This window comes from Bos taurus, chromosome 2 (genome assembly GCF_002263795.3).
Source record: "Bos taurus isolate L1 Dominette 01449 registration number 42190680 breed Hereford chromosome 2, ARS-UCD2.0, whole genome shotgun sequence".
Lineage (NCBI taxonomy): Eukaryota > Metazoa > Chordata > Mammalia > Artiodactyla > Bovidae > Bos > Bos taurus.
Window position 1 is genome coordinate 1,302,690 of NC_037329.1, and position 70,477 is coordinate 1,373,166.

At 44.5% G+C, this 70,477-nt stretch overlaps 3 protein-coding genes, 2 long non-coding RNA genes and 1 other non-coding gene across 14 annotated transcripts; 2 read left to right on the forward strand and 4 right to left on the reverse strand.

Annotated features, from left to right (window-relative positions):
- Positions 1 to 10,680: 10,680 nt before the first annotated feature.
- TRNAE-UUC (transfer RNA glutamic acid (anticodon UUC)) lies at positions 10,681 to 10,752 on the reverse strand. Its single transcript has one exon. It is a non-coding gene; the product is annotated as a tRNA-Glu (tRNA).
- Positions 10,753 to 11,468: 716 nt separating this feature from the next.
- Positions 11,469 to 15,546, reverse strand: CCDC115 (coiled-coil domain containing 115). Its single transcript, NM_001034444.1, is given in 5 exon segments — positions 11,469 to 12,825; positions 14,334 to 14,465; positions 15,080 to 15,162; positions 15,251 to 15,354; positions 15,434 to 15,546. Coding segments are annotated over 5 exon segments (543 nt in total). The 5' UTR covers positions 15,545 to 15,546; the 3' UTR covers positions 11,469 to 12,712.
- Positions 15,547 to 15,730: 184 nt separating this feature from the next.
- Positions 15,731 to 20,707, forward strand: IMP4 (IMP U3 small nucleolar ribonucleoprotein 4). 2 transcript variants are annotated; one of them, NM_001075617.1, is given in 10 exon segments: positions 15,731 to 15,791; positions 16,232 to 16,323; positions 16,470 to 16,578; positions 18,385 to 18,468; positions 19,163 to 19,272; positions 19,348 to 19,480; positions 19,566 to 19,720; positions 19,811 to 19,905; positions 20,025 to 20,098; positions 20,180 to 20,705. In NM_001075617.1, coding segments are annotated over 9 exon segments (876 nt in total). In that variant the 5' UTR covers positions 15,731 to 15,791; positions 16,232 to 16,320; the 3' UTR covers positions 20,293 to 20,705.
- Positions 20,708 to 20,927: 220 nt separating this feature from the next.
- Positions 20,928 to 50,513, forward strand: PTPN18 (protein tyrosine phosphatase non-receptor type 18). 8 transcript variants are annotated; one of them, NM_001430711.1, is made up of 15 exons: positions 31,096 to 31,446; positions 33,901 to 34,009; positions 34,276 to 34,352; positions 34,432 to 34,527; positions 34,640 to 34,678; positions 45,832 to 45,900; positions 46,615 to 46,677; positions 46,894 to 47,036; positions 47,444 to 47,510; positions 47,589 to 47,666; positions 47,761 to 47,850; positions 48,104 to 48,192; positions 48,867 to 49,075; positions 49,494 to 49,568; positions 49,782 to 50,513. In NM_001430711.1, exons 1-15 carry the CDS (start codon positions 31,354 to 31,356, stop codon positions 49,847 to 49,849), a joined length of 1,365 nt encoding a protein of 454 aa, NP_001417640.1. In that variant the 5' UTR covers positions 31,096 to 31,353; the 3' UTR covers positions 49,850 to 50,513. The 8 variants fall into 8 exon arrangements, with proteins under 8 accessions (XP_059732858.1, XP_005202241.1, NP_001417640.1 ...); XM_059876875.1 differs by lacking the exon at positions 34,640 to 34,678 and having other exon boundaries at positions 20,928 to 31,446; XM_059876882.1 differs by lacking the exons at positions 31,096 to 31,446; positions 33,901 to 34,009 and adding an exon at positions 34,015 to 34,071.
- LOC132342889 (uncharacterized) lies at positions 30,888 to 33,866 on the reverse strand. Its single transcript, XR_009491476.1, has 2 exons — positions 33,783 to 33,866; positions 30,888 to 31,947 (listed from the first exon to the last, which is right to left on the reverse strand). It is a non-coding gene; the product is annotated as an uncharacterized lncRNA (long non-coding RNA).
- Positions 47,181 to 48,857, reverse strand: LOC112442537 (uncharacterized). Its single transcript, XR_003030574.2, has 2 exons — positions 48,262 to 48,857; positions 47,181 to 47,648 (listed from the first exon to the last, which is right to left on the reverse strand). It is a non-coding gene; the product is annotated as an uncharacterized lncRNA (long non-coding RNA).
- Positions 50,514 to 70,477: the final 19,964 nt, after the last annotated feature.

Below are 70,477 nucleotides of genomic sequence, written 5' to 3' on the forward strand. Positions count from 1 at the left end.
GAGGATTTTCCTGACCCAGGAATCAAACCGGGATCTCCTGCATTGCTGGCAGATTCTTTACCAGTTGAGCTATCAGGGAAGCCCTAGCCTACTGAATTCTCAGAAGCCTGGCTTTCCAAATAAAGTTACCATTCCTTGCCTCAGCACCTCATCTCCCAATTACTGGCCTGTTGTATGAGCAGACGGAGCCTGGATTCAGTACTACTAGCAATTTCTTTTATACTATCACTGGACAAAGAAACTGTAAGAAAAGAGTACTGACCAATATTCTTTATGACTATTGATGCAAAAACCCTCCACAAAATGTGTTGGAGGAATTCATTGAGACGATATCACTCACTGGTGGATGACTTATGAGCTAGACCTAGGTAGTGAGGCTTCTCACCCACTCCTATTCACTTACCTTCCCTATCCTACAAGCTGTCCCAAGGACACAAATTTCTAATAATACAGTGTTGTTGAGACCATCTGGATGGCATATGTCTGATGGAACTCAGTTAAGACTTCTATGTAAGTTTTTAAGATTCTGGTGGGTGAATATGGAGGTCTACCTGTGGCCATCCAAGACAAGATTTGTATGCAAGTTCCCTTGCTTATTAAACCTGCCACCTACCAATTTAGAGTGTCTGCTCTTTCTTTAGTCTTTCCCTAGCTTTTGTATATGGAGGCCCATTTTAGATTTTACCCAAGAAACTCCTGAGGGTGTGAACCAACTACTGGTGAGCCAGCCAGCTGATCGAAGACATGGGCTGTCATCTGAAAAATGCATGTGACTTCAAAGTTGAGATTTAGGGTTATTTGGTGGGAATCATGTGGACTTCAAGAGAGAACTGTTTCTGAGGAGGCGGGGAGATTGTAGTGTGGAAGTTTTCAGCAAGGGGCAGGTAATCTGAATTTTAAGAGATTACTGTTAATTAAGGAAAACCAGGTATCTCAAATTAAGGGATTTTGTGCTCTTCTATGTATGGGCAGGGCAGAAATAGATTTGCAGAGGTAGAGAACAAACGTGGACATGGCGGGAAGGGTGGGATGAATTGTAAGATGAGGTTCCTAGTGGGAACCTGTTGCATAGCACAGGGAGCTCAGTCTGGTAGTCTACAGTGACCTAGAGGGGTGGGAAGGGGATGGGGATGATGGGAGGGAGGACCAAGAGGGAGGGGATACACTGGTATGTATACATATAGTGATTCACTTTGTTGTACAGCAGAAACTAACACAACATTGTAAAGCAACTATACTATGCCTTCCCAAAAAGGTAAGTCCATTTTTATTTCCTCTCAAAAAAAAATTCTTTTTCTGTTTTTGGCCACATCACAGGGCATGAGGGGTGAACCCTTGCCCCCTGCAGTGGAAGGACTGAGTCTTAACCACTGGACTGCCAGGGAATCCCTAGACTCAGTCTTTTAATGAGCCTCTGCCCCTGGGCTATGACCCTCACAAGTGCTTCTGAGCTTTTATCCTCATTTCATGTGACACAGGATGGCTAGAGTGGCTGGAGTTGGTTATTTCCCTTCCTTCAGGTTGGCAGACTCTGGTAAAAGTTTTCCTGAGGACAGGATTTTGTTAAGGAGAACTGGGTGCTGTGGTACATTTCAAAGTAGTTCCTATCTTCCTCCCCTTGCCAGAAGCACCTGGAGATTTTTCTCCAGTCTTGACCCTGAGCAGCTGGTAGGGCTGCTGGAGGTGAAACCTACAAGAGGGTGAGGATGAACAAGATTTTAAGTTTTCCTACCAGTTGCTGACTGTAGCAGCAGCTTCTGGGCCTGGGTAGGTATGAGTCTGTATTCACTCTTCCCTACAGTTTTCAAGGCAGCAGTTTGCCCTGTGACCTCAATTTTCTCATGATCTGAGAAGAGCTGCTAAACCATAGTTTATTCAGCTTTTTCCTTATTGTGAGGTCAGAAATGACATCCAAGCTCTTTTCATGCCACATCAGAGACCACTGTATCCTATTTTAACTTCTACACTGAAAAAATTAATACGATTATAGATATAATTTCTCCCCGACCCACCCAAAAGTGTGACTGAATAAACAAGTGGGATAGTACACTCCTGTCTCAGGACCTCAGGCTGCACAAAGCTTTTCCAGATTAACTGATTGAATCAAAGTAAAGGGGTGGAATGAAGAAGGGACTTACTGACTTGTGTTTGTGGGTTTGACTCTCCTCTCGATGGAAAGTGTGCACAGGTTGGGGGTGGATAGTGGGGTGGTGGAGTGGGGGGGGGGGATTGGTTGACAAGCCTGGATTTCTCCCTTGGAAAACCAGTGAAAGGCTGTTGCTGAGCCATGAAAGACACAGAGATTCCTGCCTGCGAGGAGAGAAATTCAATCCAGGGCCAGAGATGAGGCTTGATTGCTCAGAGCTTTTGTGTAATAAAGTTTTATTAAAGTATAAAAGAGATAGGGAACGTTTCTGACATAGACATCAGAAGGAGGCAGAAAGAGTGCCCCCCTGCTAGTCTTTAGCCAGATGTTATATAGCTAACACTGCTAAGTCATTTCAGTTGTGTCTGACTCTGTGCGACCCCATAGACGGCAGTCCACCAGGCTCCCGCGTCCCTGGGATTCTCCAGGCAAGAACACTGGAGTGGGTTGCCATTTCCTTCTCCAATGCATGAAAGTGAAAAGTGAAAGTGAAGTTGTTCAGTCGTATCCGACTCCTAGCGACCCCATGGACTGCAGCCTGCCAGGCTCCTCCATCCATGGGATTTTCCAGGCAAGAGTACTGGAGTGGGTTAGCGAGCTGCTAATTAGAGAAAGGGAATGTCTCAAAAGCCAGAGAATGGCACCAGGCCCCTCACACACAACATGCATTCTGAGACAATAGTGGCAAAAGGTGAGTCATCCCGGGCCGTAAAACAATTGACATGAATCTTGAAGAAAGGCAGGTTTCCAAGTAAATATATAGTTTTATTAACATAGATTTAGTTCACTGATTCCTAAAATGTCGATGTTCACTCTTGCCATCTCACATTGCCAGTGGCAATTTGACCACTTCCAATTCATGGACCTAACATTCCAGGTCCCCTCGTCCAAGGTAAGGAGCAATGGCTGAGCTTTGCTGGAGCAGCCGTGAAGAGATACCCCACACTCAAGGTAAGAGAAACCCAAGTAAGATGGTAGGTGTTGCAAGAGGGCATCAGAGGGCAAACACACTGAAACCATACTCACAGAAAACTAGTCAATCTAATCACACTAGGACCACAGCCTTGTCTAACTCATTGAAAACTAAGTCATGCCCGTGGGGCAACCCAAGGTGGGCGGGTCATGGTGGAGAGATCTGACAAAATGTGGTCCACTGGAGCAGGGAATGGCAAACCACTTCAGAATTCTTGCCTTGAGAACCCCATGAACAGTATGAAAAGGCAAAATGATAGGATACTGAAAGAGAAACTCCCCAGGTCAGTAGGTGCCCAATATGCTACTGGAGATCAGTGGAGAAATAACTCCAGAAAGAATGAAGGGATGGAGCCAAAGCAAAAAGAATACCCAGCTGTGGATGTGACTGGTGATACAGGCAAGGTCCGATGCTGTAAAGAGCAATATTGCATAGGAAACTGGAATGTCAGGTCCACGAATCAGGGCAAATTGGAAGTGGTCAAACAAGAGATGGCAAGAGTGAACGTTGACATTCTAGGAATCAGCGAACTGAAATGGACTGGAATGGGTGAATTTAACTCAGATGACCATTATATCTACTACTGTGGGCAGTAATCCCTCAGAAGAAATGGAGTGGCCATCATGGTCAACAAAAGAGTCCAAAATGCAGTACTTGGATGCAATCCCAAAAATGACAGAATGATCTCTGTTCGTTTCCAAGGCAAACCATTCAATATCACAGTAATCCAAGTCTATCCCCCAACCAGTAACGCTGAAGAAGCGGAAGTTGAACAGTTCTATGAAGACCTATAAGACCTTTTAGAACTAACACCCCAAAAAGATGTCCTTTTCATTATAGGGGACTGGAATGCAAAAGTAGGAAGTAAAGAAACACCTGGAGTAACAGGCAAATTTGGCCTTGGAATACGGAATGAAGCAGGGCAAAGACTAATAGAGTTTGGCCAAGAAAATGCACTTGTCATAACAAACACCCTCTTCCAACAACACAAGAGAAGACTCTATACATGGACATCACCAGATGGTCAACACCGAAATCAGATTGATTATATTCTTTGCAGCCAAAGATGGAGAAGCTCTATGCAGTCAGCAAAAACAAGACCAGGAGCTGACTGTGGCTCAGACCATGAACTCCTTATTGCTAAATTCAGACTTAAATTGAAGAAAGTAGGGAAAACCACTAGACCATTCAGGTATGACCTAAATCAAATCCCTTATGATTATACAGTGGAAGTGAGAAATAGATTTAAGGGACTAGATCTGATAGATAGAATGCCTGATGAACCATGGAATGAGGTTCGTGACATTGTACAGGAGACAGGGATCAAGACCATCCCCATGGAAAAGAAATGCAAAAAAGCAAAATGGCTGTCTGGGGAGGCCTTACAAATAGCTGTGAAAAGAAGAGAAGCGAAAAGCAAATGTGAAAAGGAAAGATATAAACATCTGAATGCAGAGTTCCAAAGAATAGTAAGAAGAGATAAGAAAGCCTTTCTTCAGCCATCAATGCAAAGAAATAGAGGAAAACAACAGAATGGGAAAGACTAGGGATCTCTTCAAGAAAATCACAGATACCAAAGGAACATTTCATGCAAAGATGGGCTCGATAAAGGACAGAAATGGTATGGACCTAACACAAGCAGAAGATATTAAGAAGAGATAGCAAGAATACACAGAAGAACTGTACAAAAAAGATCTTCACGACCCAGATAATCACGATGATGTGATCACTGACCTAGAGCCAGACATCCTGGAATGTGAAGTCAAGTGGGCCTTAGAAAGCATCACTACGAACAAAGCTAGTGGAGGTGATGGAATTCCAGTTAAGCTATTCCAAATCCTGAAAGATGATGCTGTGAAAGTGCTGCACTCAATCTGCCAGCAAATTTGGAAAACTCAGCAGTGGCCACAGGACTGGAAAAGGGCAGTTTTCATTCCAATCCCAAAGAAAGGCAATGCCAAAGAATTCTCAAACTACCGCACAGTTGCACTCATCTCACATGCTAGTAAAGTAATGCTCAAAATTCTCCAAGCCAGGCTTCAGCAATATGTGAACTGTGAACTTCCTGATGTTCAAGCTGGTTTTAGAGGAACCAGAGATCAAATTGCTAACATCCGCTGGATCATGGAAAAAGCAAGAGAGTTCCAGAAAAGCATCTATTTCTGCTTTATTGACTATGCCAAAGCCTTTGACTGTGTGGATCACAATGAACTGTGGAAAATTTTGAAAGAGATGGGAATACCAGATCACCTGATCTGCCTCTTGAGAAATTTGTATGCAGGTCAGGAAGCAACAGTTAGAACTGGACATGGAACAACAGACTGGTTCTAAATAGGAAAAGGAGAACATCAAGGCTGTATATTGTCACCCTGTTTATTTAACTTATATGCAGAGTACATCATGAGAAACGCGGACTGGAAGAAACACAAGCTGGAATCAAGATTGCCGGGAGAAATATCAATAACCTCAGATATTCAGATGACACCACCCTTAAGGCAGAAAGTGAAGAGGAACTAAAAAGCCTCTTGATCAAAGTGAAAGTGGAGAGTGAAAAAGTTGGCTTAAAGCTCAACATTCAGAAAACTAAGATCATGGCATCTGGTCCCAATACTTCATGGGAAATAGATGGGGAAACAGTGGAAACAGTGTCAGACTTTATTTGTCTGGGCTCCAAAATCACTACAGATGGTGACTGCAGCCATGAAATGAAAAGACACTTACTCCTTGGAAGGAAAGTTATGACCAACCTAGATAGCATATTCAAAAGCAGAGACATTACTTTGTCAACAAAGGTCCGTCTAGTCAAGGCTATGGTTTTTCCTGTGGTCATGTATGGATGTGAGAGTTGGACTGTGAAGAAGGCTGAGCGCCGAAGAATTGGTGCTTTTGAACTGTGGTGTTGGAGAAGACTCTTGAGAGTCCCTTGGACTGCAAGGAGATCCAACCAGTCCATTCTGAAGGAGATTAGCCCTGGATGTTCTTTGGAAAGAATGATGTTAAAGCTGAAACTCCAGTACTTTGGCCACCTCATGTGAAGTGTTGACTCATTGGAAAAGACTCTGATGCTGGGAGGGATTGGGGGCAAGAGGAGAAGGGGACGACAGAGGATGAGATGGCTGGATGGCGTCACTGACTCGATGGACGTGAGTCTGAGTGAACTCCGGGAGTTGGTGATGGACAGGGAGGCCTGCCATGCTGCGATTCATGGGGTCGCAAAGAGTCGGACACGACTGAGCAACTGATCTGATCTGATCTGATGCAATATTGTTCTTTACAGCTTCGTACTTTACTTCTATCACCAGTCACATCCACAACTGGGTGTTGTTTTTGCTTTGGCTCCATCTCTCCATTTTTTCTGGAGTTATTTCTCCACTGATCTCCAGTAGCGTATTGGGCACCTACCGACCTGGGGAGTTCACCTTTCAGTGTCCTATCTTTTCACCTTTTCATACTGTTCATGGGGTTCTCAAGGCAAGAACACTAAAGTGGTTTGCCATTTCCTTCTCCAATGGACCACATTTTGTCAGAACTCTCCACCATGACCCGTCCGTCTTGGGTGGCCCTACAATGGCATGGCTCATAGTTTCATTGAATTAGACTTGACTGTGGTCCGTGTGATCAGTTTGATTAGTTTTCTGTGAGTGTGGTTTTCATTCTGTTGGCCCTCTGATGGATAAGAATCTTATGGAAGCTTTCTGATGAGAGAGACTGACTGAGGGGGAATCTGGGTCTTGTTTTGATGGGCAGGGCCATGCTCAGTAAATCCTTAATCCAATTTCTGTTCATGGGTGGGGCTGTGTTTCCTCTCTGTTGTTTGATCTGAGGCCGAACTATGGTGGAGGTAATGAATATAATGGCAACTTCCTTCAAAACATCCCATGCATACACTGCTGAAATGAGTGCCCCTGCCCCCATGGCAGGCCACTGCTGACCCAAACCTCCACAGGAGACGCTCAAGCACTGTTCTGGCTCAGTCTCTGTGAAGTCTCTGGGTCCTGGTGCACACAAGGTTTGTTTGGGCCCTCCGAGTGTCAAACAAACTAAAATGGACTGGAATGGGTGAATTTAACTCAGACGACTATTATACCTACTACTGTGGGCAAGAATCCCTTAGAAGAAATGGAATAGCCACCACAGTCAACAAAAGAGTCCGAAATGCAGTCCTTGGATGCAATCTTAAAAACCACAGAATGATCTCTGTTCATTTCCAAGGCAAACCATTAAATATCACGGTAATCCAAGTCTATGCCCCAACCAATAATGCTGAAGAAGCTGAAGTTGAACGGTTCTATGAAGACCTACAAGACCTTCTAGAACTAACACCCAAAAGAGATATCCTTTTCATTATAGGGGCTTGGAATGCAAAAGTAGGAAGTCAAGAAACACCTGTAGTAACAGGCAAATTTGGCCTTGGAGTACAAAATGAAGCAAGGCAAAGGCTAACAGAGTTTTTCCAAGTGAACACACTGGTCATAGCAAACACCCTCTTCCAATAACACAAGAGAAGACTCTACACATGGACATCACCAGATGGTCAATACTGAAATCAGATTGATTGTATTCTTTGCAGCCAAAGTTGGAGAAGCTCTATATACTCAGCAAAAACAAGACCAGGAGCTGACTGTGGCTCAGATCATGAACTCTTTATTGCCAAATTCAGACTCAAATTGAAGAAAGGAGGGAAAACCACTAGACCATTCAGGTATGACCTAAAGCAAATCCCTTATGATTATACAGTGAAAGTGAAGGCGCTCAGTCATGTCCGACTCTTTGCGACCCCATGGACTGTAGCCTACCAGGCTCCTCTGTCCATGGAATATTCCAGGCAAAAGTACTGGAGTGGGTTGCCATTTGCTTCTCCAGGGGATCTTCCTGACCCAGGGATTGAAACTGGGTCCCCCGCATTGCAGGCAGACGCTTCACCATCTGAGCCATCCATAACTAGGAGGATTATACAGTAGAAGTGACAAGTTCAAAGGATTAAATCTAATGAGTGCCTGAAGAACTATGGATGGAGGTTTGGGACAGTGTACAGGAGGCAGTGGTCGAGAACATCCTCAAGAAAAAGAAATGCAAAAAGCAAAATGGTTGTCTGAGGAGGCCTCACAAATAGCTGAGAAAAGAAGAGAAGCAAAAGGCAAAGGAGAAAAGGAAAGATATAAGCATCTGAATGCAGAGTTCCAAAGAATAGCAAGGAGAGATAAGAAAGCCTTCCTCAGTAATCAATGCAAACAAATAGAGGAAAACAATAGAATGGGAAAGACTAGAGATCACTTCAAGAAAATTAGAGATATATCAAGGGAACATTTCATGCAAAGACGAACACAATTAAGGACAGAAATGGTATGGACCTTACAGAAGCAGAAGATATTAAGAGCAGTTGGCAAGAATACACAGAAGAACTGTACAAAAAAGATCTTAATGACCCAGATAACCATGATGGTGTGATTACTCACCTATAGCCAGACATCCTGGATTGTGAAGTCAAGTGGGCCTTAGGAAGCATTACCTAACAAACCTAGTGGAGGTGACAGAATTCTAGCTGAGCTGTTTCAAATACTAAAGGATGATGCTGTGAAAGTGCTGCACTCAATATGCCAGCAAATTTGGAAAAACCAGCAGTGGCTACAGGACTGGAAAAGGGCAGTTTTCATTCCAATCGCAAAGAAAGGCAATGACAAAGAATGTGCAAACTACTACATAAGTGCACTCGTCTTACATGCTAGCAAAGTAATGCCGAAAATTCTCCAAGTGAGGCTTCAACCGTATATGAACTGAGAATTTCCAGATGTTCAAGCTGGATCTAGAAAAGGAAGAGGAACCAGAGATCATATTGCCAACATCCATCCACTGGATCATCGAAAAAGCATGAGAATTCCAGAAAAACATCTACTTCTGCTTTATTGATTACGCCAAAGCCTTTGACTGTGTGGATCACAACACACTATGGAAAATTCTTAAAGAGATGGGAATACCAGACCACCTGACCTGCCTCTTGAGAAACCTACATGCAGGTCAGGAAGCAACATTTAGAATGGACATGGAACAACAGACTGGTTCCAAATAGGAAAAGGATTATGTCAAGGCTGTATTTTGTCACCCTGCTTATTTAACTTATATGCAGACTACATCATGAGAAACGCTGGGCTGGAAGAAGCACAAGCTGGAATCAAGATTGCCGGGAGAAATATCAATAACCTCAGATATGCAGATGACACCATCCTTATGGCAGAAAGTGAAGAGGAACTAAAAAGCCTCTTGATGAAAGTGAAGGTGGAGAGTGAAAAAGTTGGCTTAAAGCTCAACATTCAGAAAACTAAGATCATGGCATCTGGTCCCATCACTTCATGGGAAATAGATGGGGAAACAGTGGAAACAGTGTCACACTTTATTTTTTGGGCTCCAAAATCACTACAGATGGTGACTGCAGCCATGGAATTAAAAGACGCTTACTCCTTGGAAGGAAAGTTATGACCAACCTAGATAGCATTTTGAAAAGCAGAGACATTACTTTGCCAACAAAGGTCTGTCTAGTCAAGGCTATGGTTTTTCCAGTGGTCATGTATGGATGTGAGAGTTGGACTGTGAAGAAAGCTGAGCGCCGAAGAATTGATGCTTTTGAACTGTGGTGTTGGAGAAGACTCTTGAGAGTCCCTTGGACTGCAAGGAGATCCAACCAGTCCATTCTAAAGGAGATCAGTCCTGGATGTTCTTTGGAAGGACTGATGCTAAAGCTGAAACTCCAGTACTTTGGCCACCTCATGCGAAGAGTTGACTCACTGGAAAAAGACTCTGATGCTGGGAGGGATTGGGGGCAGGAGGAGAAGGGGACGACAGAGGATGAGATGGCTGGATGGCATCACCGACTCGATGAACGTGAGTCTGAGTGAACTCTGGGAGTTGGTGATGGACAGGGAGGCCTGGCGTGCTGCAGTTCATGGGGTCGCAAAGAGTTAGACACGACTGAGCGCCTGAACTGAACTGCACTGAGCCTTCCTGCCTGTTACCCTCTCACCAGGAACCCCAGCCACTGGATCACAGGAGGAACACAGCAGCCACAGGACTAAGAAAGTTAAAATTTTCAGGAAACTCTCCAGTTCCTCCCCGCACCCAGCCCATCGCCCCTCCGCGGACTCAGGTCAGCAGCAGCTCACCCTTGGGCTTGCCGGCAGTCTCTTGGGCCAATCTGCAGCGGTGGGGCTCCACCTCTCCCTGCCGCACAGCCCTTCAGGGAGGAGCCGGAGAGCAGGGACGCTCTGCGCAGCGAAGGTTTAATATTTAAAAATTAAATATTTAATATGTAAACAATAATATTAATTCTGTAGTATTAAGGTACTGTATTATATAGCAGTATATAAGGTATCTTATGTAACTCAGTGTTAGAGAACAACTAGCTAATAATGTGATGAAAATTGACAATGATTAAAACATTTAAGAATGGGCCCCGGAGCTTCCTGGGCATCGATTTCGCTAGGATTAAATGGAAAGAAACAGTTAATTTGACTTGAGACGTACTAAAGGCAAAAAACTAAAACTTTGGCAAATAAAAGGATATTCTTAGTTCCCATACCGGGAGTCGAACCCGGGCCGCCTGGGTGAAAACCAGGAATCCTAACCGCTAGACCATATGGGAACCACTGAAAGTATTTCTCTCTTATTCATATATATATCCTCTGTGTCAGCCTGTCGTCAGCTCATCCACACGCCTGCGCACTTCAGGCTTTGCGTGCACTTGTAGCATTTCGGCCTGACTGCGGCTGCGCGAGCCCGGCTCCGCCTCCGCAGTGTTTGTCAGCACGTCCGGGCGTCTCTTGAAGGGAGGGATTCTTACTCCCGAAAGCGCCCTCTAGAACCCGAGCGAGGGTGGGTGACGAGGCGCTTGTAACCGCCTTGGACCTTGAGCGCCCTCGAAGCCTAGTTTCAAACAGTAAATGAAGGAGGGCTATTGCTTGACCTTCGTTGTCAACTGACGTCTAAAACAAAAGACTACTCTCCCCGTGGCCACTCCCCTCCCCGGGTGTTCACCTTCGCTCATTTTGGCTAGAGAATCTCTGAAATGCAACCTTTGTGTTGGGGGAGGGATGCCCTTTTCCCCTCCAGTCACACTGTTTCCATTTGAGTGCTTCAATTAAGCTTTTCACAAACAAAGGTAGGGTGCCCCCTCTCCAAATTTCCTCCAATCCAACCAGAAAATTTGCCCTACTGCGATTTCACTTTCATGCATTGGAGAAGGAAATGGCAAGCCACTCCAGTGTTCTTGCCTGGAGAATCCCAGGGATGGGGGAGCCTGGTGGGCTGCCCTCTCTGGGGTCGAACAGAGTCGGACACGACTGAAGCAACTTAGCAGCAGCGATTCAAGTATATTTTTATTAAAGTCTCAAGAATTAAAACACTGTGGTACCTGTGTCTTAACTTCCATTAAGATCAATGAAAAAAATGGAAATGCCAAAATATGGTAGGGGTATACAACACTGGGATTAATCGAAAGAAAAGGGTGGCATTTCAAATCAGCGCTAAGGATGGTCCACTGTATGAACTATGGTAGAAAAGAAGAAGTTGAGTGCAGGACTCACCCTATACTTCACTTGAATACAAAAGTTCTTGAGGAAAACCCTGGAGAATTCTATTATCCCATCAACTGCAATCCCAAAGCCAGAAATCATAAAATAGCTACCTGATAATTTCAACTGTTCTAAGAAACTTGATTTAAACACAAGAGCTGAGAGAGCTTTCACCTTACTCATTACACTATTCAACTGTTCTGTGCAGTTTAATGCAATGTGTTTTATAATAAAAAGTTAAAAAAAAAACAACCCACCATAAATGAAGTTAAAACACAAAAACTGGGAAAAAAGATACAGCTCATATTATAAACAAAAAACTAACATCCCCCATAAGCTCCTAGAAACTGCTAAAAATATCAACAAGCCCACAGAAAAATGAAGCCAGGACACAGAGTTTCTGGCCCCTCAACAAATTAAAAGACTCATTCTTGAAAGGCAGTCTTTTAAAAACCTGAATGGTCTTTTGAAAGAGTTCCCTTGAAAATTTAGGTCAGATCCTTTTTACTTTCTGGCTTAAAACCTACTAAGCATTTCCCATCTACTCAGATACATGTGTTTTTCTATCAATGCAGAATCATTCTGTCCTGATCTGTGTAGCTATGTATGTTTTTTGCCCCCCATCAAAGTCAGTTTTAAGGATCTGGAGAAACTGAAGCACCTACTTCTTGTCCTTCTCTGCCACTAGCTGTGTAGTATTTCATCCAGTAATGAAAAACCACAGCTAATTGATGCGTGAAGTTGTTATTGTTCAATAATATGAACTAACCTAACGGCTTTGTGACTGTTCCACATGGATGTGTCCTGGGACAATGTGAGTTTACAAGTGGTTTCACAGTAGTAACCTTGAACATTATGCAGTTTGCCTCTTCAGACTTTCCCACCTAACAAAGTTGGAAACATGCAGACCAGAGAAGTATTAAGGAGCAGGAGCTAGTTGGGGTGGCGGGCAATCTGTGAAGGAGGAAGGGCTGATAAGGGAGCCACATCGAAGAATAGCTGTTCCCACTGCCTTGCTTCTGTGGTGACAGGTCAGGGAGCCCTGGGTTCTAGCTGCTTGAGTTTCTCCTGGAGTTCCTGGAGCTGGCTTTGACCCCAGGTGATGCGGCTCTGAAGGCTGGCCATGTCCGCAGCCAGCTGCAGACCTAGAGGACGAGAAGAGATTGTCACTGTGGTATTTATGGTGCCACATGTCTCAAGGGGCTCTGGACACCCTCAGGCCACTCTGGCCTTCAAACTATTCCTAAAACATTCCAGGTACAGCTGGCATTGACTCCTTGAGAACCTCACTGGACTCATACTCTCAAGTTCTTCAGGTCATTGCTAAAATGTCACCTCCCCCTCAAATTTCCTTGACCCTCTTATAGCAACCACCACGAACTAAAAATTCACAGATTATAACATAGTCTCTGTCCTTATCATTCCTTCTTTTCTCCATTATCACAGGCCCTCACTACTCTTGCCCTCTCTCCTTCTACTTGTTTTCTCTGCCCCCAAGACTGGTCCACTTTCTGGATCCGCACCTATGTTGCTTCCACTTGATACCTCTCCAAGAATAGCTGCTGGGAAGTCCTCTGGGCCGTCCACACCACCCAGTCCACTGGCCAGTCCTGTCTTCTGCCATACTGTCTGGTCACACTGATCACTCCCTCCAGATAACACTTTACCCTCCTGATGTTGCTTCTGCCCCACTCCTTAGTCTTCTTGACAGGCCTCTTCCCTTCTTTTCCCCTTACTTCCTGTTCACATTCCTGGGACCTCTGCTGACCTCATCCCATTTCAACTTTAATGCTGTGGCTGTGTCAGCGAAACCAGTGTTATGCAGTGAGCTCTCAAATCTCTCTCTCCAGTCCAGGCCTCTTCCAAACTCCAGATACATGTACCCAACTATCCACTCAAAATCTCCACCATACCAGGAACATACCCCACATCACTCCTGACTCTACCTCAGCTGCTGCTCTGTGGCCCTCCCACCTCACCTTCTCAGGCATTCTGACTACAGACTGGGCGCATCCTTCACTGCTCTCCTTCCCTTACTCCTGAATTGATCTATCAGTAAATCCTGTGGTTTCCACTCAAAAAAACATGCAGTTCCACCCCCCCAACCCCCCCACTTATCCTGTCTTCCATTGTCCACACCACCTCCACTCTTGCCCACTGGCCTCCTCTCTGCCATATCAGATGTAGCATCACCTCAGAGATCTGCCCTGGATGGTCCCTGGCACCTAGAACACTGTTCCCCCAGATCACCAACAAAGGTCTTTCCTTCATCTCCTCAGAGGCCTTTCCAGGCTACCAAATACATAACAGCTCCCCTAGGCTATGCCATCCATTGCACTCTCTCTACCTTATTTTTTCGTAGCAACTTTCATTGCCTGGTATTTTATTTAGGGCCTACTTATTTGTTTTCATGCATGTTGTTTTTCTGCACTCAATAAAGATCCCATGAGGGTGTTATACCTTTTGTTTCCTGTTGTATCCCCAGCACCTCCTATGAACCTGAACTCTGCCAACAGCCAATAAATGTTTTTTTTAAAAAATAGTAGGTGTGCAACAAGTCTGAAATGGAGAAAACCTGCAAAGCCTTTTGCAGACTAATCCCAAGCCTGGCATTAGCACTCACGGTAGATAGGTCCCTTTCAGGGTCACTCACCCTCCCGGAAGCTGGCTTGAGCTTGTCGCAGACTGTGAGGAACCAGGATTCCAAACCATTTCAAAGGGTTCTGGGGAGCTGGGGAGGAGTCTGGCTCTGGGGTCCTTGGGAGACCCTTGCGCCTGCGCAGAGCTGAAGAAAGAAAGGCTAGGGGTCTTGTTATTAATACCTGGCCGTCTTCTTGGCGACAATGTTAAACTCGATCTAAGCTCAAGATCCCAGAAAATACCAACTGTTGCAAAATTCGTTTTATGTTTCGGAAAACACCTTATTACAAGGAACTACCCTTCCCCTTGTGTCTGTCCACTCTTTTTTACTGACTGTCATAAAACCAGCAAATGACCCCCCTTGTTTTCCTGTGAAAAAGGTACACAAACTTCTGCCATTTTGCCTGAATCTGCTGAAAAGTCAGACACACCCTTCAACTCCCCATTGTCTCATGAATGATTAACTGGGATTAGAAATTTGTCCCCCTTAAACTAGCTAGACACAGAAATAAACATCTTCTGTTCAGCTGAGACTTCCTCTGACTGCAAAACAATTCTAACGGTAAGGGACCTCGCCCATAACTTTCTATTCCCCCTATAAATCTAAGGCAAAAATACCTCTCTGCTGAGATATTCTGATCTTCAAAATTGGGGCGCGCTCTATCGCAACAGCCTAAATAAAATCATTTCCTCAGACGTCCCATGCATTTTGTCTTTTATATGGGAAGGGACCCTAGGGGAAGAAGAGGGGGAGCTCACCTGCCTCGCGGGATCCCACCTCCTCTGGAGTCTGGGTGCCCGCTCTCACCATCCAGAACTTCTGGAGTCCGTCCTGAGACTCGCTACAGAACGAGAAGGGAGATTGGACCTTTGGCGGCCCCGGCCCGGCCCTCTGCCCGCCCACCCGCTGCAGCATGCAAGGCTCCTCACCTGGTGCCGACGCGGACCTGGGGCTCCATGTGGGACGCATACTGCAGGGGCCCTACTGACTTGGCACCCATGGCATAGCGCGCTTTGGAGAGCGAGAGCCAGCCCTGGGAAGAGAGAAGAGAGAGGTGAAACAAAGTAACTTTCGTGCGCCGCCCAGCCCGCCCTCCCGCCCGAAGCTCCCACCTCCTCCACCCGGGCGTTTAGCGCCTGCCGCTTCGCCTCCAGTTGCTCCAGGTCTCCAAGGAGCTGCAGGAGAACAAAGTCCACCTCGGCCCGCAGATCCCGAGAAGCCATCTGCTTCGCAGAGTCGAGAGCCGGCTCCTGACAGGTCGCCCAATCAGTGTCCGCAGTCCTAGCAGGACAGCCAATAGGCGTGCGAGGCCCGCCCTCTCGGGGGCGTTCCCAGTCGTGGGTGGATTGTGGCTGGCTGCTTTGCGCTTTTCAGGATCAGCGTGGCCTCAGAGCTGCGACCCTGGAAGTGATAACCTTCGTCAGGCAAGCATCCGAAGGGCACCAGCCACCCGGACAGTCGGCAAGAGCTGTGGGTATCTCCGAATCACTTCTGGAAGCGGCCGCGATTTAAACATAGGGTTGTCGGGGTGGCGATGAAACGAGGCGTCCATTTTAGAGGGGCGGCTTTAATTTCAGAATGGGCGGGTAGGCGATCATCTGGTCAATCGCTGTACAGCTTTTACAGCTGCTGGAGCTACAGTTATGATTATTTTAGGGACTCCTCACCTTCAAACGAACATTAGCCTCCTCGCCGTAGGTAGTGAAGCCGGGCTGTCGCCTTTATTAACTGCCGGTCTAAGTCACGTGACAGCACCTTGCCTCCCTATCCTGCCTATTGGTTGCTTCAGTGAGCACGCGCTTCAGTCTGGCCAATCGCTTTGCTACTCCCACCTTCTGTTCGCCATTTTAACTTCGGGCATTGTAGGAATCAGCGGAATCTAGTGAGGTCTCTACCGACTTTTGGTTAAGGGCGGAAGCGAGGACCGCGGAGGCGAGGACTGCGTTGCGCAAGCGGTATCCAAAGATTCTCCTGGACCCACGTGGAAGTTGCCCTCAGGATGGTAAGGAGGGATGTTTTAAACTCCTGTTTTGGAGGTCGGGGGCTAGTGGAGGCTGGGGTTGTGGCCGGTGGGGTCGGGGCGTATGTTTCTGGAGCCTGCTTTGCTTGGAGAAAACGGGTCGTCTGAATGGGCCCGCTCTTCCCCAGCTGCGCCGCGAGGCCCGCCTTCGCCGCGAGTACCTGTACCGCAAGGCACGAGAGGAGGCTGAGCGAACGGCCCAGGAGAGGAAGGACAAGGTTCGGCGCGCGCTTGAGGGTACGTGTGTCCCCCGCTTTCCGATCTTTTCTAGAGACCTTAGTTTTAAAACCCAACGGGAAACAGGCCCCAAAGCTGTAAAAGGCGTTTAATTAGCATTTACTTGTGTTAGAGTGGTGAGTATTTTTTCACGTATTTACTGGTCATTTCCCTTAACTGTTCGATCTTCTTCATGGTTTGCAAATGTTCCTTTCAAGATCGTATGAATTACTTGTCATTTATGTTACAGTATCCAGATTTTACAGCTTGCTTATTAATTTTATTTACAGTGTCTTTGTTGTTTAGTCGCTAAGTTGCAGTGTCTAGGCCTTTCCAGATTTAAACATTTCACGTGGTCCTATACATATTTCCCCTGCATCGTTTCTGTTCTTGCTACTTGTTGTCACTACAAGGTAATATCTGATTGTCCTTTACTGTTGTTACAAGTCCCTTGTATTTGAAAACTGTTAATTCGTGTAGAACTTCGTTTTATTTGCGTTGTAAATTAGGAATTTAACTTTGCAATATTTTGCCCACTTTCCATTTGCACTGCTGTTAAAAGAGTCTGTCACACGTGCCTGATTGGAAATGCTTTATTTATATGTATCTTGTTGGTTCTTGTGTTGGTGGAGCTCTGTTTCCTGATAGTACATCAACTCAGTACCTCCGTTTTAAATTCACTTTGATGGGCTTAGGTTTTAGACATGTAAAGTATGTGTATGTATATTCATGTCAAGCATAATGTAATACAGAGCTTCTCAGCGCTAGTGGTAAAAGAATCTACCCTGCTGATGCAAGAGGTGTGGGTTCGAACCCGGAGGAGGAAATGGCAACCGACTCCAGTATCCTTGCCTGGAAAATTCCAGGGACAGAGGAACCTGGCGGACTGCTGCCCATGGATCCCGTAGAGAGTCTGTTGGGACTGAGCTCCTGATGTAATGACCTATCTGCTCACATTAAGAAATGAAAATGATAAATATATTGAAGTTTAGAAATATTTCCTCCGACCTAGAGAACCACAGTATTAAATATTGATTAAAAATAAGCCATTTCCTTCCTCTTCTTTTTTTCCTGTATCATGCTTGTTTGTAATATTAAATCATATTGGTTGATTTTAGGTAGTATTAGGTTTTGTGTATTCTTTTGCCACATTATGTTTTTGTTTGGCATCGTTACTAAGATCCATTGAGTGTAGGTGGGGCTCCTGCAGGTAAATATTCCACAGGGTCTTCATCCAATTCCCTGTGGGGGGTGGACAGCTTATTTTTAGTTTGCGTCAGCCCTGCTGCTGTGAACACTGTCTTCAGTATGCAAGAGTTTGTCCAGGGTATGTTAGAGAGAAGTGCGGGGTTCAAGGACGTGCTCCAAAGTGGGCACGGCCACACAGCCCAGCCCTTCTGCCAAATCTAGCTTTAGTTCACAGAGGGGACCTCTGACCCAGAGCACGATGAAGGATTTTAATGTCAGAGGGTTTGAGGGTTTCTGATCCACCTTCATATAGAATGAGTAGTTTCCATTTATTTTTTTAACATTGTTAATTTTTTTTCTGACTACAAAGGGAATGCATACTTGTGGTTAGATATTTTAGAAAACTCTCAAGTCTTGACACTCAGGACCCACAGTAAATGAAATCACCTATAAACACTCTTAACAAGGTGGCATATAGCCAAAAAATAATTGTTTCATTACCACATCCACCTCTAATTAAATATCAGCTCTCTGCTCAGAAAGGAGTAAAGGGGTGTTTTCCTATCAAGTTTGTACAGTGTTGTAAAAACTGAAGGTTCTATGCATGTCTCTCTCAACCTCTCTGTCTTCCCCCTGCAGAGAACCGCCTGATTCCCACCGAGTTACGCAGGGAAGCTCTGGCCTTACAGGGGTCCCTGGAGTTTGACGATGCCGGCGGTGAAGGTGACCTTCCCAGACTCTATGGGCCAGCTTCTCTTCCTGCACTTGAGCCCACTAAGTTCCGTGTCATTCCTGAGACACCTTGAAGAAAGGCTGTGAAGCTCCTGATCCTGAAATGGTCTTCCAGGCATCCTTGTGGCTGTGCACAGATGACACCTCAGGGGCCCTCTCACTGAGTGCTCCCAATTCTGTTTACATGGCACAGTATTACCCCACTTTGTACTTTGTTTTGTCTGTTAATTGGCCCTCTCACTAGGAATGTAGGTTCTGCTGGGACAGAACAGTGTCATTTTATTCGTGTTCTCAGCTACCAGGACTTCATTGGTATCCAGATGTTTGATTCATTCCGTTATTCAACAAATATGAAAGGAATCACAGCATAAATATTTGTTGTGAGGTAAAGGAGTCTGTTACTATGGGCCTTAATAGAATCTGGACTTGTGCTAACATGGCAGCTACTTGTTCCATGTGATTACCGGAGCTTAAATGAACTAAAATCAAATAGATTCAGTTCCTCAATCACACTTGTGCTTGTAGCCAGTTTGGCCAGGGGCCACCCTGTTGCCCAGAGCAGGTACAGAGCATTTCCATTCTTGAAGGTATTGTCAGACAGTGTTCTGGGTGGATTTGGCCACCGCACGTTAGCATTTCACTTCCCTCGGCAATATTGTGTTCTCGTGCCTCATGCTCCTAACAGGTGTGACCAACCACGTAGATGATGAGTATCGTTGGGCAGGGGTTGAGGATCCCAAGGTCATGATTACTACCTCCCGAGATCCCAGTTCCCGCCTTAAGATGTTTGCAAAGGTATGACGACAGGCGTGAGTGGGAGGTGTTCAGACACTCGGAGCCCCATCCTAACCAGAGGGAGTTCACATGCAGGAGCTGAAGTTGGTGTTCCCTGGTGCCCAGCGCATGAACCGTGGCCGGCATGAGGTAGGAGCTCTGGTGCGAGCCTGCAAAGCCAATGGGGTCACTGACCTGCTGGTTGTCCACGAGCATCGAGGCACACCCGGTAAGGCTGGTGGGAGGGAGCTCGGTGCTGCGAGGGTGGCTGGGTAGGAGCAGAGGGTCTCTAACGGCTTGTGTGGCCCTGCCAGTGGGGCTCATTGTCAGCCACCTGCCCTTTGGCCCAACTGCATACTTCACACTGTGCAACGTAGTCATGAGGCATGACATCCCTGACCTGGGCACTGCATCAGAGGCCAAACCTCACCTCATCATGCATGGTTTCTCCTCCCGCCTGGGTAAGCGGGTGAGTCTGTGGCCATGGGCTGGGGGCTGAGGGCTGAGGGCTGGGGGGTGCTAGGCCAGGCATTTTAGGCTTTTCTTCCTGCTGCCCTAGGTCTCTGACATACTCCGCTACCTGTTCCCTGTGCCCAAAGATGACAGCCGCCGGGTTATCACCTTCGCCAACCAGGACGACTACATCTCCTTCCGGTAGGTCTGTTGGCTGGGCTCAAGTGATGTCCCCACCTTTATGTCCCTGTACTGTTTGTTGTTTATCCTGCAGCTGCTCCCTGCCTCCGCTCAACCCTGCCCTGTCCCCTTTGCCCCAGGCACCATGTATACAAGAAGACCAACCACCGCAATGTGGAGCTGACCGAGGTTGGGCCGCGCTTTGAGCTGAAGTGTGAGTTTGGGGCTTTCTCCTACATCTGGTGGTGGGCAGTGCTGGATATGTAGGTGACTATATCGCATCCCCTTCCCCCAGTGTACATGATCCGCCTGGGCACGCTGGAACAGGAGGCCACTGCAGACGTAGAGTGGCGCTGGCACCCCTACACCAACACCGCACACAAGAGAGTCTTCCTGAGTGCTGAGTAGCCCACTCACTAATGAGGATGTGGACCTGGACCTGGGAGGTGGGGAGAGGTCAGATAAAATCTAGTTGCTGTAGCACCGTGTTTACCTCTTAAGTGGTCAGGGCAGGTCTGTCGGGTTGAGTGTGAAAGGTGTGGGGGTCTCCTCAGGTGCGGACCTGGCAGCTCTGGGACGTCCTCAGGCCCGGTAGTGACATTGTGTGTAGGACAAGGCAGACCTGATCCAGTGACTAGCTCCTGTGCTGTTGGGAGGGTTTGCTGCTACCCTGGGAGATCTGGTGCTGCTGTTAGTGGCCGTGTACATTCATCATCTGGGAATGGGAATAAAAGTGTGAGCACAGAAGTCTCACAGCAGAGGGTCGCCCTGGGGACCAGCTTTCAGCCAGGGCAGGCAGAAAATAAACAAGATGTAAACCATGTATTCATTTCATTGTGGTCGCCTTTGAGTGTAATTCAAGTTCTTCAGAGAACCCAGTGCACTTGGGTTCACAAGCAGGGGGAAGCTTTATGTGGCCATCTTTCCCTTTAAGGATCTCTTTAGAATCTCCCTAGATTACCGAGGATCTCTCTTAAGTTATCAAGGATGTCTGGTATGTGAATTCACCACTTTTTGCTGGGCACAGACTCAACTTGTTTCCTGTTTTAACAACCACAAACATTGCTTCAGGAACACTGAACATAATGTCTGTGCATATTTATGCAAGTACATCTGATGAGTAAACTGCTGCAAGTGGAACTTTGTCTTGAAAATGATTATAGATGCTGCTGAATTGTCCTCTAAAAGACTGTCTCTTCCAGCCACCGTCAGTAGATCTGAGTGTTTCCTGTGTCCTTGTCATAACTGGGGACTGTCAGACTTGGTCAAGCTCTAGGTGCAAAATTGTTCCTCAACTGAATGTATTTTTAAAATTATAACAGATGCTAGTGTTAGTTGCTCAGTCATGTCTGACTCTTTGCAACCCCATGGACCGTAGCCCACTTGGCTCCTCTGTCCATGGGATTCTCCAGGCAAGAATACTGGAGAGGATAGCCATGCCCTCCTCCAGGGGATATTCCTGAGCCAAGGAATTGAACCCGGGTGTGCTGCATTGCAGGCGGCTTCTTTACCATCTAATCCACTAGGGAAGCTCGTAATAGATGTCATAAATATTCAAATATTCATTGGCTATATGTGTGTTCTCTGAGATCCATTAGCTCTTTATAGAAAGTTGTTTACCTCTACGTTGATAGATTGTTTTAAGTCTTTTAATTGTGGAGAATTCCAAAATAAGAGCAGAGAGGACTGTACAGTGAGTCCATGAAGCCCATCTCATTGACCAGTATCCTGGTGGCTCAGAAGTAAAGAATCCGCCTGCCAATGCAGGACACAGGGGAGACGCAGGAGCCACAGGTTTGATCCCTGAGTCAGGAACATCCTCTACAGAAGAAAATGGCAACCCACTCTAATATTCTTGCCTGAGAAATGTCTTGGATCGAGGAGCCTGGCCAGCTACAGTCCATGGGGTCGCAAAGGATTTAGCAACTAAACAACAACCCACTTTGTAGCTGCACCCTCTCCCTATATCTACTCCACTTATTTTGAAGCAAATCCCAGATGCATATCATTTCATCCAAAAATATTTCCATATAGCTCTAAAAAATAAGACTCAACAAAAGTAATATAGCACTGTCACACTTAAAAAAATCAATAGTTATTCCAGATTCTACTCTACATATCCAGTTAATGTTCAGTTTTCCCTGATACGGTATGTTCATTTGAACCAGGATACAACTTAGGTGCATTTCATTGCAAATGGTTGACAATTCTCTTGTCCTTTTTAAAACAGCTTTATTGAGATATAATGCATGTCAGCACCATTCATCTGTTTAAAGTATACAGTTAAATATTTTTTAATTATATTCACAGGGTTGTACAGTCATCACCACAATCTAATTTTAGGCCATTTTTGTCCCTTCTAAAGAAACGCCGTGCTCTTTAGCTGTCACTTCCCATTCCTTTCCAATCTTCTCCCAACTCTCAGCACCTTGTAACCACTCATCTACTTTTGGTCTCTATAGACTTGCCTACTCTGGACATTCCATAGGAACTGTGATAGAGAAGAATCTTGTATTCCATTACAAGTTATTCACTAAAGGGATGTTGCCTCCACAAGCTTAAATTATACATAATGGCCCATCTCTGGGAACCTTGCTTCCAGGTAATGAGTGTTAGGCTGAAATACCTTTGTTTAGCTCCAGGAAACCTCCTGACCAGGCCCAGCTGTGAGTAACTGCAGGGAGGAAGAAATTAACCCATCCCCTCTGGAGGCGAATGGGAACCAGGAAGTGTTTGACTTTTCTCCCTCCCCTTTTGGTGTAAAGGAGCCTGAATTCAGACACAGGAAAGATGGTTCAAACCCATTATCTTCGTTTGCTGGCTTTCTGAATAAAGTGTATTCCTTGTCTCAGTGACTCATCTCTTGAACCTGCCTGTTGTGCAGCGAGCTTAGTATGAGCTTACACTCGGTAACGGAATGGAATCATACAATTTGTAGTGTTTTGTGACTGGCTTCTGTTGACTAAAGAATAGTCACAACCTGAGCATAATAAGTTATTTTATTTGGTGGGAATGTTTAGGACTTCAAGCCCGGAAACAGCATCTCAGGTAGCCCTGAGGAACTGTTCTGAAGAGGCTGGAGAGGGAGGCAGGCATATATATAGAAGTTTGAAACAAAGAGGGCAGGCAGTCTGAACATCAAAGATTATTGTTAATTAAGGAAAACCGGATGTCTCAAGGAATTTAGTGCTCTTCTTTATATGGGAAGATGCAAGTTTCTGGGGTCACTGAACTCTTTCCTTTCATATGCACTTCTGCTATCTGGGACCAAATCCTGCAATCTTCCTTTTTGAGTGTTCACATTTTTAATTCCTCTTTCACTGTAAGGGGTAACAGAAGACTGCTACTTTTGCTTACATCCAGCAACTCCACCCCCACCCCACCCCAGGCTCCTTAGCAATCACTGTGGGGCGGGGTAGCAGGATCTACTGGATCACAGGCATTGTTTTCCCTTTTGGGAGCTCTCATTCACGTTTAGAAGCCTGAAATCACTGATGGCAGTGACATTCTTGCCTACTGATACGGCAGGAAATATTTCACACTTCTCAGTGTTGTTTTCAAAATTTATGTTGTAGTATCTAGTTCATTCCTCTTTGTTGCTAAATAGTATTCTATTATATGTGTAGGTAAGGTGACCGTGGCAGTCAGGCAGAGAAAGATACATTGTAGGAAGAGAGGAACGGATCTACCTTAGAAACCAGTGCTCTCCCTTTATAGCCAACCTTTCTTATACCCTATCGATGGGAAATTATGCCTCGAAGGGAGGAGTCCTTAGTTAAGCTCACAGCTGGGGTCTTGTGATCTTGAATTCGGAGGGTTCTCACGGTCGGGTGGTCATGTTTCAGTTTTCAGTTCAGTCACTCAGTCATGTCTGACTGCGACCCCATGGACTGCAGCACGCCAGGCCTCCCTGTCCATCCCCAACTCCCAGAGTTTACTCAGACTCATGTCCGTTGAGTCCGTGATGCCATCCAACCATCTCATCCTCTGTCGTCTCCTTCTCCTCAATCTTTTCAATCTTTTCCAGCATCAGGGACTTTCCCAAGAGTCACTTCTTTGCATCAGGTGGGCAAAGTATTGGAGTTTGAGCTTCAGCATCAGTCCTTCCAGTGAATATTCAGGGTTGATTTCCTTTAGGATGGACTAGTTGGATCTCCTTGCAGTCCAAGGGACTCTCAAGAGTTCTCTGACACTACAGTTCAAAAGCATCAATTCTGCGCTCAGCTTCCTTTATAGTCCAACTCTCACATCCATACCTAACTACTGGAAACACCATAGCTTTGACTAGACGGACCTTTGTTGGCAAAGAAATGTCTCTGTTTTTTAATATGCTGTCTAGGTTGGTCATAACTTTTCTTCCAAGGAGCAAGTGTCTTATTTTCATGGCTGCAGTCACCATCTGCAGTGATTTTGGAGCCCCCGAAAATAAAGTCTGTCACTGTTTCCACTGTTTTCCCATCTGTTTGGTATGAAATGATGGGACCAGATGCCATGATCTTCGTTTTCTGAATGTTGAGCTTAAAGCCAACTTTTTCACTCTTCTTTCACTTTCATCAAGAGGCTCTTTAGTTCTTTTTCAGTTTCTGCCATAAGGGTGGTGTCATCTGCATATCTCAGGTTATTGATATTTATCCTAGCAATCTTGATTCCAGTTTGAGCTTCCTCCAGCCCAGTGTTTCTCATGATGTACTCTGCATATAAGTTAATCAGGGTGACAATATACAGCCTTGACATATTCCTTTCCCTATTTGGAACCATTCTTGTTCCATGTCCGGTTCTAACTGTTGCTTCCTGACCTGCATACAGATTTCTTAAGAGGCAGGCCAGGTGTCTGGTATTCCCATCTCTAAGGATTTTCCAGTTTCTTGTGATCCACATAGTCAAAGGCTTTGGCATAGTCAATAAAGCAGAAATAGATGTTTTTCTGGAACTCTCTTGCTTATTTGATGGTCCAGCGGATGTTGGCAATTTGATGTCTGGTTCTTCTTCCTTTTATAAAACTAGCTTCAACGTCTGGAAGTTCATGGTTCACATACTGGCTTGGAGAATTTTGAGCATTACTTTCCTTGCCATGTGAGATGAGTGCAGTTATGCGGTCGTTTGAGCATTCTTCGGTATTGCCTTTCTTTGGGATTGGAATGAAAACTGACCTTTTCCAGTCCTGTGGCCACTGCTGAGTTTTCCAAATTTGTGGGCATATTGAGTGCACCACTTTCACAGCATCATCTTCCAGGATTTGAAATAGCTCAACTGGAATCCCATCACCTCCACTAGCTTTGTTCATAGTGACACTTCCTAAGGCCTGCTTGACTTTGCATTCCAGGACGTCTGGCTCTAGGTGAGTGATCATACCATCATGATTATCTGGGTTGCGACAATCTTTTCTTGCCATCTCTTAATATCATTGCTTCTGTTAGGTCCATACCATTTCTGTCCTTTATCAAGCCCATCTTTGCATGAAATGTTCCCTTGGTATCTCTGATTTTCTTGAAGAGATCTCTAGTCTTTCCCATTCTGTTGTTTTCCTCTATTTCTTTGCACTGATCACTGAGGAATGCTTTTTTCTCTCCTTACTGTTCTTTGAAACTCTGCATTCAAATGGGTGTATCTCGCCTTTTCTCCTTTGCCTTTTGCTTCTCTTCTTTTCATAGCTGTTTGTAAGGCCTCCTCGGACAGCCATTTTTCTTTTTTGCATTTGTTTTTTTTTGGAGATGGTCTTGATCCCTGACTCCTGTACGATGTCCCAAACCTCCACAGTTCTTCAGGCACTCTATCAGATCTAATCCCTTGAATCTGTTTGTCACTTCCACTGTATAATTGTAAGGGATTTGATTTAGGTCATACCTGAATGATCTAGTGGTTTTCCCTACTTTCTTCAATTTACGTCTGAATTTGGCAATAAGAAGTTCATGATCTGAGCTACAGTCAGCTCCCAGTCTTCTTTTTGGTGACTGTTTACAGCTTTTCCATCTTTGGCTGCAAAGAATATAATCAGTCTGATTTCAGTATTGACCATCTGTTGATGTCCATGGGTAGAGTCTTCTCTTGTGTTGTTGGAAGAGGGTGTTTGCTATGACCAGTGCGTTCAGTTGGCAAAACTCTATAGCCTTTGCCCTGCTTCATTCTATACTCCAAGGCCAAACTTGTCTGTTAATTTTGAGTATCTCTTGACTTCTTACTTTTGCATTCCAGTCTCCTATAATGAAAAGGCAATCTTTTGGGGGTGTTAGTTCTAGAAAGTCTTGTAGGTCTTCACAGAACCGTTCAGCGTCAGCTTCTTCAGCATTACTGGTCGGGGCATAAATTTGGATTACTATGATATTGAATGGTGTGTCTTGGAAATGAACAGAGATCATTCTGTCATTTTTGAGATTGCATCCAAGTACTGCGTTTCAGACTCTTTGGTTGACTGTGAGGGCTACTCCATTTCTTCTAAGGGATTCTTGCCCATAGTAGATATTCATGGTCATCTGAGTTCAGTTTACCCATTCCAGTCCATTTTATTTCACTGATTGCTAAAATGTCGACATTAACTCTTGCCATCTCCTGTTTGACCACTTCCAATTTGCCTTGATTCATGGACCTCACATTCCAGGTTCCTATGCAGTATTGCTCTTTACAGCATTAGACCTTGCTTCCATCACCAATCACATCCACAACTGGGTATTGTTTTTGCTTTGGCTCCATCCCTTCATTCTTTTTGGAGTTATTTCTCCACTGATCTCCAGTAGCATATTGGGTACCTACCAGCCTGGGGAGTTCATCTTTCCGTGTCTTATCGTTTTGCCTTTTCATACTGTTCATGGGGTTCTCAAGGCAAGAATGCTGAAGTGTTTTGCCATTCCCTTCTCCAGTAGACCACGTTTTGTCAGAACTCTCCACCATGATCCATCGGTCTTGGGTGGCCCTACACAGCATGGCTCATAGTTTCTTTGAGGTAGACAAGGCTGTGATCCATGTGATCAGATTGGTTAGTTTTTTGTGATTGTGGTTTTCAGTCTGTCTGCACTCAAATAGAAAAGGATAAGAGGCTTATGCAAGCTTTCTAATGGGAGAGATTGATGAGGGAGAAACTGGGTCTTGTTCTGATGGGCAGGGCCATGCTCAGTAAATCTTTAATCCAATTTTCTGTTGATGGGTGGAGCTGTGTTCCCTCCCTGTTATTTACCTGGGGCCAAACTATGGTGGAGGCCCACCAGGCCCCTCCATCCATGGAATTTTCTAGGCAAGAGTACTGGAGTGGGTTGCCATTTCCTTCTCCAGGGATCTTCCCAACTCAGGAATCGAACCCGGGTCTCCCACATTGCGGGCAGACGCTTTACCGTCTGAGCCACCAGGGAATCCAGTGAAGATAATGGTGACCTCCTTCAAAAGGCCCCCAGTGTGTTCTGTTACATTCAGTGCCCCCAACCCTGCAGCAGGCCACCACTGACCCACATCTCCTATGGAGACTCCTGGACACTCACAGGCAAGTCTGGGTCAGTCTCTTGTGGGGTCATTGCTCCTTTTTCCTGGGTCCTGGTATGCACGAGGTTCTGTTTGTGCCCTCCAAGAGTCTATTTCGAAGGCCTTTGTAAGTCCTGGCAGCTCTATGGTGGGGTTAATGGCGACCTCCTCCAAGAGGGCTTATGCCATACCCAGGTCTGCTGCACCCAGAGCCCCTGCCCCTGCGGCAGTCCACTGCTGACCCATACCTCCACTGGAGATACTCAAACACAGATACTCACCCCATGTTCAAGGTCGGAGAAGCCCCAGCAAGACAGTAGGCTCGAGCAGCAGCTTCGTGGCGCTGGAGCAGCTGTGAGGAGATACCCCAAGTCCAAGGGCTGAGAAGCCCCAGCAAGACGGTAGGAGAGGCGAGTTCATGCTTAGAATCAAACCCCAAACTTGCCAGAGATGCTCAGAGGGCTCAAATCAACCTCGTGTGTGCCAGGACCAGAGACCCTATAGAGACTGGTGGCCATGTAGTCTTGAGACACTGGCACCAGCAGGGAAAAACAGGATATTGCTTTAAGGAAAAAACAGCCCGCCACCAGGGCATTGTGGTCACTGTGACTTCATCTCCTTTGTCAGGTCACCTACAATGGGCCATTTCTTTAACAATACGCCATGAGCCCCTTGTGGACCCTAACAGTGTACACCATATTTTCTTTATCCATCACTTTATGAAATTTGGTTTCTCACTTTGGGGCTGTTTTGAATAATGCTGCTATGAGCATTTGTGTTCTCTTTAACTTTTTTCTTTGTAATTTATTCAGTTAGGAAATTGGTTTGTCTTGTAGAGTTTCCAGAGTCTGGAATAAAAGCCCTCACAAAGGCAGTTAGCACCAGTCACTGGTGAATGCAAACTGGCATTTATAACTGGAGTGAGTGGCATTTTTCTGTTTGCCAAATGGCAGAGTTGTAGATGGGCCAATAGGTAAGCCCACCCAACCAAAGGTTCTTAACAGAGTAGAGCAGTGGGAGAGTTTTTTCAAATTTCTTCTTCCCTCTTGTGGCCTAGTTAAAAAAGGAAGTTGGAGAAGAACTTTTCAGTAGGGATTTCAGTAGTCTCAGACTGTCTCCTCACAAGCTTTCTAGGTGAAGGTGGTGTCTCCTGTTTACGATTTCCCCTTTGTAACAACAGCCTAGGCTGGGCTCTGCATAGTATTGTGAAAGCTTCCCTGATCACCTTCCAGCACCCTGTCCACTTGGCTCTGTTGCTGGCCTCTGAGCTGGCAAGCAGGCGGCAGACTGGCATGTGGGTGTTGGAGTGCCCAGGACCTGCAGGACAGTGCCAGCTGCTCCCACTGCTTGCCTCCAGGAGTGTGTACAAGAGGACCAGCAGCAGCAGTGAGTCCCATTGCAAGAACACAGCTTGCAGTTCTTTGGGAGAATGGAGAGGGGTGAGCCGTGGCTGCTGGAGGAGGTCTTGGTGGTCTTCCACCTCCCACACCCAATGCCTGAGCTGAATGGAGGGCAAGCCAGAAGAATCTGGATGTTGAAGAGACATGGAGGGGTGGCCAGTGTCAGGATGGCAGTCCGCTTAACTAGAGGAGGACATAGAGTGGGGCGGGGAGGAGGGTATGGAGTTGTGGTTGAATGTGCAGCCAGAAACAGTGAACCATGGTGGAAGCATGGCAGGTGGACTGAAGTCTCAGCCACTCTGTTCATAGGCCAGATAGGCAGATAGATCCCTAAACAGGCAGACAGACACACAAACCTCTGGTAAGACAGACTTCTAGATAAAATCCCGGGCAAAGACAGACTACATAGCAGGACAGCCAAACAAATGGACAGATTCTTAGGCGTTTGGGAAGACGACCAGCCAGGCATCCAGAGAGACCTGTGTCCAGACACGACACCCCTCCCACCCTGCTTCCAGCCAACCGAAAGACAGAATCCCTCAAGAATAGACGAAGCACCACAACTGGACACAGAGACAGTCAGTGGAAAGACAGCCTACTACCCAGTCAGCTATCCAGCCAGACCTTCGGCTTGACAGACTTAACTCTGCCAGTAAGAAAGACCCCAGCCTATCAGAAAGGTGCTCAGGATAGACAGATGTCCCCTAAACCAGGGGGACAGATAGACACCCCATCCTGTTGGACAAACACACCCCAGTCCCTAGTGGAACAGAGATTCCCCCAACTAGCCAGAACCCATTTGCTGCATTAGCTGCCCTGCCTCCGGGTCACCACCACAGATATGCAGGGCTCACTGAGCCTCAGTGTTGTCTCTGCACTCCAGGTCACCAGTTTCCAGTGACTACTGACAACCGATGACATTCACTGCTAGCAGGGTTCAGAAAGCCCTCTTGTGATCTGCAGTGGATATTCCCCCTTTACTCTGGTGTCCACTATCCCCAAATGATTGCTATTAGTGTCCATGATTACTCAGGGGCTCAAGCGTCTCTGTGACTCCTCCAGTGGACCTCCATATTTTCTCAAAGTTCAGTGATGCTTCTTTATCCCACCACCCTGAGTCCAACAACTGAATCCTGAGACCATCCAAGAAATCTCAGTGATTACACTGACATTCACTATCGAGCCCTGGTTAGGGGTCCTCAGTGAACTTGCCTGACTGTTTTGACCCCTCAATTACTTAGTAAACACTCAGTCCCAATGGTTCCCTGGTTACTTTCAGTCTGTCACTGACCTCCCAGTAACTGCCACTGAGATCTAGTGCCAGTCTCCGTGAACATCCAAGGAACTCTCACTGGCCTGCAGTGAACTCACTGACAATGTCAATCCTCGGTGGTCACTACTGACCTCCATCCCTACTGACCTGCTTTTTGCCTTCTCAGTCACTTAAACTGGGATTGGCAACCTACAGCCTGCAGCCCACCAAAGAAAAAAAACTGACACATGAAATTAAAATTTAAAGTCCACAAATAAAGTTTGGAATACAGCCATGCTCATCCCTTTACATATGGCCTACTGGTTGCTTTCACCCTGCCTGTCAAAGTTGAGTGGCTGGGACAAGAAGCAGAGACCTGAGTCCTTTAAGAAAGTTTGCCTGTCTGTGACAACATTCTGATAACTCCCTAATGAATTAGGTTCACACTCCTTACCTCCAAAGTGAAGGATGGGCTAGCCCATCTACACTGACCGGCCCTCGGCAGGGGCCCCTGGCTCCTCCCTACTCTTTGCAGCCTTCCCCTTGGTGGCCCTAGAGCAACAACTGTCCTCTGGCCTTCTCATTTTCTGAAGAGGACAATATGAGAATGAAAAAATTCCTTAAAAGCGTTGAGAACATTTAGACCCCTGGAACCCACTCCCAAAACCTCAATTCTCAGTTTCCTGGAAGTTTATACGGCTTGAGATTCTCAAATTAGGATGATCCTGGCTCCCTCAGCTCCTCCTGGCCCGACCCACCCAGAAAAAGAAGTAACCTCAAGAAATTCTGTCTTTCTCACAGCTCAGGTGCCCGGGGGTCATTTCCCCCCGCGGCAACCTCTCCCAACCTCCCTTGGACTCCGCCGGAGAGCAGAGTGGGTAAGGTCTCCACACAGGGTTTCCCGGTCAGGAATTTCAGCTCGATCTAGGCAGCCGTCTTTACTCACAGCTGACACGCCAGCCTGGTTGGGATCCGGACACAGCCCAGAAGACCGGGCCCTGGAAGCCGGGCGAGGGCGTGCAGCCATCCGTCATGCCAGGGCGTGGACCCCGGGCCCAAGCTAGAGGCGGTGTCCAGAGGACCACAGGGACTCAGCCAGCCCTCGCGGAGACAAAAAAATTGAAGCACCGGCGCAGTTTTCTAGCCCCAGGCGCAGCCAGGAGGACCTAGCGCCCCCAGTCAAGGAGCCTGTGGGCGGGGCTGGGGTGGGCTCTGAGTGTCATTGGCCGAGGGGCGCGCCCTGTCTGCCGCTGCGCACCCCCATTGGCCGGCGAGATCTGAGGCGGGGCCTCGGCTGCCTTCAGCGGAGTCTACCCCAACGGAGAGCGCGGAGCGCCACAGGTCGACTGCACCTCACTCCTAGTCGGCGCAATGAGCCGCAGTTTGGATGCGGCGCGGAGCTTCTTGGAGCAGCTGGAGGCACTGGGCGGCAGGCATGGGGTGGTCTTCGCCGGCGAGTTCAGTGTGAGTGGGCGAGTGTGGACTGCCGAGCTCCTGCTCCTCGCCCTGGACAGTCCGGACCTCCGTCTGTTCTTCTGTGCACCCTGCTGCACTTTGCTTCTCTCTCGGCGTCCAGGGTCGTCTTCTCACTTCAAGATCTGTTTTTCTCTCCCCAGCACCTCTCTCTGTCGCACTCTCTCCCTGCCTGTCTTCACCCTCTGCCTGCAGATACCCAGAGGGCGAAGTCCACGGCCGGCCCAGGCGGGGCCGCACACGCCCTCGGGTCCCTGCGCCCTAGCTGCGCTCCCTGTATCGTCGGGTTGCTGAGCGGAGAAGGCGGGCGCTTGCGCGATGCCCGGCCTCTCCAAGCGACCCGGTGGTCACTGTCCCTACTGTGGTCCTAGGGAGGAAGGGGCTGGGAAAAGAGGAACCAAGAGGCCCCGCTGCGGTGAGGATATGGTCGCCAGTTCTTACAGACGATGTGGCCTGAGGCGCTTTATCCGGTCTCTCTGGCCTCTGTTTCTCCTAGGGTGAAATGTAACGAAACTGACCTGAGGATTAAAATAGCCAGTGTGGGTAAAGCGCGCTTAGCACATCTTGAGCGCTTACTTTATAGGTGCATTTGTCACTAGTTATAAATAATCCTAAACTTTACAGTGGGGTAGTGCAAGCCATATGTAAGGAGTGCTAATGCAGCAGCGTCGTAGGTATCGCACTGTACAAGTACTGAGATATTTTAAATATAATAGCATAGAAACGTGTTAGAATCATATATGGTGACATCTTAAATTTAGAAATGTCTGATAAATATATGTAATAAATGACTATATAATCATTAAGTACAATAGAAATAGAGAACAGATTTATGAAATGTATTAATAAATATGAACTATATAGTGTATATGTATAAATATGGTCATAAGCTATAATTGACACATTAATTTCATAGAACAGTAGAATAAACATAATTATAAAATGAGCAGTTATTCAAGTTTCTAAGAAACAATGTAATAGATAAAAGTATAAATCTGTTTATACAAATATAAAATAAATATTTATATAAGAAATGTGTAATAAATGCAGAATATATAATTTATTCAATATGAAAATGTGCATAATAAAGTAAAAATATAATTCCCAGGTAGTACATGACATCATGTCCATCCAGGTCTGGGTCCAGTCTGGGACAGTGAGCAGTGCTCAGGATCCCTATGCAGAAGCTGGGTGGTGAGCAGTGCCAGTTGCTGGAAGCCAGCCTCCTGAAATCTCCTGCACTCACAGGAGTCTTCCAAGGCCTCTCTGGACGTTGGTTTCCTCATCTACATAGTAGAAATATCCAGGAGAAGGAAATGGCAACCCACTCCAGTGTTCTTGCCTGGAGAATCCCAGGGATGGGGGAGCCTGGTGGGCTGCCATCCATGGGGTCGCACAGAGTCGGACACGACTGAAGCGACTTAGCAGCAGCAGCAGTCTCAATCTGTCTCTATCTCTAAGTAACTTTTAGAGGTAATCCATTTAGGATTACTTAGGCTAATCCACCTGGCTGGGTCTCAGTTTTACATTCTTAAAAATAAGGAGAGAGGCCAGGTATTCTCTGATATCCCCTACAGCTTTGAGATTTTTATAATCTCTCCAAATAGATTGTAAAATGCTTTGTTATGTGATGACTTCTTTTTTAATCTACTACTTTATGTATTGTTATGTTCACAAGAGCTCTTGAATAAATGAGTCTCTGCAAAAAAAAAAAAAAAAAAATATATATATATATATATATATATATCCATAGTGGTACCCACTGCAGAAATGTGTCCATGAAAACTTAAATGACCTACCTGATGGGTGTAAGAACGCTTAGAATGGTGGCTTGCACTCATGGTGGCTTGGTAGGTGTTATTTATTATTGTCATGATTATGAATACCTGGTGATGATGGCAATTCTATTCACTGATCATAATAATCTAACAGTATTAAAGCACCTAATAGTACATTTAATTCATATACATTGTATATTATCCTCTTGTGTATCATGTTTGTTATATTAAGTACATAATATATTACAATTATTGTTCACAATAAGATGTAAATACACACTGAGGGTGCGAGGACAGATGCTCAGAGGTCTGAGTTCAACACTCACTCACCCACTTCCTGGGTGGCACTTTCAGAAAGTCATTGACACATGTGGTGCCTCAGCTTTCTTACCTGCACAACGGGGAGTCAATAATACCCACTTCAGTGGCACCTTGCAGATAGTTCAATGCCCTTACACAGGGCTTAGCGTAGAGAGGGCACTCTGAATGGCTACTGTTATTGAATCAATATAATTAGTAGGCTTTACACTATCTGGACGCAACACTCACCTTTCATAGGCCACGTGCCGCATATCCCTGTGAGAGCCTCAGTGTCCCAGGCGTCTGATCTGGCTCCTCTCTTACTCTCTCTTCCCACCCCCGGGTCTTCTTGCGGTCTTCCCACCAGGACATCCGGGCCCGCTCAGCCGCCTGGAAGACGGAAAGTGTGCGCTCAACGGAGGCTGGCAGTCGCCCCGAGAACGTGAGGAAGAACCGTTACAAGGATGTGCTGCCTTGTAAGTCGGGGGTGGGGGTGGGGCCTCCGGAGGAGTCGGTGCCCCGACCCTGTGGGATCCAGGTGCTAGCCAGGGTCCATGTGTCCTACTGGGATCCCAGAACTCTCCCTCCCAGAGCCTTGCTGTGGCTGCATTTCTCCCCAGCATCCCACCAGTGCACCTCAATGGGATGCTCCCAGGTGTGCCATCCCCTGCTGGCTTTCATCTGGGAGGCCATCAGGGCTGTCACCCACAAACTCCATGTTTCTCGCTTCTCCTGCTGGCAGACGATCAGACACGAGTGATCCTTTCCCTGCTCCAGGAAGAGGGACATGGCGACTACATCAATGGCAACTTCATCAGGGTCAGGCTGGGAGTCAGGAAAGGGGCAGAGGTGGTGGGGGTGGCAGCGGAACCTCGATAGTGAACTTAGCCTTTACCAGGGTACAGATGGAAGCCAGGCCTACATCGCCACGCAAGGACCCCTGCCTCACACCTTGCTAGACTTCTGGCGCCTCATCTGGGAATTTGGGGTCAAGGTCAGCTTTGGGGTCAAGGTCAGGGGGAAGTGTGGGCAGTATTCTGGGTCCTCCCTTGGCGCTGATAACTGCACCCCCTAAACTGATTCTCCTCCCTTACCCCGATATCTAGGTCATCTTGATGGCCTGTCAGGAGATGGAGAATGGACGGGTAGGTGTGCTCAGCCTCTCGAGTGCATGTCCTTATGCAGGAGACAGGAGAAACTCACTAGCTCTCCCCTGATCCCATGACTCAAGGGACCAGTTCTTGGAGTGACCCCCACTGTAGCTCTGCCAAGCCCACTGTTACTGGCTTTAATTCTTTTTATGATCTTTTTCCTTTTATTCGTGGGGCTCATCCTTCCAATGTTGGCAACCCTCTCCTGCTGGTCTTCCTGCCCGATAGACCATAAGGCCCTATAACTGTGGCTTCCCCAGTACAACTCTGATGTCTTTCCCCATCTTTCTCCCACTTATTCACTATGCTCCAACCACTGGGGCCTTTGTTCTGCCTCAGATCCTATGCTTTGTCTGTTCCCTCTGCCTGGGACATTTTTCCCCTTGGGCTGCTGCATCACCACCTTCAGGTCTTGGGTCAAATGCTCCTTCCTCAATGAGATCTTCCTGGACCTCACCCCACTTGAAACTCCCACTCGCCTTCCCTGGTCGTACTTTCATTTTTCTTCATAGTTCTTACCAACTTCTGAATGAAATATAAGATAATCTACAAATGCATTATGTATATTATTTATTCTGTCTCCCTGAGTAAAAGCAAAGTTCCAGGGAAGCAGGGATCTTTGTTTTTCCCATAAGCATAAATTAGTTACTCAATAAATGTATATCAGCACTGAAGGCACATGGTTTCTGCATCCTGGCTGGCTGGGATAGCTGGCTGATCATGGAGTCTAGGCAGTCTGTAGTGATGTACATTTTTCATCCCTAATTTTGATAGTTGTGATACCTTCTCTCCTGGCTATTTGGTCTGGTGAGAATAAAGAATCAAACTTTTAACTGTTGTACTAAATCTGTCCTGCTGCCTGTTTTTGTAAATAAAAATGTATTAGAACATAGTCATGCTCATTGATTTACATAGTGTATACATGCCACAATTGTTAAGTTCAGTAGTTGGAAGTTAAGTAGACTGTATAGCTCACAAAGTCTAAAAGATTTATTATCTGGCCATTTATAGAAAGTTAGCCAATCTCTGGGCTAGAGGATTATTAGTTTTATTTTTTCAAAGAAGATGCTTTGAATTTTATTCATTTTCTCTATTTTTAAATTATTACTTCATTAATTTCTTTTATCTTTATCATTTCCTTTCTTCTGGTTTAGGTTTAACTTGCTTTTTTCTAGTTCTTTAAGCTTAGATAATAGATTTGTGATTTTTATCATGTGTAAGTAATGTCATTCATTTTTCTCCACACACTGCTCTAGCTACATTTCATAAACTATGTTGTCTTTTTTTTCCAGTTAATTCAACATGTGTTCTAGTTGCCCTTGTGATTTCTTCTTTGACATGGTATTTGACCATGGCTGTGCTTAATTTCCAAATATTGGGGACTTTTCCATATATCTTCCTGTTATTAAATTTCAGTTCCATTGTGGTCAAAGAACAATTTTATATTATTCCAGATGTATTGAAACTTGTTTTGTGGTCATGAATACGATTTATCTTGGTAAATGTTTTGTGTGCACTTGAAAAGAGTGTGTATTCAGCTTGGTTGAGTATTCTATAAATATCAGGTCAAATTGATTGTGTCTTTTTGAAAGATACTTTAATCTTTTATATCTTTATTGTATATTATATATCTTTACTGATTTATTTTCTCTAAATGTTCTGTCAGTTCCCAACAGGAATGCTGAAACCTTCAACTGTTTTATAACTATCAATTAGTACAAGCTTGTCAATAGTATTACTCAAATTGTATTATTCATATTTTTTTGTCTCAGTTCAGTACAGTCACTCAGTCATGTCCAACTCTTTGCAACCGCATGAACTGCAGCACGCCAGGCCTCCCTGTCCATCACCAACTCCCGGAGTTTACCCAAACTCATGTCCATTGAGTCGGTGATGCCATCCAACCATCTCATCCTCTGTTGTTACCTTCTCTTCCTGCATTCCATCTTTCCCAACATCAGGGTCTTTTCAAATGAGTCATCTCTTCACATCAGGTGGCCAAAGTATTAGAGTTTCAGCTTCAACATCAGTCCTTCCAATGGACATTCAGGACTGATTTTCTTTAGGATGGAGTGGTTGGATCTCCTTGCAGTCCAAGGGACTCTCAAGAGTCTTCTCCAACACCACAGTTCAAAAGCATCAATTCTTCGGTGCTCAGCTTTCTTATAGTCCAACTCTCACATCCATACATGACTACTGGAAAAACCATAGCCTTGACTAGACGGACCTTTGTTGACAAAGTAATGTCTCTGCTTTTTAATATGCTATCCAGGTTGGTCATAACTTTCCTTCTAAGGAGTAAGCGTCTTTTAATTTCATGGCTGCAATCACCATCTGCAGTGATTTTGGAGCCCCCCAAAATAAAGTCAGCCACTGTTTCCACTGTTTCCCCATCTATTTCCCATGAAGTGATGGGACCAGATGCCATGATCTTCGTTTTCTCAATGTTGAGCTTTAAGCCAACTTTTTCACTCTTCTCTTTCACGTTCATCAAGAGGCTCTTTAGTTCTTTTTCACTTTGTGCCATAAAGGTGGTGTTATCTGCATATCTGAGGTTATTGACATTTCTCCCGGCAATCTTGATTCCAGCTTGGGCTTCATCCAGCCAAGCGTTTCTCATGATGTACTCTGAATATAAGTTAAATAAGCAGGATGACAATCTACAGCCTTGACGTACACTTTTTCCTATTTGGAACCAGTCTGTTGTTCCATATCCAGTTCTAACTGTTGCTTCCTGACCTGCATACAGGTTTCTCAAGAGGCAGGTCAGGTGGTCTGGTATTCCCATCTCTTTCAGAATTTTCTCAGTTTATTGTGAAACACAGTCAAAGACTTGGCATAGTCAATAAAGCAGAAATAGATGTTTTTTTTGTCTACTTGTCCCATTATTTGCTGAAAGAGGAGTATTGAGATTTCTAACTGTAATTTTTCATTTATCTATTTTTTCTTTCAGTTCTGTCAGTTTTGGCTTAAGTTACTTTAAAACTATAATTGAGTGCTTATACAGTCAGGATTATGTCTCCTGATGAATCAAGCCTGTTTTCAATATGTAATGTCTCTTTTATGACCCTTTCTCTGAAGTGTACTTTGGTATTAATATAGCCATTTAAACTTCCTTAGATTAGAGTGTGCGTGATTATCTTTCTTATTCTTTTACTTTTTAAAATCTGTGTTCAATTTCATTTTATTTTTTTCCATACCACGAGGCTTGAGGGATCTTAGTTCTCTAACCAGGGATTGAACCTGTGCCCCCTGCAATGAAGCATGGAGTCCTAACCCTTGGACCATCAGGGAATTCCTCATTTTTATTTTTAAATTGTTTCTTATAGCTGTCATATTGTGGACACTTACTTTTTAAATCCAATCTGACAATCTCTGCCTTTAATTGGCATAGTATCTAATGTGTTGGGCTTCCCTGGTGGCTCAGACGGTTAAGAATGTCTGTAATGCAGGAGACCTGGGTTTGATCCGTGAATGGGGAAGATCCCTTGGAAAAAGGGAATGGCTACCCACTCTAGTATTCTTGCCTGGAGAATCCCATGGACAGAGGAGCCTGGCAGGCTACAGTCCGTGGGGTCGCAAAGAGTCGGACATGACTGAGCGGCTAACAGTGTGTTGGGGGATTCCCTGGTGGCTCACCAGTAAAGAATACACCTGCAATGCAGGAGTTTGATCCCTGGGTTGGGTAGGTCCCTGGAGAAGGAAATGGTAACCCTCTCCATTATTCTTGCCTGGAAAATCTCATGGACAGAGGAGCCTGACAGGTTACAGTCTATGGGGCCTCAAGAGTTGGACAAGACTTAGTGACTAAACCACCACCACCTTTAATATGTCAGTGATGAGTATAAATCTATGATTTTGCTATTTGTTTTCTATTTGTTCCATCTGTTCTTGTTCCTTTTTTCTTTTCTGTCTTTTTTACTTAGAATTTTTATGACTCCATTTCATAGTCATTATTACCTTATTAGTTTTACCTCTGTATTATGTGCTTGTGTGTTTAGTGAAATGTGTACTTATTACAGTCTGTGTTCAAATATTATTATTATACCATTTCAGGTAAAATGTGAGAACTTTACAACAGCATATTTCAATTTTCTCTTTCTATGCTTCAGCCTATTGTTGCCACAGGTTTAGTTCTAAATTTAAAATATACTACACAACATACTGCTATTATTTTCATATAGATTAAAAAAAACTTTATTGAGATATAATTCATCCATCTAAAGTGTGCAATTCAGTTGTTTTTAGTATATTCCTGAGTTATACAACCATCACCACAATAAATTTTAGAATATTTTCATCACCCCATAAAGAAACCCTATATCCATTAGCAGTCATACTCCATTTCCTACCAAACTCCATCCTAAGCAACTACTAATCTATCTGCACTATTAGATTTGCCCACTCCGGACTTTTCATATAACTGCAATCATATGACACGTTATCTTTGGTGAGTGGCTTCAAACACTGGGTAGTGTTTTTAAGATTCATGCATAGTGTAGCATGTGTTGACTGAGCCACCAGGGAAGCCCATGTCAATACTTCAGTCCTTCTTGTTGCTGGATAACATTCCGTTTTATATTTCCATGGCTCAGTTGGTAAAGGATCCACCTGCAAAGGGTCTGATCTCTGGGTTGGGAAGATCCCCTAGAAGAGGGCATGGAAACCCACTCCAGTATTCTTGCCTGGAGACTCTGCATGGACAGAAGATCTGCCAGGCTGCAGTCCACGGGGCTACAAAGAGTTGGACATGACTGAGTGACTAAGCGCACATAGCACAATCACTTTATAAAATTTGAGCTATTTCCATTTTTTGGTGATTGTGTCTTTCTTTTTTCAGTTGGGGTAAAATATACATAACATAAATTTTGCCATTTTAATGATTTCAAATGTACAATTTAGAAACATTAAGTACATTCACAATGTTTCAAACCATTATCAATATTCAATTCCAAAACTTGTTCATCATCCAAAACAGAAACTCTATCCATTTAATAACTACTTCCCCTTTACTCTTCCTGTAGCTCTTGGTAGCCTTTATTTTACTTTCTGGCTTTATTAATTTGCCTATTCTAGGTACCTCATATCAGTGGAATCATATACCTGTCCTTTTGTGTCTGACTTATTTCATTTATCATGTTTTCAAGGCTCATCCATGTTGCAGAGTGTATCAAAATTTCATTCTCTTTAAGGCTGAATAACATTTTGTTTTATATTTGTATCACATTTTGTTTATCCATTGATTTGTTGATGGACATTTGGGTTGTTTCTAACTTTTGGTTATTGTGATAATGCTGCTATAAATATTAATATATAAGTATCTGTTTTGAGTCCTTGTTTTCAATTTTTTTGGGTAGTAGTATTAATTACTGGATCATGTGGCAATGCTGTGTTTAATGTTTTTGTTTTGTTTTCCACAGTGGCTGCACCACTTTATATTCTCACCAACAATGCACAGGGTTTCATTAACACTCACCAAGATATATGTTACTTTTTGTTTTTGTTTTTAGCCATCCTAATGGGTGGGAAGTGGTGTCTCATGGTTGTGGTTTGCATTTGCCTAATGATGTGGATTTACCAAATATCTTTTCATGTGCTTATTTTTCCATTTGTATGTCTTCTTTGGACGAGTATTTGTTTAGGTTCATTACCATTTTTTAATTGGATTATTTGTCTTTTTATTATTGGAGAATTCTTCTGAATACAAGTCCCTTATCAGTATATGATTTACAAATATTTGTCTCATTGTGTGAGTGTCTTTTCATTTTCTTTACAGTGTCCTTTGAAGCACAAACCTTTGATAAGTTTGAAGACTTCCCATCTATTGTTTTGATGTACTTTTGGTGCTGTTTCTAACAAGTCATTGTCTAACCAGAGGTCAAAAAGATTTACTCCTATGTTTTCTTCTAAGTGTTTTATGCTTAGGTCTCAGACTCATTTTCAGTTAATTTTTGTATATGGTGTAAGATAGGGGATCCAAATTCATTGTTTATAGATATCCAGTTGTTCCAGTACTACTTGTTAAAAAGACTGCTCTTGCAGTCTTTTCCTTTGTTGAAAATCAGTTGACCAACCGTACATGTAAAGGTTTATTTCTGGACTGTCAATTCTATTCCATTGATTGTAGTACTATGCCAGTACTACAACATATTGTAGATCTGTAGTTAAGTGTTGAAATCAAGAAGTGTGAGTCTTCCAAATTTGTTTTATTTTCAAGATTGTTTTGTCTATTCTTGGTCACTTGCTGTGCAGAAAAGAGTTAACGTAGCAAGCCTAAGTGCTTATGCTTAGAAAGGCCTTCCTGCAAGGTTGGCTCTTAACTGGAAATTCGATTTCCAATAAGAGTGGCCCACTTTGCCTAAAGTATTTATATAAGCCATGTGTCTAAGTGACAGTAGGTTTATATGACACCTGCGTTCCTTCTGGAGTCTGAAGTTTTGGCCCACGCTAGTCAGAGGTGCCTACATACCACAGAGTCCCCCAGTAAAAACCTTGGGCACTGAATTCCTAAGGAGCTTCCCTGTGGACATTTCACATGTGTGGCCACAACTCACAGCTGGAGGAGTTAAGCGCATCCTAAGTGACTCTACTGGGTGAAGACCCTTGGAAGCTGGCACCTTGTTTTCTGCAGACTTCACCCTGTGCGCCTTTTCCCTTTGCCAATTTATTCTGTATCCTTTCATTGTGATAAATTGTAGCCATGAATACAACTCTGCACAGAGTCCTGTGAGTCCTCCTATTGAATCATCAAACCTGAGGGCAGCCTTGGGTATCCACAACACATTTATTAATGTTAACATATTAATTTTAAGATCAGCTTGCCAATATCGTCAAAAAGCCTAGAATTTTGATAAGGATTGCACTGAATCTATCAATTCAGGGTAGATATTGCAAACAACAGTTTTCTTTACATGAAAATACAATTGATTTTTCTGTATTGATTTTGTATTCTGAACCTTGCTGAATTCACTTTTGAGCTCTAATATAGTGTGTGTGTGTATCTTCAGGTTTTTTTTTTATATATGATTTCTATAGAGCTTTCCCAGTGGCTAGAATCTGCCTGCAATGTAGAAGACCCAGGTTCGATTCCTGGGTCAGAAAGATCCCCTGGAGAAGGGAATGGCTACCTGCTCCAGTATTCTTGTCTGGAAAAATCTGTGGACAGAGGAGTCTGGAGGGCTACGTTCGATGGGGTCACAAAGAGTCAGACGTGACTGAGTGATTAACACTTTATCTAATATCACTTTTATATATAACATCATGCTGTCTGCAATTTGAGATAGTTTTGTCTCTTCCAATCTGGGTAACTTCCCTTTCTTTCTTCTACCTTCCCATCTTTTTTCTTTCCTGTCCTTTTCTTTCTTCCTCCCTCCCACCTCCTCTCCTTTCTTTGCTTCATTTCTTTTTTCCTAACTGCACTGGTTACAACTTTCCAATACAAAATTGTTCAGAAGTAAAAAAAAAAAAAATCAATCAATCAATCAAATTACAGTAAAAAAAAAAAAAAAGCAGAAAGTGCAAACATCTTTGTCTTGTTCTTGATCTTAAGCACAAACTATTCAGTCTTTCAACATTAAGTGTTAAGTTACCTGTAGGGTTTTTTTTAGATACTTATTGTAGGTTTTGCTTTTTAATTTTAAATGAGGAATTTCTTTTCTATGTCTAGTGCCTTTCATGTTTTTATTATATATGAAAAGGTACTGGATTTTGTTCATTTTTCTGCATCTATTGAGATGATCATGTGTTTCTGTTTTACTTTCTGTTATTATGGTATATGACATTGATTGACTTTCATATCTTGAACCAATCTTGTATGCTGTGTATAATCTTTTGTTAACGATTCTTCTGTCTTTATTCTTGAGATGTTGAATAGTTTTCTTGTGATATCTGTCTGGTTTTGATACCAGAGTAATACTGATCTCATAAAACATTCCTTCGTCACATTTTTGGAAAAATTTGTGAAGGATTGCTATTCCTTCTTTTTGGGTACAATTCACTAGATTATCTTTTAAAGATGTTAAAAATGAGAATACATATTTACCTTTTTCTTTATTTTTCATCCCTTTGTGTAGGTCATTATCCCACCTGATATCATGTTTCTTTTGTATAGAAAGCTTACTTTTTTTTGTTAAAGAAGAAATCAGAATTTTATTTATTTTGGCCTCACCATGCAGCATGTGGGATATTAGTTCCCAACCAGGGATCAAACCCATACTCCCTTCCGTGGAAGTGCAGAGTCTTAACCACTGGACCACTAGGGAAGTTCCTGAAAAGTTACTTTAATATTTCTCATAGTGCAGTTTTGCTTATGATAAAGTCTTTCAGCTTTTGTCTGCATTTTTAATTTTAGCATTTTTAGGGCATAACACCATTGACCTCTGGCTTGCAAGCTTCTGACAAAATTCTGCTGTCATTCTTATTTCTCAAATTTAAAGTCTTTTTGTGTATGATGGTTTTAAGATTTTTTTTATTATGATTTTTTAGCAATTTGATCATGATTAACTTGGTGTTAATAATCCTTGGATTATTCTCTTTATGGTTCATTGACCTTTCTGGGTTTGTGGGTTCATAGTTTCATGAAATTTGGAAGAATTTCCAGCTATTATTTCTTCAAAAATAGTTTCCATTTTCCCCTCTCCTCTCCTTCTGAACTCCAGGTACACATACATTAGGCCACTTGATATATCTCCACAGATATCTGATTCTGTTAGTTTTTTTCCTCCACTTTTTCTCTCTCTTTTTCACTTTTAATAGTTTCTATTGCTATGCCTTTGCGTTCACTGATCTTCTGGTATCTAATCTGCTATTAAAAAAAATTATTTATTTGGCTATGCCAGATCTTACCTGGGGCACTCAGGATCTTCAGGTGGGTCTAGTACCCTGATCCAGGCCCCCTGTGTTGGGAGATAGAGTTTTAGTCACTGGACCACCAGGGAAGCCCCTACTCTGTGATTAGACAGTGAGTTTTTTTTTTTCATATTCTTTTCCATTATGGTTTATCACAGGATACTGAATATAGTTCCCTGTGCTATATAGTAGGACCTTGTTTATCCATTCTATATATAATAGTTTACGTTTGCTAATCCCACATTCCCGATTGTTCCCTCCACACCCTCTTTTCCCCCAGTAACTACAAGTCTGTTCTCTGTGTTCGTGAGTCTGTTTCTCTTTTCTAGATAAGTTCATTTGTGTCAGATTTTAGATTTCACATATAAGTGATATCATATGGTATTTGTCTTTTCTTTCTGACTTACTTACTATGATAATCTCTATCATACTGAAATGGCATTATTTCATTCTTTTTTTATGGATGAATATATTGCGTGTGTGTGTATATATACGTACATCTCCTTTACCCATTCATCTGTCAATTGACATTTAGGTTGTTTCCATGTCTTGGCTATTGTGAGTACTACTGCTATGAACACAGTGTGCATGTATCTTTTCAGATAATAGTTTAGTCCAAATATATGCCCAGAAGTAGGATTTCTGGATCATATAGCAACTCTTTTTAGTTTTTAAAGAACCCCCATACTGTTTTCCATAGTGGCTGCACCAATTTACATTCCCACCAGCAATGTATGGGGGTTCTCTTTTCTCCACACCCTCATCAGCATTTGTTATTTGTAGACTTTTTACTGATGGCCATTCTGACTAGTGTGAGGTGGTACCTCATTGCAATTTTAATTTGTATTTCTCTAATAATTACCAATGTTGAACATCATTTCATGTACCTTAGATAGTGAATTTTTTATTCCATATATTTTATTTTTCCTTTCTAGAAGTTCCGTTTAGGTCTTTTTTATATCTTTTTTTTTTTTTCATCACATTCATGTTTTTCCTTTTCATCTTTGAACATATTTATAAAAGCTGTCTTAAAGTCTTTGTCTGCTTTTTTCCTCATCTGTATTGGGTCTTTTTCTATTGACTGACTTATCTCCTGGGTGTAGGTCATATTTTTTGCTTCTTTGTATGTCTAGTAAATTTTTATTGGATGCTTAATATTTTAAATATTACACTTGCTAAGTTGCTTGGGTCATGTCTGACTCTTTTTGATCCTATGGACTGTAGCCTGCCAGGCTCCTCTGTCCATGGGGATTCTCCAGGCAATACTGGAGTGGGTTGCCATTTCGTCCTCCAGGGGATCTTCCCAGGGATCAAACCCGCATCTCTTATGTATCCTGCATTGCCAGGTGGGTTATTTACCATTAGTGCCACATGGGAAGCCCAAATTTTACACAAGTATTGATAAATTTTAGATCTTGTTATTTTCCTTTAAAAAGGAACTTTTTAAAAAAAGTGTTGGAACTTTTTTGGGAAGGCAGTTTTTTTTGGATATTTGATCATTTTAAGGTTTATTTTTAAGCTTTTTAAGGGTACATCTAAAGAAGCCTTTATTCTAGAACTAAGTTCATTCTACTTACTAATGTGTGGTGTCTTGTTCCTTACTGAATGCCCTTTTTAATCAATCAGGTCTCCACTCTGGCTGGAGGAAATGTAAATTATTTCTGTTCCATTGTGAGCTCTAGGAAATGTTCATCTTATAGTTCTGTAGCTATTACGCTTTCATGGGAAGTTATTCTTTCCTAGCTTCATGGGGTTTCGTGTCATATGTGCCCAGATAATTATCAGCTAAAGACTCAAGGGGACCCCATGCAGACTTCTGGTGTTCTTTGCTTTTGTTTGCATAGTACTGTTCTTTCAAGAACTCTGTCTTGGTCTCCCTGAGCCAAGATTTCTGGTTTCTCAACTAGTGGGATCATCAGACCCTTCATGGTCTGCAGCCTGGTTACTGCCTCTAGGCAGTAACCTTGGGAACTCATAGGGTTTCACTCATGTGTTTCCCTTTGTTCAGTGATCACAGTCTTGCAAATGCATGTGGACCAGTGTCTGAAAATAGCAGCTCATACATTTTTTTCCAGGTTTGTAGTTGCTTACAGTAGGAGAATATTCTGGACTGTCTTCCTCCTGCACAGTCAGAAGCTCACATCTCCACTGAGTCTGTGTTTAATCTGATGAGATGCTGCTGTTCTCTGTGCTTCCACGAGCAAGCTGGGCTGTTCCAAGGGGTGGTACACATGTTAAAATGAACTCTGAGGCAGACTCCCCCTCTTCAGTCCCTGCCTGTTTCCCCTTGTCTTTTGCAGAAAAAGTGTGAGCGTTATTGGGCCCTACAACAGGAACCACTGCAGATTGGGCCTTTCTGCATCACTCTGGTGAGTTGGGGCAGAGGTGGGAACAGCACTTTATGAAGTCTTGGATTTTGTCTTTCACAGAAGATTCTGAGTGGAAAGCTTTTGGGCTGGGCTTGAAAGAATGAACAATTTCCCCACAGTCCCCCTCACACTGCAGGGAGCTCTCTGGTATTAGCATGCAAATAGTCAGAACTCATTATACACTGATTTTGCATTTTAACTACTATCATGGTTATCTCTGTAAATATAAATGTACCTGATTAGGTTCTTAAAATTCTTATTTCCCTTACCATTTCAGAAGAACTCAGAAAAATCTCTCATAGGTTATAAAAACAATTGGTACTGATAAATACAAGCAAACTAACAAAAGACATTTCTTTCTTTCACTGTAAATGAGCTTGTTGGAACTAGCTCATAGTTTCTCTTTCTCCCTTATGTAAAATGTTTCCTTCACAGAAGTCATGGGGGATATTTGGACTAAATGAATTTTTAGAAATAGGTGTTTCTTTTTTTTTGGTGGGGGGAGGACTCTGTTGCACGACTTACAGGATCTCAGTTCCCTGACCAGGCACTGAACCAGGCCATGGCAGAAAAAGCCCAGAATCCTAACCGCTAGGCCACCAGTGAACTACTTTTTTAAAATTTTTAATCAGAAATGCTGTTTCCTGAAAATGTATCTTTTGGCACCTGTGATCTTTTTTCTCTGCCCTCTTCCCACATGCCCCATATCCACAGACAAGGGACATGTGGCTGAATCCAGACATCAAACTCAGGATTCTGCAGGTCACCTTCCAGAAGGTACTGAAAGGGGAGGAGGAGACTTCCACATGGTGAGAGCTTCCTGTCTCTGCTTTCTTATCTGTAAAATGGGCATTAACAATAGTACCCTTCTGTTTAGTTATTATCTGTTTCATTTAAATGGAAGATGCGGAGAATAGGGCTGACATGAAATATTGCTCAATATATGGTTTTCTTTCTCTTTTTATTCTTTGCCTCTCATTTTCCATGTTTCAGGAATCCCGGTCAGTGTTCCAGCTGCAGTATATGTCCTGGCCAGACAGAGGGGTCCCCAGCAATCCTGACAATGTGCTTGCCATGGTTGAGAAAGCTCGGCACCTCCAGGGATCTGGTCCCAACCCCCTCTGTGTCCACTGCAGGTTTAATAAATGGGCTTTATGGGGATCTGGTGAGATAGAGGGGATGGTAGTTGGGGAGGGAGGCAGGGAAGAATAGTGCAGGACTTGGAGCCAGTCTTGCAGTTTCTCGAATGCCTACTTTAAGAAACCTGAGGCCACACTCGCTAAAGTTGCAACTGAAATTGTCAGTATTTATTGAGCACAGACTGTCTGCTGGGGAATAAGTACACAGCTGATGCTAAACAAATATCAGCAGTTAAAAAGTTTTTCCTTTCAAATTATAACCTGGGATACTGGGAACCAAAAAGTGCTGCAGGGGCCCCTCCATTAATTAAGCCCTTCACCACCTGCCCCCCACCCCAAATGTCCCCTTTAAAATGGGTTGCAGGAAGGCCCTGGTCGAGCTCATTCTGATTCTTACTTGTCAGTGCTGGCTGCGGGCGAACAGGTGTCCTGTGCACTGTGGATTATGTGAGACAGTTGCTTCTGACCCAGGTATGAAGAGGGCATTCTCGTGAAGTGTGCGTCCTGTGCCCACGAGGTCTTTCTCATGTGCCCATCTCTCTGCCCTAGATGATCCCACCTAACTTCAGCCTCTTCAGTGTGGTCCTCGAGATTCGGAAGCAGCGGCCTCTGGCCATACAGACAGAGGTGTGAGCAGGGTCTCCCTATTCCAAGGACACATCCCTTCTGCTCTTGTCTTCCCTTCTCAATGACCTGTCTTCCCCTCTACCCACCACCCCAGGAGCAGTACAGATTCCTGTACCACACAGTGTCTCAGATGTTTCTCTCAGCGATACAGAATGCCAGCCCTCATTACCAGAACCTCAAGGAGGTACCAAGGCCCCCTTCCAACCCTCAGAGACCAGGACCCAGAGGTCTGTGGCCACCACTATGGCAGCATCTAGCCCTTGGACTCCTTCCAGTAGCACGGACTGACTCTGATATCTACCTTTGTCATCCTCCTTGCTTCCTTATCAGAGTGTCTCCTCTTAAGCTGCCCCCACAGAGACCACAGTGATCTCCACTAGGAGTCTGGACAGTGTCCTCTGAAGCCTCATGCTCTTCCCCTCCTGTCTTTCCCCCAGAATTGTGTCCCACTCTACGATGACGCCCTCTCCCTCTGGACTTCGCAGAACCTGAATGCCATCGCCCGCCCATCCAGCGGAGTCCTTAGGTACGTAGCCCCACCCCCGGAGTCTTCCCTTTCCAGTTTCTTCTTCTTGGAGGCTAGCCCTTTCCTCACCTTTGAAACACTGGCGCCATCCTTGTCGTTCAGTTCACCAAATATCCACCAGCCCTTTCGTTGAACTGAGCTCTGGGAACCTTTTCGAAGATTATTCTTTAATACCAGAGGTGACACTGCCTCTGCCCCTACCCCTACATTCCGGTGTCAGTACTTTCCTCATTCCCCCCAAGTCATTAATTCAGCAGGTATTTCTTGATGCTGCCCAACTGTCAGGCCCCATATCTGGTGCGGCAACTTCAGCCCTTGGTCTGAGACCAGCTCTCCCATTTTGAGACCTTCCCTTCCTTCCCTTTAGATGTCACTTCCTCATTCATTTATTCAATACACAACTACACAGAAATGACCACTCCTCAATAACACCTCGCCCCATTCACCTGCCAGCTGGGCCCTTCCTTCCTTCATCCACCGAACCTGCTGGGCCCTAGGGACACAGAAACGAGACCCCCTTCTACGGAGACCAACCGCCTCCATCTCAGTGCTCTTTCACTGCGAGCCGCCTCGGGCGGGAAGGAAGCCCGTGGTTTGCTCGCCCAGCGAGCTGCCCCCTCCTCCCCCCGCCTAGGCGCTGCAGTTTCACTTCCTCCCCGCCCTCCCACCCGCAGAAGCATCTCGGTGCTCGGGCCTCCGGCCCTCTCCATGGCCGACACTTACGCGGTGGTACAGAAGCGTGCGGCCCCCGCGGGCACCGGGGCAGGCGCGGGCGCGCGGGCACGCGGCACGGAGGACACGCCACTCTACAGCCAGGTGAAGCCGCGCGCCTGGCGGCACCAGGCGCTATCGGAGGACGCGCGCGGCGCGCAGCAGGGCCGCGGTAAGTCTAGGAGGCCGGGGGGCGGGGCTGGGTTGGATCTAACCCCACCTGTTCCTCCAGATCCTCCCTGGCTAGGTTCTGGAGAGCCTGCAGGCCGCGATGACCTCCCCTCCCCCCAGCTCGAGTCTGGCCGGGGCACGCCCTGGAGGGCTGAGGTTCGGGCTTCCCGGCCATGCCTCTAGGACTTTTGCCTGTCCTCAGGTCACGCCCGGAAGCGTCTCGGGCCACGCCGTGGTCTCTGGCCCCGCCGCAGTCTCTGACCTCGTCACCTGGTCTGGGCAGAGGGCTCCGTCTTGGTTACGCCCCTGGCCGCTGGGTCCGGACCCGCAGCCCCCAGCCCGCCGTCTTGGGCAGGGAGGATGCCAGAATTTGAAGGGCCGTCTGAGTTGACCTGTTCGGGGTGGTTTTCTGCCCGCAGTTCCTGTTGACGAAAGCCTGGCTGGGCCTGGCGCCTATGAGGACGTGGCGGATAGAGCTCAGACTGGTGGGCTAGGTAAGTCAGATAACTTCGGTTGCTGGGGCCGTTTGCAATTGCGACGGGGGTGAGGCGGAGGTGGTGGCAGGGGACTCACATCCTCAGAGCCCTGTGGACGTGGCTGCAGCAAACCGGGAGGGCCTGGAGGCCTGAGAATGATTTTCCACCTGTTGCCTTCCTATCCACACCTCAGCTTCTCTTATGAGCCTTATGGTGCCCTTCCTCTTCCAGGCTTTAACCTGCGCATTGGGAGGCCTAAAGGACCCCGAGATCCGCCTGCTGAATGGACCCGGGTGTGAGCGCTGCGCCCCTGCCTGTCTGTTGCTCCACATGGGTGCCTGGACTGCTGAGGGTCATGCTCTGCTTTATGAAGTGTTGGGGATGGGGGTGCTGGGCTGAATAAAAATAAACGTTTCTTAGCGTGGAAGATGTGGGGCTCTGCCTTAGTGATTATAGCATTCAAGGCACTGAAACCATGTCCAAGTCCCTGTGTCCTTATCTTTTGAAGTAAAATGCTGACTCAAGAGTTAATGATTTGGAAATGTGAAGATGTAGAAACAAAGCATAGTTGTTGAGCTAGGGAACTGGGACTGTAATTCTACCACATAGTAGAATCACTGAACTCCCAGTTTCCTGAAAGGGATAGATAAAGATCTGACACACACTCCTAAGTTATTTTTACAGGAAGCAGACCCCCACAAGATAAAAACTGCTGACAACAAGAACATAGACCCTAGACTGGTTGAAAGCAGAGGCTGAAGATGCTGAAACTTCACCTTGATGCCAACCAATCCAAGGACTGTCCATAAGCTTGGTCCATGATCACCCCCTGCTCCTTGAACACTATAAAACTCCTCACTACCCCCTCTAGGGTGGGTCACACGGTATTCATGGCATTAGCCCACTGTGGCCCCCTTTGCCTGGCAAAACAATAAAAGCTGCTCTTTTCTACTTCACCCAAAACTGTCTCTGCATTTCTGTTTGGCACCAGTAAACAGAGGCCGAGTTTCAGCAACACCATGAGACTTGGGGAGGTAGTTGGGTGATGATGGCTGGGTGAGGTTACACTGAGCATACTCAAGAATAAACTCAACCCTAAGGGACTGGCAGGGCCCCCCATTATGAAGGGGATGATGGATAGACAGACTTCTGGAGACCACCTGAAAGACTGGTTCATTTCAGTATCTGAGACTCCCTCACTCAGACATTCAGCTTACAACACGAGTGATGGATGGACCTTCACCCCCCACTACCATTCAGACAAATGAAAGCCAGGCATAACAACAGCCAAGCAGACTGATTTCAGACAGACAGGTAAGGAGATCCCCAGATGGGTAAGCAGACAAAATTCCAACCTGGACAGGCAGATAGCCATTCCCCTTGACAGCCAGAGCTTCAGAGGGACAGTCCATTCCCTGGGTAGACCTCCAGTCAGGAAGAGTGACACACCAACAGCCTAACAGACCACCCCATGCAAAATACATCACCAGAAAGACAGACCCTCTCCTCCGGCTAGGTTGCTAGACAGACGCCAGACAGACAGACCCTTGGCTGGACAGACTCCCAGACAGCCATAAACAGATCCCCAGCTGAATAGATGTCCTCTGAGTTAGACAGACCTTCAGCTACACAGACCTACCTGTCAGACAGACTGACAGGCCTAATCACATGGACTCCCAGGTAGCCAAATGTACTCCGGTCAGGCAGATACCAGCCACACAGACCTTTGACTGCACAGACACTTCACCTAGCCAGGCAGACTTCCAACTAGGCAGACAAGTGGACTCCTGCTGCTGCTGCTGCTGCGTCGCTTCAGTCGTGTCTGATTCTGTGCGACCCCATAGACGGCAGCCCACCAGCTCCCCCATCCCTGGGATTCTCCAGGCAAGAACACTGGAGTGGGTTGCCATTTCCTTCTCCAATGCATGAAAGTGAAAAGTGAAAGTGAAGTTGCTCAGTTGTGTCCGACTCTTAGCGACCCCATGGACTGCAGCCTACCAGGCTCCTCCATCCATGGGATTTTCCAGGCAAGAGTACTTTACCAACAAGTACAACAAGTGGACAGACTTTACCAACTCACCAACTATACAGAATCCATATTTTGGCAGACAAATCGATATATCTCCTGCTGGGAAGACAGCCAGGTGGACTCCCAGGTGGTCAGCTGGTCAGATAAGCAGATAGAAAAAGCAACAGGAGTCAGATGGACCCCTCCCCACTACACAGACCATCTGCCAGTGGGACATACACTGCAAATCCTTCAGGTACACGGACTCCCTGCTAGCCAGATGGGCTCCTAGCCCTCAGATTCATAGGATCCCATTGGTTGCATGGACCCCTAGTTGGACAGATAAGATTCCCAGTCACAGTGAGACACCATCCTCAACCAAAGAAATAGATGGATCCCAAAGCAACTGGCCAGCTATATCCCAAGTTAGATGAAGAGGCCCCAAAACTAAATGAACAGGTAGACTCCCATCTGGACAGATGAAAGGATGCCAACAAATCAGACCCCTAGCTGTTCGCACAGGCTGCTAGCCACACAAGCCCCAGCCCTTGAGCTGGACAGCAGATGCACACAGATCACCAGCTTGGCAGACAAATCTGCAGTCAGCAAGACAGCCCACTAGCCTCACAGTCCGATGTACTGACCTCAGACTGATAGACTGGTGAACCTCCAAGTAGACTCAGCTGGAAAAATAAACCCCAGACAGACCGACTGCCAGCTTGAAAAGATCCTTGGACAAACCCATAGCACAGACATGCAGACCTCCAGCCAGAAAGACAGCAGACACTCAGTAAGCCACACAAAGCCCTAGCTGGACAGACAGATGGATTATCCAGCCAGTTATATAAAACCATCAAACCAGACAGAACACAAGGTAGACAAAAAGATGAGTAAATTTATACTTGATGCTCCAAAACCCTGATCCTGCTCTGTGAGCCTCCCTCCTGACATGATCTGCCTTCTGGCAGTGTTTGTCCAACAATGTTAGGTTTATCTAGGTGGATGGCTAGCTATTCCTCCCTAACGCAGTACATCCCCCAAGCTGTTGGAAAGCTACCCTGTGTCTGTGATGAGCACAGACCACCACCTTCCACCTGCCTAACCAGGCCATATCCCTCATACAGTAACTATGAGAATTCAGTGAAAGATAATATAAAAAGTCTAGCCTCTGCTCAAGAAATGTTCAACCATAATTAGCTCCAGGCCCCTGTATTCACTATAGGCACTGAGACAAGTCATTTGCCCTTTGAGTGTTGGGGGAAGGAGCATGAAATTTGCCTTCCTTGACCACAGCAGTGCTTGTTGAGAGTGACTCAGCTTTTCAAGTGTGTATAGTTTATGCACAAGAAGCAGTTCAACCAGCAGAAACTACGAACTGCAGAGAAACTAGGGAGTCCCTAACTTAATGGGCAACAGGTGAAAACTGGAGCTAATCTTGATTTAAATAGGCAGAAAGGAGGCTCTGGAACTGCTAATAGCAAAGAAGGCTGAAAGTGGTGTTTAGAGTGTAAACCAACCTCAAAGCCAGAAACATTGTCATTGTGCTCTGGAGACCAGAAGGGGAAAAAAGTAGTGTCTCAGGGGACAGGGGACCAATGGCAGAAGGAAGAGGCATCTTTCCAACAGTTGGCTGTTTCTTTAAGCTGGGCTATATCATAATGATGAATAGCTTGGAGTCAGTCACTTACTAGTTTGATCTTGAGCAAGTTTCTTAATTTCTCGATGCTTCAGTTTTCCCGTCTATAAAATGGGGACTGTAAAATTATATTTATCATATTGCTGCTACATATATAACTGTATGTCTCACTCTTTCTCACTGTGTGCACTGTTCATTGAACCCATGGTAGGCAAGGCACGGACTAAGAGTTTGGAAGAAAACTCAAGGAGTTCTAGGAACTGCAAATACGTTTATTCTCCCCGACTGGCACAGCACCTGTAGCAGCAGACATGCTGTGTTCTCTCCTCTCGTGGTTGACCCAAGGGACACAGCCATAATGCATCTTCACCACCATAATGCAGTTTTTCAGGTGGAGCTTACATATGCTTACAGAACAAAGTAGCCCGTGGCCAAGAGAGTACCCCACATGTTCCTCACAGTGATGCGCACACACAGTGCTGTTAGTGATCTCAGCTGTTCTGTAATCATTATTTACAAAATAATGGGGTGAGAGAGCCTGGCCATGCCATCTTGGCTACTTTGCTCCTACACTGTGAATCTGGATTTTTACAATAGACATAGGAACAGAATTCCATATAGTTGAGATGATAATATCAAAAGCTCTACTAGAGTCATGGGAATTCCCTGGTGGTCCAGTGGTTAGAATTCCACTGCACAGGCCACTGATTTGATCAATGGTCAGGGAACTATGATCCTCAAAACAAAACCAAAACCAAAAACATGTACCTAAGACAAAAATAACCTCAGATATGCAGATGACACCACCCTTATGGCAGAAAGTGAAGAAGAACTAAAAAGCCTCTTGATGAAAGTGAAAGTGGAGAGTGAAAAAGTTGGCTTAAAGCTCAACACTCAGAAAACGAAGATCATGGCATCTGGTCCATCACTTCATGGGAAATAGATGGGGAAACAGTGGAAACAGTGTCAGACTTTATTTTTGGGGGCTCCAAAATCACTGCAGATGGTGACTGCAGCCATGAAATTAAAAGACGCTTACTCCTTGGAAGGAAAGTTATGACCAACCTGGATAGCATATTCAAAAGCAGAGACATTACTTTGCCAAGAAAGGTCCATCTAGTCAAGGCTATGGTTTTTCCTGTGGTCATGTATGGATGTGAGAGTTGGACTGTGAAGAAAGCTGAGCACTGAAGAATTGATGCTTTTGAACTGTGGTGTTGGAGAAGACTCTTGAGAGTCCCTTGGACTGCAAGGAGATCCAACCAGTCCATTCTAAAGGAGGTCAGTCCTGGGTGTTCATTGGAAGGACTGATGCTAAAGCTGAAACTCCAGTACTCTGGCCACCTCATGTGAAGAGTTGACTCATTGGAAAAGACTCTGATGCTGGGAAGGATTGGGGGCAGGAGGAGAAGGGGATGGCAGAGTATGAGATGGCTGGATGGCATCACCGACTCGATGGACATGAGTTTGAGTGAACTGGAGCTGGTGATGGAGAGGGAGGCCTGGCGTGCTGTGATTCATGGGGTCTCAAAGAGTCGGACACAACTGAGCGACTAAACTGAACTGAAGACAAAAATAAATGAAAGTAAATTTAATTATATATTCTCCTGCTTAAAATCTAGTGGCTCTAGTCTTCAATAAATGTTGCATTTTAAATCAGTGGGCAGAAAAATCATTTATTCAATATAGGTTATTGATATAACTAAGTAGCTGTGGGGATAGAGCAAATTAGCCAAGATGGCAGGGGCAGGCTCTTTCACCCACACCCTCCCTCTCCTGTTAATAATGATTATGTAACAGCTGAGACCACTTAGAGCACTGTGCATGTGCATGAGGAGGTACTTGGCCACGGGCTACTTTTGTTCTGTAAACATATATAAGTTCTACCTGGAAAGCCCTGGAGTTGTGTGTTGTATTGTGTCTGCTGCTACTGAAATGGGAATCTGAGTTCTTGTTCATGAGCGGAAGTATGGACTGGAGGAACACATAAACACTCATGGTTGCAAGCAAATATGATTTTATTAGAGAGGAGGAAAGTACAAAGCTATCAGCGAAGACACTGAGGAGGGTAAAGAGTCCTCCAGAAGGTGGGGATTACAGCAGTTTTGTATCTTTATCAGTATTAATCTCTTCCTTTTTTGGTTGACTCCTGTTCTTAAATCATGTTATTTCTAACCAAAGGTCAAGATGCTTAACTTAACATCTTTATGACTTCTCTCCTCACCCTTTTTCATGCCTCCTGGCCATTTTACAATGGATCAGATGTATGGGTTTAAGATTAAGGATCACCAGTTGTTTTTCCCTCAGGCATATGGAATAGAAGCTAATTATTGTCCTTCCCTGGATCTGAGTGCTGATAATTTATCAGATCAAAGACATATTCCAGGAATTCTAGACAAAGGATATCAGTTCAGTTCAGTTCAGTCGCTCAGCGTGAATCGCAGCACACCAGGCCTCCCTGTCCATCACCAACTCCCGGAGTTCACTCAGACTCACGTCCATCGAGTCAGTGATGCCATCCAGCCATCTCATCCTCTGTCGTCCCCTTCTCCTCCTGCCACCAATCCCTCCCAGCATTAGAATCTTTTCCAATGCGTCAACTCTTCTCATGAGGTGGCCAAAGTACTGGAGTTTCAGCTTTAGCATCATTCTCTCCAAAGAAATCCCAGGACTGATCTCCTTCAGAATGGACTGGTTGGATCTCCTTGCAGTCCAAGGGACTCTCAAGAGTCTTCTCCAACACCACAGTTCAAAAGCATCAATTCTTCAGTGCTCAGCTTTCTTCACAGTCCAACTCTCACATCCATACATGACCACAGGAAAAACCATAGCCTTGACTAGACGGACCTTTCTTGGCAAAGTAATGTCTCTGCTTTTGAATATGCTATCCAGGTTGGTCATAACTTTCCTTCCAAGGAGTAAGCATCTTTTAATTTCATGGCTGCAGTCACCATCTGCAGTGATTTTGGAGCCCCACAAAATAAAGTCTGACACTGTTTCCACTGTTTCCCCATCTATTTCCCATGAAGTGATGGACCAGATGCCATGATCTTCGTTTTCTGAGTGTTGAGCTTTAAGCCAACTTTTCACTCTCCACTTTCACTTTCATCAAGAGGCTTTTTAGTTCTTCTTCACTTTCTGCCATAAGGGTGGTGTCATCTGCATATCTGAGGTTATTGATATTTCTCCCGGCAATCTTGATTCCAGCTTGTGCTTCTTCCAGTCCAGCGTTTCTCAGGATGTACTCTGCATAGAAGTTAAATAAGCAGGGTCACAAAATACAGCCTTGACGTACTCCTTTTCCTATTTGGAACCAGTCTGTTGTTCCATGTCCAATTCTAACTGTTGCTTCCTGACCTGCCTATAGGTTTCTCAAGAGGCAGGTCAGGTGGTCTGGTATTCCCATCTCTTTCAGAATTTTCCACAGACAAAGGATATAGTTTTATGCTAATGGAGCGAGATGTTTACTGAAAAGAAGACAGAGGTCTCAATGTTCTATACTGACTGCATAGCAATTTCTACTTCACTAGGGCTGTTTTTGAGCCTAGAGAGAATAAACTTGTCTGCAGTTCTACAGCTCTTTGAGTTTTCTCCCAGCTTCCCAACTTGTGCTTGCCTACCCTGGGTTCAGCGAACAGTTAGATACAGCAAGACAATTGGAGCAGTGAGCAGGGTGCAGTGAGTCATTTAGGAAAAACAAGATTGAGCCATATGCTTCATGGCAAGATAAATTCCAAATGCATCAAAGGTTTAAATGTAAAATATTAACCCATAAAAATCTTAGAATAAATTATCAGAAGATTTCTTTATAATTTTGGACTGCAGCACTCCTTGCTATGGAAATGTAAATCAGAAGCCCAGAAATACTGATAAATTTTAATGCAGATTTCAACCTCATAAAAATTACCATAAGCATAGTCAGAAAATTAATGACAAACTTGAAAAAAATTACAAATGAGATCAAAACAAATGGCTGAATTTCTGAGATGTAAAAGGTTTCTATGAATCAATAAATAAAGCCCCCAAACTCAAATATGTGCAGAGATGCCCTATTTCATGTGTAATAAAAACCATGAAAATTAGAATTATACTGAGATCACTGTCTTCATTTATGTTAGCAAAGATCAAAAAGTTTAATGAAGTATGTTCACTAAGATGCGAGAAAACAGATGTTCTCATAGAAGGCCAGAAAGTGTATAAATTCATACAGCCTCTACGAAGAGCACTGTAACAATAGCTATTAAAATTTTAAATGCACGTGCAATTTGAACCAGAAATTTCATTTCTAGGCATTTATCTTACGTAGGTAGTCACAGAATTCCACAGTGATTGTTACACCATGTTATTCACTGTAGTAGTAGAATAGAAGACTGGAAACATTTGCTCTCCCTGGGATCATGGTTAAATAAATGCTGTGATGGAATTTTATGTAGCTATTTAAAAAAGGGAGTGAAAGCACCTCTATGCCCTGGTGTGTTGGAATATCCAAATCACATTGTAAAACGGAAAAAAAAAAAAAAAAAGAGTATGTGAGTTAATTTATATTAAAAAAAGAAAAGTATTTTTATATGAACATATATAGATATGTTTTTATGGCTACAGTTACCATCTGCCCAAGAAAATAAAGTCTGTCACTGTTTCCATTTTTTTCCCCCATCTATTTACCTTGAAGTGATGGGAGCAGATGCCATGATGTTAGTGTTTTGCATGCTGCATTTCAAGGCAGCTTTTTCACTCTCCTTTTTCACCTTCATCAAGATGCTCTTTAGTTCCTCTTTGCTTTCTGCCATTAAGGTGATATCATCTGCATATCTGAGGTTGTTGGTATTTCCCCTGGCAATCTCATTTCGGCGTGATCCAGCACAGCATTTTGCATGATGTATTCTGCATTTAAGTTAAATAAGCAGGGTGACAATATACAGCCTTGACATACTCATTTCCCAATTTTAAACCATTGCCTATTCCTATTAAGGTTGGTGCAAACATAATTGTGTTTTCGGACTGTGATTTTTAAATAATTATAACTAGGCTCAAACACATCTTTATTAGTCAAAATAGGAACCATTACAATCAACATATTTTTGCCCATGAGAAACAAGTTTATTCCTGTAATATAAAAATCCATGTTTCAAGATTCAGCGAACTCTTGGAAAGCATTTTCTGCCTCCTGCTGGTTGTTGAAATGTTTTCCCTGCAAAAAGTTGTTGCGATGCTTGAAGAAGTGGTAGTCAGTTGATGAGAGGTCAGGTGAATATGTGGATAAGGCAAAAGTTTGTGGTCTAATTCATTCGACTTCTGAAGCGTTGGTTGTGAGATGTGCTGTTGGACATTGTCATGGAGAAGAATTGGACCCGTTCTGTTGACCAACGGTGGATGCAGGTGCTTCGGTGCATTTCATCCATTTGCTGAGCTTACCTCTCAGATGTAATGGTTTCGTCAGGCAAGATTAAGAAAGCTGCAGTGGATCAGCCCAGTAGCAGACCACCAAACAGTAACCATGACCTTTTTTTGGTGCAAGTTTGGCTTTGGGAAGTGCTATGGAGCTTCTGGGAAATAGATGGGGAAACAGTGGAAACAGTGTCAGACTTTATTTTTCTGGGCTCCAAAATCACTGCAGATGGTGACTGCAGCCATGACATTAAAAGATGCTTACTCCTTGGAAGGAAAGTTATGACCAACCTGGATAGTATATTCAAAAGCAGAGACATTACTTTGCCAACAAAGGTTCATCTAGTCAAGGCTATGGTTTTTCCTGTGGTCATGTATGGATGTGAGAGTTGGACTGTGAAGAAGGCTGAGCACCGAAGAATTGATGCTTTTGAACTGTGGTGTTGGAGAAGACTCTTGAGAGTCCCTTGGACTGCAAGGAGATCCAACCAGTCCATTCTGAAGGAGATCAGCCCTGGGTGCTCTTTGGAAGGAGTGATGCTAAAGCTGAAACTCCAGTCCTTTGGCCACGTCATGCGAAGAGTTGACTCATTGGAAAAGACTCTAATGCTGGGAGGGATTGGTGGCAGGAGGAGAAGGGGACGACAGAGGATGAGATGGCTGGATGGCATCACTGACTCGATGGACGTGAGTCTGAGTGAACTCCAGGAGTTGGTGATGGACAGGGAGGCCTGGCGTGCTGTGATTCATGGGGTCGCAAAGAGTCGGATACGACTGAGTGACTGATCTGATCTGATCTGATGGAGCTTTTTCTCAGTCCAACCACTCACTGAGTTGGTGGTCACCCGTTGTTGTATACAATCCTGTTTTCGTAGAATGTCACAATCCAATCGAGACATGGTTCATTGTTCAAAACGATGATTTTTTCCACCACTTATTGAGCTTTTTCACCTATCCAATTTGCTTCAAACGCTGAACAAGCGTAGAATGGTGGACACTGAGTTCTTTGGCAACTTCTTGTATAATTGTAAGGGGATCAACTTTGATGATTAGTTTCAATTGGTCGTTGTCAACTTCCAATAGCTGGCCACTATGGTCCTCACCTTCAAAGGTCTCACTTCCTTCTTGAACCACCACTGCACTGTACGTTTGTTAGCAGCTCCTAGGCCAAGTATGTTGTTGATGTTGAGAGTTATCTCTGCTGCTTTGTGACCCGTGTTGAACTTGAATAAGAAAATCACTTGAATTTGCTTTTTGTCTAATATCATTTCCATAGTCCAAAGCGTATATAAAAGAAACAGCAAATAGTGAGTCATTAGCAAGAAAATATAGTGAGAAATATGCATTAAAATGATGTATAACATAGCCACATTTATATAAGAATTATAAGAATGTTTTCCAATGTCAAATTGCAAATTTCAACAACTGAAAAACCCAAATTACTTTTGCACCAACCTAATAGCTTCCCAATTTTTAGTAAAATATGATGCTTTGTCTTCAATGTGCCTTAAGTCTTTCCATGTTAGTGGTTGCCTCAGGTTGACACACAGCCCTCCTCTTATTGAGAAGGTACTCAGCATTGAGAGAGCTATCCTCTGTGGGCCTCTTCCTTTCCTGAATATCTTTGCTGGGTGTGAGTGGAATATTGCTCCTCCTTCCCAAAATGTCTAATTCCTAGCTCTGGGAACCTGTGAAGTTGACATTTTTGGAAAAAGGATCTTTGCTAGTGTAATTAAGTTAAGCACCCTGAGATCATCCTGGATTTAGGATTGGCTGACGTTCTTATAAAAGAAAGGAGATTTGAGACAGTGAGACAGAGAGACAGAGATAAGGTTACTGAAGATGGAGGCAGAGATTGAACTGATGCATCTACAAGCTGAGCAACACCAAAGAAAACCACTAGGAGCTGGCAGAGAGACCTGGAGTGGATTTTCCCATGGAGCCTCCAGAAGAAACCAGCTTGCTAACACCTCCATTTAAAACCTTTGGATCCCAGACCTGTTGATTTAAACCACCAGTTTATGATCATTTGTTATGGCAGTCACCAGAAACTCAAATACTGGGTGTGCCAAGAATGTGAGACTGGACCATTCTTTCCCCAGGCCAACCTCAGAGTTGTGTTTGCAGCAGGAAATTTTCAGAGAGGCGATGACTCCCTCTGGAATGTTCCCTGCACTCAGTGTTCCTCAGCTGTGATTCAGCCCTTTGTGTGAGTGGCACCCGTCTCTCACACATCCCTCTCGAGTGGGAGGTCATGGCAGGAGATGCAAGAATGATGGGTGTCCCATGGTCACTGACGCAGTAATCTCATGCCTTCTGCCAGCACCAGTGAAATAGGGACAAGTTGTGGTCCGTGTTTAAGTAGGGTGGTATCAGGTGACACCTCCTCCACTCTCCCCTCAGTGATTCCTCTCTCCTTTCTGAGTTCAACATCTTCTGACTTTACTACCCCTCTATGTATAGTATTTGTTATTGGTTTAGATTGTGATGTCTCTGAGAAAATATAAGGCCCTATCTGTGGCCACATGTGTTATTAAAAAAAATTTTTTTTTAATTATTTATTTTAATTGAAGGCTAATTACAATATTGTGGTGGTTTTTGCCATACATTGACATGAATCAGCCATGGGTGTACATGCGTTTCCCCATCCTGAACCTCCCTCCCACCTCTCTCCCCATCCCATCCCTCAGGGTCATCCCAGTACACCAGCCCTGAGCACCCTGTCTCATGCATCAAATACGGACTGGTGATCTATTTCACATATGGTAATATACATGTTTCAATGTTATTCTCTCAAATCATCCCACCCTCACCTTCTCCCACAGAGTCCAAAAGTCTATTCTTTACATTTGTGTCTCTTTTGCTGTCTTACATATAGGGTCATTGTTATCATCTTTCTAAATTCCATATATATGCACTGCTGCTACTGCTAAGTTGTTTCAGTCGTGTCCGACTCTGTGCGACCCCATAGACGGCAGCCCACTAGGCTCCTCCGTCCCTGGGATTCTCCAGGCAAGAACACTGGAGTGGGTTGCCATTTCCTTCTCCAATGCATGAAAGTGGAAAGTGAAAGTGAAGTCACTCAGTCGTGTCCGACTCTTAGCGACCCCATGGACTGCAGCCTACCAGGCTCCTCCATCCATGGGATTTTCCAGGCAAGAGTACTGGAGTGGGTTGCCGTTGCCTTCTCCATATATATGCATTAATATCCTGTATTGGTGTTTTTCTTTCTGACTTACTTCACTCTGTATAATAGGCTCCATCCTATTACTATACTACATACTATACTGTACTACATCCTATACTACTCTGTATAATAGTTTCATCCACCTCTTTAGAACTGATTCAAATGCATTCTTTTCAATAGCTGAGTAATATTTCATTGTGTATATGTGCCACAACTTTCTTATCCATTTGTCACATGTGTTATTTTTAACCCCAGTGGTGTAGAGGTGTCTTACACAGTGGTGGAAACTTTGTTTTCGTTCCCTAACTCTATCTTTTGGCCACATCACACAGTATGTGGGATTTCAGTTCCCTGACCAGGAATCGAACCCATGTCCCCTGCCTTGCTAGCACAGTCTTAACCACTCGACTGCCCACGAAGTCCCAGTTTCTTAACTCTTAGTTCAATGCTCTTATTGCTCACCTCCTTTTGCACCGCCCGCCACCAAAACGTGGTACTGAAAGATGCTGCTGGACATCGGGCAATGGGTAGCTGATCTCATGCAGCCAGAAGAGGTGAAGAATTTCCATTTAGGTCTCAGGTCCTCAGTGAACTTCTCAAATCTTACATAGAAGGGAGTCTCTGAGGTCTAGGGCTGCTAAGAATCTAATGGCCTTTGGCAACTGGGCTGCCTGGCCCCATCCCACTTCTTTTTCCCTCGGTCTACTCTACCTCACACACAGAGCCAGTGCTCCTAGCAAAATGCACTGCCTTCCCCAAAGCTCCCTACTGTCCTTCAGTTACAGTTTCCCTCATCCCAGAGGACCCAGCTCCTATCTCACCTGCTCAGGGAAAGGATGGAACATTCTCTCACCTGCCCTACCCTTTGGCCTCTATTTCCCAGAACACCTGGTGTCAGCTCTTGTCATATCCCTCCCTGGCTGGCATGATTCTGGGACTGCAGGGTAGTTCTGTGGGTCAGGGGTGCGTCTTGCTCTTCTTTGCTGCCTATATGTTTGCAGCATACCTGTACACAGCAGTGCTCAGTACATGTGGATTTCAGTTCGGCAAGAGGAATTGCTCAGTCATGTCCTGCAAAATGGTCTTTTCTTGAAATTTTAATTTAATTTTTTAACACCAAAAACATTTTGCATTGGTGTGTAGGCAATTAACAATGTTGTGATAGTTTCAGGTGAACAGTGAAGGGACTCAGCCATACATATACATGTATCCATTCTCCCCTAAATGCCCCTTCCATCCAGTCTGCCACATGACATTGAGCAGAGTTCCATGTGTTATACAGTAGATTTTTGTTGGTTATCCATTTTGAATATAGCAGTGTATATACGACCTTCCCAAAGTCTTAACTATCCCCTCCCCCACCAGCAACCATGAGTTCGTTTTCTAAGTCTGTGAGTCTCCTTCTGTTTTGTAAGTTCATTTGTATCATTTCTTTTTATATTCCACATATAAGGCATGTCATATGCTATTTCTCTTTCTCTGACTTACTTCACTAAGTATGACACTCTCTAGGTCCATCCATGTCACTGCAAATGGCCTTATTTCATTCTTTATTAATGACTGAATAATACTCCACTGTATATATGTACCACATCTTTCTCAGCTGGTAAAGAATCTGCCTGCAATGCAGGAGACCTGGGTTTAATCCCTGGGTTGAGAAGATCCCCTGGAGAAGGAAAAGGCTACCCACTCCAGTATTCTGGCCTGGAGAATTCCATGGACTGTATAGTCCATGAGGTCACAATGAGTCATGACATGACTGAGTGATTTTCACTTTCACTCACTGTTGATGGATATTTAGGTTGTTTCCATGTCTTGGCAATTGTAAACAGTGCTGTGATGAACATGGAGGTGCATGTATCTTTTTCAGCCATGTTTTTCTCTGGATATATGCCAGGAGTGGGATTGTAGGGTCAAAACTATTTTTAGTTTTTTAAGGAACCTCTGTACTGTTCTCCATAGTGGCAGTACCAATTTACATTCCCACCAAGTGTGCAGGAGGGTTCCCTTCACTTCATGCCCTCTCCAGCATTTGTTGTTTGCGGATTTTTTGATAATAGCCATTCTGATTGGTGTGAGGTGATATCTTATTGTAGTTTTAATTTGCATTTCTCTAATAACTAGCGATGTTGAGCATCTTTTCATGTGCCTATTGGCCATCTATATGTCCTCTTTAGAGAAATGTCTATTCAGGTCTTCTGCCCAGTGGGTTTAAGTGGGTTGTTTGTGTTAATGCTATTACCTGTCATAAGCTGTTTGTAAATTATGGAGACTCCTGCAAAATGGTCTTGTTGGAAAGTCTGAAGAATGCCAATTACGGCCTCAGTGAAAGTCATGAAAGAAATCACTAAGCAGCTATTGTTCACTGGTCAAAGTTTGATAACAGCTAAATTTAGTCCAAATATAAGGTCAACATATGAATAAATTATCTAGTAAGTGGGAATTGTTTTATTTACTTATTTTACGGCACATTTCTTGTAGAATATACAAATTGTTCCAGAGGATATGAATCCTTAAGAAAATATGAGAAACACGAGGGTTTGTAAAAGCCACATCAACATTCTAATCAATTTCAGAGGCTTTAACAGCTAAGCAGACGGTAAAAACATAAATACAAAATTTGCTTGAGAAGTGATTTCAATGGATTACACAGGTCTCAAGTAACCATATGGCCTGCAGCCTTCTCTTTGAGGATGACTTCCCTAAGAAGTCTATGTATCTGATTGGCTATTTTGGGATTGATGACTGATAAGGTCAACAGGGTGACTACCATGACTTTTCTTCAAGTGCCAAGAGTAGGAAATTTTTAAAAATATTTGTTTATTTGGCTGCATTGAGTCTTGCCACAGTTGTGGCATGTGGACTCTTAGTTGCAGCGTGAAAACTCTTAGCTATGGCATGTGGGATCTAGTTCCCTGATCTGGGATTGAATCCAGGCCCTCTGCATTGGCAGCATGGAGTCTTAGCCACTGGAACACCAGGGAAATACCGAGGAGCAGGAATTTTTGCCTTATCTTGTTAAACTTATCGTGGTAAGCAAGACGCCAGTTTCAAAAATCTTTGTTTTCTTCCACAGGTTCAGCAGAGTTTGGGGTTAGTAAATAAATATTTATTGAATTTAATAAGAATGGAAACTGTTGGTGAGAAAGAGCACTATAGTGTGATCATGCCTAAAAGCCTAAAGTTGAACTTTTTCCACACTGACCTTTACATAGGTCAAAGCCCCCACGAGAGTGTGGGATCAGCAGCTCTACGGCTACCAGGAACTGGTTCAAATTTGCATTATGTATACAGTGGATGCTTTAAAATCAAGCAACATCAAAAATATCAACAATGGGATATTGTGATTTGTAACAAATATTTATTTTTGACTTCATCTATTGTTCCTGGCTCCCAGCTCCCAAAACCCTTGGATTTTCCTAAGTAGTAAGAGCAAGGGGAGCACTTTTGTTATAATAAATGATCTTTTGTCCTCAGTTCTTGAAAGTGCTTCAGAGCCATAAAGGTGAAATAAGTGTCATGTTATTCGTAACAGACCCATTTCTACCATACCTGAATTTACATTAATAAGGTGACTTTTGGAAAACCCCTGAGGTCTTTCCAGGTGGCATTAGTAGTAAAGAACCTGCCTACCAATGTAGGAGACACAAGAGACGTGGGTTCAGTCTCTGGGTTAGAAAGATTCCCTTGGAGTAGGAAGTGGCAACCACTCCAGTATTCTTGTCTGGAGAATACCTTGGAAAGAGGAGCCTGGTGGGCTATAGTCCATGGGATTGCAAAGAGTTGGACACGACTGAAGCAACTTTGCCTGCAACTGAGGTTGGACGCTGGTTGTCTGGGAAACCACTAAGATGATTAGAGGGTTGGAACACTTAGCACCAACCTCCCACCTGGGAAGGTCATGTGGGGTCATGGGTGATGGCTGGAAATTGAGTTCAGTCCTCAATGGCCAAAGATTCAATTGGTCATGCCCATGTAATGAAGCCTCCATAAATATCCCTGAACTTATGACTTTGTAGAGCTTCCACTTTGGTTAACCAGAATGCATCATCACGCTGAGAGCGTGACACACCTTAAACTCCACAGCACAGAAGCTCCTGTGTTCAGGACCTTTTCAGATCTCACTCTGTGTATCTCTTTGTTTGACTGTTCATTCCTGTCCTTTGTAATAAGTCAGTAACCTAATTAAGTAAACTGTTTTCCTGAGTTCTGTAAGGCACTGTAGCAAATTAATCATAGGTGTTTGGGGAACCTTCAACTGATAGCTAGTTGGTCAGAAGCATAGGTAACAACCCGGCCTTGCCTTGGCATTTAAAGTGGGGTAGTCTTGGTAGGACTGAGCCAAGTTATGACCCCAGGAGAACACAAAGTAGGACTGATTAAGTAGGACTTAACCTGTGGGATCTGATGCCTTCTGCAGGTAGATGTCAAAACTGAGCTTAATTTGTGGAACACCTAATCAGTGTCTGGGGTTTCCCAGGTGGTGCTAGTGGTAAAGAACCCACCTGCCAATGCAGGAGACAGACTTAGGTTCTATTCCTGGGGTCAGGAAGATCCTCTGGAGGAGGGCATGGCAACCCTACTCCAGTATTCTTGCCGGGAGTATCCCATGGACAGAGGAGCCTGGCAGGCTACAGTCCATGGGGTTGCAAAGAGTCTGCTATGACTGAAGTGAATTAGCACGCACGCAATCACTATCTACTGAGAATCGCAGAATTATTTGGTGGGGTTGGAAAAAACACATTGGAAATAGTTGCTTTGAATACTCTAGTCGGCTTTGTATTCCTTAATTTGGGTTTGTTTTGGCAGTGGGAGGAATGTTCATGATCAAGACATCTGAGCTTAGGAGAGAAGACTCAGCCATATTTCTGTTTCTCTCAAATTTGGCAAATGTATTTAGATATGAGCAAAAGGACACCAACATGGGTGGTATACTGGGGAAACCTCTATAGTATGCACAGGACAGAGGAAGGAGGGGAGCAGAAAGAGCAGGAAGCACTTTCCTATCTAGGTGAAATGTACAATAAACAATGCAGAGGGGAGCAAGGGTGGGTGTGTCTTGGTCCAGTAACAAATGAGGAAGGAGGGGTCAGGAGGGGCCTCTCGAGGAAATGACACCTTGACAGAGCTGTACTCACTGAGTTCAGTTTTTTGTGGCTAGGTTAATTACCAGTGAGAGTTGACCTTTGTGTTCTCCTGGGGTCATTGAAACAGAACCACAGAGACCCCATAAAGTGCAAATTGGTCCTCTCATGTATTGCCAATGGGAAAATATATTGAAGTAACAGTTGTCATTAATTATTTGATAATGACTGCCTTTAGCAAACCAGTTCATTAGGAGTCTACTCTCTGGATATATTCTCAAAATTCACTAAACATGGTTTTCTCTGGAGTTGAGGGGGGCAGTCTGTTTGTGAAGAGGGCTATCACCCTTTGGGATAGTGCTGTGTGATTATTAAAAGCAATCAAATAAAACTCTCCTGGGAGGATCATGAAAGACATGCTTGTCTGTCTGAGCTGGCAGCCCACTGGGGAGACTCAGTGTGCATTGAATCAGCCGTCACTTGTTTCCCACTTTTCTCTCCTTTTTCACATGAGGAGCTAAAACCTAAGGGGCTCCTGCACAGATGTCCTTCTACTTTTATGGGCAAAGTTGTGAGCATGGAAAGGACATCACAGGGACTGGTAAGAATGAATGACCAGGAAGTGGCATTTGAAACACGGTTATGTTCCCTCATTTATTTACACTGAGTGCTTTTCCGTCCAGAAACTTCAAGGCTTCTTCCTGGGATACCTGACTTCCCCCCATATGTGCCCACTGCACATGCACCATACCCAGCATGTATATTTGGAAAATGGGGCCATCTCAGGCTCTCCTCCTTGAACTTGGGACAGCTGTTTGGCCTTCTCACTGAGACTGGGCAGAATCTGCCCCAACCTTGCTGTACAGGAGCACAGTCCATGGTGCTGGGTGGGCAGCGGGGGAAGTTGGGTAGGAAGAGTAGGCCTCTGGCAACTATTTCTTCTAGTCCTTTATTTATTTGTTTGTTTCACATAGATGATCTTAACCACATAAACACACTTATTTGATCAAACTATGTGCCTTACACACACAGTACACATCAGCCACAGAATAAAATATCTAAGAAATGTTCTTTAAGTGGCTCTGAACTTCCCTGCTTTTCAAAGAGTTTAATGATTGGTGGGGACCTGAATAACAGATGTTTGAGTTGAGGAAAATTTTGATTGCACTAATATAACCAGACCTTATGAAATTTAAAATTAACACCCAGCTCTCATCATTAGCACCTGTCTTTCTATACAAGATTAGCATTCAATTATATAATTGTTCCTTTTTTTGAAAAGATAAGTTTAGATGTCTAGACAATTTCATGTCTACAAAATGCTTCATTTGAGGGTGCATTAAAAGAAGTTTAGATTCCCCAGGACTGAGTGTCCTCTTGGAGAACAATGAGTACATTCGTAGAATGCCTTTGCTGGAAGAAGATAAAATATGTCTCATGGCTTTTCCCTACCAATTTTTGGTTCTTTCCCCTACTCCCCCTACCTACACACACACACATACACACACTTTTACCAATATTAGCTATTTCTGCATTTCCTCCATATTCTAAATTTCTTCATATGTTCAGTTTTTTCAAAGAGACCCATGTTATGTTTTCTTGTAAGCAACTGAGTTTTGTGATTCTAAGACAAAGATAATTTTAGCTCTAATGTGGAATTGAAGGCATGGTGTTTGGGGAAGGGAAAGAGAAAAAACCATGGTATGTTAGAACTATCAATAGTAAGCCCCATATTTTCTAGAAGAAGGAAAAGAAGAGAAGGAGGCAGGTAGAGGTGACAAACACGTCATTTGGGAGACTGGCATCAATCAATGTGAACAAAGATGAAGGTACAGCCGTGGGAGTGCAGATGCAGTCTGGAAAGGAACCTGGTTCCTGGTTGCTTTACCAGGTCACTTGTAGGCAAACAGGTTCCAGTTGAGTTCCTGGCATTGATAGAGGCAGGGTGTGTTTATCAAGAGACCATCTTTGTCCCTCTGGTGGAAAGAGCAGGCAGTATGGTCCCGTGGATCTAGGACTAGCAGGTCTGACTGATCAATACAGTCTTATTTATAGAACTGCCATTCGTGTGTGTTTTGAGGATGGCCAGGGAAGATGTTCCCAGCACATGACAGGCGAGAAGCCCACATCCTTGGTGGCCTCTTGTAGTATGCCCAGTAAGGCTGCGCCTGAGTCCCAGCAGAGGGACGGCAGAGCAGTCACAGGGGGCTTGCAGTGTCAGAGTTGCCAGCCTTGTATCTGATTCCATGGGGTGTACTCTAGGTTAAGGGATAGAATTTGCTTCAGGGGCCTTGACCACACTGAGTCTTGTCCCCACATTCACACGCACAGGGCCAGTGCCTCAGTCATGTGAAAGGAAGAGCGCCGGGCACTAGGAAGTGGTGCCCACAGGGCTTGGGGGTGGGGTTCTCACACGTGCGGTGAAGCTGTGGGGCAGGGCACTGTGCTCGGCCCCTGCCCCAGTCTGGCCTCTGATCTGTAAGATGGGGCTGGGGGCTTGGGGGGTTGGGGGGCGGGGCTGGGGGGTGTTGGCATTAAAAGAAAAAAGGCCTCAAGCAAGAGGCACACTCCAGGAGCAAGTTCTACTGTCTCAGAGAAGCTTGGGAGGAAGATAGTGCTGTGCAGAGGGCTGGGGAAGCCCATTTCAGCACACTCACACAGACCCCACTAGACAGACTGTGGCCCCACTGCTCACCTGCCTCCTGTGTGGCCTAATCTCATCAAATCCAGTGGTCAGGTCAGGAGTTATTTGAATACTCAGACTTTAAAAGCTAGCATTGAAAATTCCTGTGCTTAGATGTCTAGTCATAGAAAGGCTTTGCTGGAAGTAAGTATGCAAAGTGTAAAATACACACTGTAGGGGATGTATGCACACAGACCCATGTATGGCCTGAGCCACTGGAGCCACTCTGTCCTGGCCCAGCGACACCCAGGTTCCTGACTCGGGGAAACTGAGATAAGAAGTTATTGTTTAAGCTTTTAAGTTTGGGTATGCTTTACACAGTAGAGGTAAAACACAAAATGTTAGCTGATAGCATATGGCCTGTTTGGAACCCCCTCAAAGTGGACCCTTTAGCCTTGCCATGGCTCTCTCACTGGGGTCTCGCTGGCTTTTCTCCAAGACACACATCTGGCTCCAATTCTGCTCTTTCAAGGCTGAGTTAGGTTCTTCCGGGATCAGAAAGCTCCTGAGGGATCACTGAATTCTCCACTTATTGGAGAATTCTATCCTTATTGGCATTGAAGAAAGTGGTACACAGGCATCTTGGCAATTGACTCATAAATTATCATCATTATTTGATCCTCATAAGCCTCATCAATTTTGGGTATCTGGGGGAAAAATCCAGTCTCTGGACCTGAACAGGTGTGGTAACACCTTTCGAAGCTTTGTCCAGGGGCTTAGCTAGCCTCTCCTTAAGGATATTCTGTGCCATCCCCCTTTAACATCACCATAAGTCATGGAGAAAAAGATGGAGTAATAGTGGATATCTCCCCTAGAGGGTCAATACTCAAGAAATATTCACTGAATGAATATATAAGTTCCTTTTACATTGCTGTTAAGATTATATATATTTATACCTATAGTTATATGCTTCACTTTTCTTTTCTTTTTTTAATTTATTT

What these genes read in the sequence shown, in the direction of transcription:
- IMP4 (XM_059893174.1), top strand. An exon ending in CGAGCATCGAGGCACACCCG is followed by an intron (nt 19,481 to 19,565) that starts GTAAGGCTGGTG and finishes TGGCCCTGCCAG; the next exon opens with TGGGGCTCATTGTCAGCCAC. An exon ending in GACGACTACATCTCCTTCCG is followed by an intron (nt 19,906 to 20,024) that starts GTAGGTCTGTTG and finishes CCTTTGCCCCAG; the next exon opens with GCACCATGTATACAAGAAGA.
- PTPN18 (NM_001430711.1), top strand. Translation starts at nt 31,354, where the DNA reads ATGAGCCGCAGTTTGGATGCGGCGCGGAGCTTCTTGGAGCAGCTGGAG. An exon ending in TCAATGGCAACTTCATCAGG is followed by an intron (nt 34,353 to 34,431) that starts GTCAGGCTGGGA and finishes AGCCTTTACCAG; the next exon opens with GGTACAGATGGAAGCCAGGC. An exon ending in TCTGGGAATTTGGGGTCAAG is followed by an intron (nt 34,528 to 34,639) that starts GTCAGCTTTGGG and finishes CCCGATATCTAG; the next exon opens with GTCATCTTGATGGCCTGTCA.